The sequence below is a fragment of the Ipomoea nil genome, unplaced genomic scaffold (genome assembly GCF_001879475.1).
Source record: "Ipomoea nil cultivar Tokyo-kokei standard unplaced genomic scaffold, Asagao_1.1 scaffold2792, whole genome shotgun sequence".
Taxonomy (NCBI): domain Eukaryota; kingdom Viridiplantae; phylum Streptophyta; class Magnoliopsida; order Solanales; family Convolvulaceae; genus Ipomoea; species Ipomoea nil.
In genome coordinates this window covers 523,629-595,717 of record NW_017619220.1, presented here as the reverse complement: position 1 = coordinate 595,717, position 72,089 = coordinate 523,629, and the positions used below count along the sequence as shown (strand labels likewise).

Sequence of the window (72,089 nt, the reverse complement as noted above, 5' to 3'; positions counted from 1 at the left end):
ATATGAAAGTCTGAAGAAATGTTGATGATTGTCCACACATGTATGATGTATACAACTCCATTGATTTTATAGCATGTGGGTTGAATGAAGATTATCAAGGACGAAGCTTCTTGCATGGTAGATTGGTAGTAAATCTTTGCCCAGAACATAATGAGTAATGTGTAGGTGGAGAAGAAGAGAAGCCCTGGGAGATCCAATAGCAACACTCTTAGTGCGTGCTCATTCATATTCATGCATTTTAGTTAGCCAAACGCCCGTAAATTCCCAGGACTACTTAAACCCTGTCAAATTGATGGGATGCTATAGTGGTAGATTTGAATCCAGTCATTTACTTTATTAATTTATAATTTATACATGGCTTAGTTCTTGTGCAGGATACATAGCACTGAATGCTACTCTGCGCAGAGATGTAAACGGTTGTTTTGATTCCTAAATCACCTTTTCATTTAGGAACAGTTCGTTAAACATTGTTTAATCGCCGTATATTGACAACGATGATGGGTATTGGTAGTGATTTTCAGTTTGTATATGATAAAGAAAAAGATTTTATATTTTTTGTAATTTTTCACAACAAATGTGCACACGCTTGTCCATAAATGCACATTCTGTTATTCTTTTTTTTTTTTTTTTTTTTGAATACACAACTAATATGCACAAATTGCTTTTATCTCAGGTGAAAACACTTAACAACTGATGTGCACATTATATTTATCACAAGTGCACACAATTCACATCAAATATGCACACGCTTACGAGTTCCTACCTCACATCCATAGCACAGTTGAATACCATTATGTGGTTGAATAATGCTAGATACCTAAACTAATTTGAACAAGTTGATCACTACTTTTGTTTAGTTCATTTAAACACAATTATGGTTTATGTTTATGATGTATGAGAGTTAATTCTGGGGTGTTTTGTCTTTTTTTTTTTTGTCCTTTTTTCTGATGCATTTTTATAATGTCGCACACAGTGTTAAACACGTTTAGGGGGATATTGGTGCATGCACACATTCCTTAACTGAAGTGCACATAGTATTTCATATAACAGTTTTTTTGGAGCATGATGACACAAACTCGTTAACTCAAGTGCACACGGTATTTCGTATAATAGTTTTCTTAAGCATGATGGCACAAGCTCGTTAACCCAAGTGCACATGGTATTTCGTAAAGCATTTTTCTTGAGCATCATGACACAATCTCATTTATCCAAGTGCACGCCCTAATTTATCAACCCAAGTGTTCACTATCCTATTTTACGTCTTCCATACACACACTAATCCTACACATTATGGCACAGACAGTGTAACCCATGTGCACATCCTAGCCTGTCACCACACTCATTCTGTACGTTATTGCACACACTTTTTTACGCAAGTGTACACCAAAGTCTATAACATCATCCTAGTTTTCGTAGATTAAATCTCAATATTTTGGCACACTATGGAACAAACAGTTCAACCTAAGTGCACGATAACTTGTTTTATGCTTGTTCATGGCCCACTAATTCTACACATTATGGCACACATGGTGTGACCCATGTGCACACCAACTTCTTTTACGCCTTTTTGTGCACACAGAATGGCACACAAGGTGTAACCTAAGTGCACACTATAGTCCATCACATCATTCTGGATTCTGAAATTTCATTTTGTCAGTATCGCTGCACATTTTGGCACACACAGATAAACTCAGGTGCACACTAATCTGTACTATGTCTTTTCATACACACACTAATTTTGCACATTATGTCACATATAGTGCAATCCAAGTGCACACATAAGCCTGTTAAATCAAGTTGTTATACGTTTATTCGTACACAAACATGCCTTATTGAAGCTTCACACTCTGGGCCAAGTACTTCTTGATCCTGGTGAAATATTCATTAAATACCTGGATGAACTCCCTGATGAGCCGTCATGATCAACGAAGCATTAAGGCTACAATTGCTAGGGAACACGGGTAATTGGTGCTAATTTCCCAAGCTTCTTTCATGCCGTCTTAATTTCTTGTAACAGGAGTTATAAGAACTGAACATGGGTGATTCCTTGTTGTAATGTAACTTGTATACTGTGTCATGATTGGTTCTACTATGTGTGTCTGATGTTTTGCAGGTTGAAGCCTCAGAAATCAGGACGATGTGGTTAACTATGGCGTGCACTTGAATTTGATGAGTGTGTCATAAGGCTCAGAATTAGTTTCTGCAGATAAAGGCGTTCCATGTGTTACACTATGTTTGCCATAATTTGAAATGTTTGTTGTGACCATGAATTGACGTTCACTAATTTTAGAAGCATGTGCACACTAGTTTCTTATTCGTCTTTTCGTACAGAATCTAGTTGTAGCCATTATGACACACGCGTGAAACCCAAGTGCACACCATAGTGCACCGCCTCATCCTGGTATCCTATGTTTCAATCTGGCAGTATAGGTGCACACTTTGGCACACACACCATAACCCAGCTGCACACTAACTTTGTTGATCCTGGAGAAACATCCATCAAACACCCGTTTGAACTGCCTGATGAGCTGTCATGACTTGTAAAGCGTTGTACACATTATTTTCTCAGTATATGGTTAAGCTAAGTGGCACAAACATTTGGTCCTATGTGCACGCATTCAGGTTTCCTGTGGCCTGTGTGGCACAGTAATTACCTCGTAGTTGCACACACGATTATCCCGCCCTCGTAGAATGGGATGTGTACAAGGGCACATACATTCTCCGTTGACGTGATTTCCGCATGCGCACTTACCTTGAGTTGTGAGTGCACACAACCCAAGTGGATGAGACAGGTGGAGGTGTGCACTCTGGCTTCACAATTTGTGTCATAATAAGCAGAACTAGTGTGTGTGCCAAGCCAGATCACCCAAGTATGTACAAACCATTGTACTACATCCTTCTCTTAAGCAACTTAGAAAACACAAGTCAAATGCCAGCACACCTCATGCGATTGTTTATGCAGACATACCGGTATTCAATCACATCCCAAAGAGAAGGATGCACACAAAAGGCGGACAAATAAGGTGTCAAGTAGTACAGTTACCTTCAGTGTTTCCACTTACCATTCCTTCGCAGCAGTTGCCGTTCATCTCTTTTCTCTATCGCTCTCCGAATCCTCACGAACGGTGGACGGCCGTCCGGTAGTAACTAACGTAGATAAGCCGATCGTAGTATCTCAGTTTAATTGGTCTCCTTCCTTATCTTGGCTTCCTAAAATCTTGGAATGAATCCAAATATTTTATTAGTTTATAATAGGTACCTAGATAAAACTACACTATTACCCTTTTGAATTAATTATGTTTATGATCTAGATTAAAATTGATTAACTATCTAGACCTTTGATTGATCAAATTTTAATGGTTTGGATAAGTTCTTAAGTTCCTACCCAACAAAGGGTTCTCACTTGAAGGCCTCCCTATATATATATATATATATATATATATATATATATATATATATATATATATATATATATATATATAAAATCCAATTATTTAACGCTATCATTAGTTGTAAATCATTATCATTATTATTACCTTGTTAACACATGCATGCAATCAATCATCATAAGCCTTAGCAAATGAAACTGCAACATGTTGAACTTCTTAAATTAGGGTATTGAAAACCAGAAACAAAGCAAGTGTTCTTATTTCCCCTTTCTCCCATAACAGTCGCACACTGGTCAGTAATCTGCAGGCAATTTCGTTCATCACCAATCACATATTCACATTCATAAAGGAACGAAAAGAATTAAAAGAGAGGAAAAGGAAACGAGTCTCAATCACGTACGCAGTGTGATACACACTATAGCTGATCGATCTGAAACAACCCATACATGAATCCAAATATTCGAAATGAATGGCATGGATCAGGCCAAGTGGCGCATTAAATATACAGTGTACACCAGTCATGAGAACTACAGCCCCTAACAAAATTGTCTCCCCCAACTCGCCCACCATCGCGTTCTGACATCTTTTGCCCTTTTGGCGCCTGTGTACCATTCACCACTTGGCCAACCAGAAAAAGGAAAAATCCAAACTTTGAAGAATGCTTATCGAAGGGTTTCAGCAAGCAAGAGTGTGTGCCACCACCCACAAGCAATGTTTTTGGGGGTATAATCTTCCAATGGAACTTGAGCTGGGATGTTTCTGTCAATTGTATCGCCTAAACCTAGCTGGAGAATTAGATATCAATACAAGTATGAACTCATGTCAAGCATTCAACTGTTCAAGAAAAGATAAAACCAACCCGTAAGGGCTGAGCTCATTGGTTCAGTAGATAGTATTTAATAGGAAAGACCAAAGTTCGAAACTTGACAACGTCAGTGTGGGGATTATGCCCAAAGTGGGCAGGGCAGATCCCTTGTGCTCATCGTCTGATGAGCCACTTAGTCACTATGATTTATATCTTTCCATGTACTCTATCGAGCCAGAGTGTGAGGCCCTTGGGGTTGGACATGCAACCTTTTGGGAGAAGAAGAAAAAGATAAAACCATATTGCAGCAGTCCCATCTCATTCACATACCTGACCATACTTGTTCCATCCCCAGGAATATACTTTGGCATCTTCTGCGAGTTTTAAGCAAAACAAATATTAATATGACTGCCCATTCTTTACCATTATAGTCTTCGTTTTTTTCTATGAATTGAATCAAGTATGGTGCCACTAAAATGTTCCCATACAATCAGATATTACAAATACAAATCCTAAAAGCCTAGAAATGGACTTTGGATTTGAGTACTACCTGTCATTACAGTGCTATGACGAGCTCCACAAGATATTCTTTTGGCATTCTTACTTTCCAAAATGGTAGCATCAACGAGCCTAGGTGTCATCTGTAACATTACATGTTTGCAAGTTTTTAAATATGCTCAACGAATAAATGTATAATTCTAAAGAATGAAGGAGTTATTGCATAACAAATATAAAAGGGCTTTTCATTGTTCATTTGCTCCTAGAATTTGTTGCATTTGAGGACCCAAAGTATTTCTGGTTTGAAGCTCAAGAAACTGCTAGCTTTTCATATAGACTGACTAGTTCCCGACTAGCAACCCATTTGATTGAGTTTGCAGTTTCTAGAACTCTTAAAATTGTCATAATATAACATTCTTCCTTTCTCACTAATAATATCCTAAAACCATTGAATTATTTTAGGATTGATAGAACAATAGAATAGAAGCAAATAATGCAAATAACTCAACATTACAACAATGATATTTATTATTGAATAAAAGATCAAACAAATAATTGAGCATCGAGTACCTCAGACTGGTCAGTCCCTGTACCCAAACCTAGCTGCCCAAACTGATTTCCACCAAAGGCATGCACACGACCATCAGCACATATGCATAATGTATGCCACAATCCAGCAGCAACATCTTCAACTCGAGTGCTCAAAAGAGAAGGCACACAAGTTGGTCTCAGCACATCATTTGTGTTCCCTTGTCCACACTGAATAAGAAAATTGACTACAAAATATTCAATAGAAGACTGGGAATTTTTTTTTTTTAAAGGAACCTATGAAATCATAATGAAGAAAGTTAATGGTTTCAAAGGGTCAGGGTTTATACTTTATGAAAATTATAGGTCCAACCTGACTGCAAGAAGAACAAAGACATTTAGCTCTGATTAATTTTACTTACGATGTTATTAGCCACATGTGACAAAGCTATCATGGTGTACAATCAACTTACATTATTCAAAGTGTTAGTTCCAAAACAAGATATCCTTGCATGAATTCTGAGGAAATTAAACACCCACCTGTCCATACATACCCCATCCAAAAGTAAGGAGTGCGCCGCCATCTGATATAAAAAAGAGAAGAGAAAACATATAATCAGAACTACTGTTTACAACACAAAAACAGCAGTTTTGAGTAATTCTGAAAGTTAATCTGTAAAATAGTGTTAAAATTAATTTCTGTGCAGTTTATGCTAAAACAGAGAATTAGCTCAGCAAGTACACTGCACACCGGTGAGGCAAGAAATGGTTAAAGCATATAAATAATATCTTATTAGAAAGAACTCCAAGTGGTTCAACAAAAGAACAAGAGATCAAACATCACTTCTGACCTGTTATTACTGCACTGTGCCGACCTCCACATGCAATGCCCTTGATGTAACTTCCCAAAACATTAGGTGCTGGAGTTCCTGAATACACCTCTCCTGAAGTGATCCCAGAAGTCCTCTCTTTCCCACAGGTAGCTGGCTCAATACAGGGTATAAGATGAGGAGAAGCCACAATTTTTATCCGAGAGCCCAAACCAAGTTGCCCTTCACCTCCATAGCCCCAACCCCATACCTGTCCCACATCTAAATCCGGTAAAAATATTATGCATCAGGTCTCTTGCTTTACATTAAAGATCTTCCATAGCTTCGTACTTCATACCTACAAAACTATTTGGTGTAACCACAAAGGAAGAGTTCTACATTTTTAAATTGTGTGTCAAGGACAGTGCATATGAAGGAGTAGATATACCTGAAAGTGCTAAAGTGTGGCGGCCACCAGCAGCAACAGAAGTGATCTTGATACCTGGATCCAGTGCTACCAGACAAGGTGGAGCAGAAAGAGACTCATCTGCAGGTGGCGGACTTTCAATTTCTTGTTTAAAAGGTGAAACTTTTCTTCGCTTTGGAGTTTCTTCTCCAGTTTTCTTATTATCAAGGTGCAACACTGATACACCAGCTGATTTGGAGCCTTGAGAGCGTGGGCTCTCTGCAACAGTCAACGCTATGATCATATATATATATAGTTGTATATATTTGAATATAATTAACTTGGTAAAGAATATAGCTCATACAAGCATTATCACTCCCTTACCTTGTTCAAACAAGGCAGAGCTTTGTTTCCCTGAAGTGTCTCCTTCTGCTCCTCCTTCCAAGGTCAAACGAGTTATTTTCGCTGAGGGCACACACTCCTTCCATCCCCAAGTGTATACCTCACTTTTTTCTGGAAATTATGAGTGATTAATCAGAAATCATTTCACCTCTCTTTCCAGGTTATTTCAATAGAGAGATGGTCTTTGAGACCTACAGAGCTAAATGATTGATGAAGTTAATTTTTTGGAGGGCATGAGCAGTTTTTACCTGTAAGAGAAACACAATGTGCCCAACCTGCTGATGCCTTCACTATTGGAGTCTCAGTCGGAAGTTGAAATGGCTCTGGAGTTTCCTTAAGTATAGTGTGGAAAGAAGGTAGCAAAATCAATTCAAGAATAAAGTGTAATATGAGTCTATGGGTAATAGATTTGCTGCTTTACCCCATGCTTTCCTGATGTCAAGTAGCTTTGACCTTGATCATCTGCTGAACCCCATGTTATGAGTTTTCCAGATTCTACAAATTATTTTAACACATAAGTACACATATAATGAGAACTTACAATCAGGAAAATAAGGTCAACCATTGCAAGTAAACTAACATATCACTTCCAGGAAGATAACAATGGTGTTTGGTACAGATTAAGCTGATCATAGAAATTGTAAATTGAATAAATTATCTTCCATTTACAAATTTGGAAAAGCTTACTAGTTATGGATTGGACAAAATATTTGAGCTCATTTAAGTCAATAATCCACAATGAATTAAGTCACTTGAAGTGGATTAAGGACTATATATGATCTACAATCGTAGGTTTGTCAAACGGGATCAATATGGGGACAAAATTGATGTTCTATAAAGTAATCAGGTGCATTATTTTGTAATATCCCATATTGCTGGCAAAATAATGAGATTATATTATCTAGCAAATTCTGACTCTGTCATCTTTATGAATATCCATCAAAACCATTGTTCAGTTATCTCGTGCATTCTTTTTAGTAATATTCCATGTTCTTTGCACCATACTGAGATTATCTCAGCTGAAATGCTGACTATTTAGTCCCATTGAAGATCCATCAAAACCACATGAATGATCATGTTTGATTCTAGGATATGTTGCCTTATAAATGAGTATTCTTCCCCAAAATCTTTCGAACTTCAGTTACACTTTGATGATGTACTGTATCTAGAACCATATTCTGGTAAACAAAGTAACACCACCCATTCATCTGAGATGACTACTCCGAATGTGGCAAACCAAATGAATGTTTTCTAAGAATTCCTATTGTCCTTGTCTATCATTCAATTAGATTCATATCAATTGGCTTAGAAGTGCAAATATTGTACTATTACTCATTCTACATTTTCACATTTTCCCAATTAAAAATAGCAACTCCTTCTCTGGCACACAAACCTTACTCCACTGTCCACTCCATGCCCTCCAAAATATCTCCTTTTACTTTGAAAATAAGACACAAATTCTAACTCCAATCCCGGATCTTTATTAAACGCAGAAATCATGCTTAAAATAAAGTGACTAATCTTGCATTCTTACTAGGATTTAAGGAAAGTAAAAGACTGTCAAAGTTATTAATTAAGGTTGAAATAATCCACAGACAGAGAACAAACTCCAAACAACTAGCTTTGCAGCTTATCAACTAGAAGCTGGGAAAACCGAAAGGAATTTTTAAAACTGGAAACTTAAAAAAAAAAAATTATTAACAGAATCAAACCAAAGGCGGTTTCATCACTTTTCAAGATCTCAAGGTCATTAAAATCTTCAATGTTCTGAATATCAGCTGAAATTAATAGAACACTATATAGTATATACACACAGAGATACATGTATATACGTGCAGTGAGAGAGAAACAGAGAGAGGAATACCTGCAATGGCGATGGCGAATCCGCAACCGCCACCGCAAACATCCTTCCACGAATCTCCATCGATGCCGCTCTCCGGCGACGCCACGGCCACCGGAGAAACCAAAGGCGGCTTCTGCGATACAACTCCGGGGAGATAGCCACACATTAACACCTCAAACTTCGTCGACGTCCTCTTCTTCTTCGCATCTCCCTCCATATCCTCTTCGCTTCTACCATCGCCATTCATCGCCATTCTCTCCTCCTCTTTAACCTTCACTTCCAGAAGCAGATGGAAACAACCAGCTGGGAGAAATTACTATTTTAAGGGGCCAAATTTAATAAAATAAAAAATTAGAGGGGGGCCGTATCATTAACAGGCTAGATGTTCGTGCCACGTCGGATGGGGTGTGGTCCACGGGACACGTGTCGGGGACCAGTTGATAGTCGAGGCTTATTCCGTTGTCAGCCACGAGTTCACTCTGGAAGTTTCTGGAAACTATAAGGCGTGAATGTCACACTCCGTAATTGCGTGCCACGTGGTGGGTCATTTCGTTAATTGTTTCGTTAATTAATCTCGTTTTGGTCGGTAACGTGGAGAAAGCTGTCTGTTACGGACCGAGGGGAGTCAAATGTGTGGTGTCGATTATGCCACGTATCCCGACTTACGTGATTTATTTAATCTCAATTATTACGGAGACCGTAATGACCAGTTTTAATTTGTTATGTATTTCAATAACATAAATAAATGGGATTAGTGAAAGTAGCTACCTATTTAAATTCGATTCGGACGTTGACTAGGAATAGGCTTTTGGAGATTTGGATTGGTTTGCAATTTTGCATGATGAAAAAAAACATTATTGAATTTTTTGATTTGACATATTTTTATCAAATATGGAATATGGAATTCAAGTTGTAATTTGGTCGTGAATTATACATATATACATATGAGAACCACCCTCTTCGTGATAATCAATCTGATGCATTTAAAAAATTAGATCTATAAATGAGATTAGTTAGAGTTTTAAAATTTGTGTGTGATGAGATATGCGTTGTGTGCCTACCCCTAATTGCATACAGCACATGCACATAACACATGTTTAATATGTACACGGAACTCCTAATTGCACACAACACATGCGTAGCCTCCACTGAGGCTTGAACTCACAATCTTCCAAATGAAAGTTCAACCCAGGTACCATTAGACCATATCACCCTATATATATTATTTATTTGTTAAAATTATGCTCTTTTGTTAAAATTGTGCTCTCTTTATATATTTTAATCAATTACATCGTACTTATTATCAATTTATTTAAAAATCTATAAAGTCCAATATTGACAATTAAATACAACTATAATAATATAGATGCATATGGAGATTATGATTTTTTTTTTTAATAAAGGGTGTTTAGTGGTTGGTTTTAGTTATGTTAAAAAAACAAAACTAATAAAAATGGTGAAAATAAAATAATAGGAGAAAAAGGACTCTTTTTGGTAGTGTATATTGTAAAACTTATATGTTATTTTAAATTACCAATAAATTATAAGTTCTAATAAATAAAATAAAATTTTAAAAAATAACTTGTTTTGAAACAATACTCTCACAGCATTTCTAAATAAGTCTTGAACTTTTGATTTTTTTTTTTTTTTTTTTTACATATCTATCCTTATTAGTACATAACAAAAAATAACATCATATACAAATCTCCATTAAAATCTAAACTCCTCTCAATTTTAACTACAATATTATAACTTTATTATGAGATATTAGATAATAAGCGACATAATTTTATTATTATTGGTATTATTTAAAATAATTTTTAATTATTATGTAAAAAGATTTATTAATATACATATATTAGTATATTTATTAAACACATATAATTGATTAATTATAGTCATAGCAATAAAAATATAGAAGTGTGGATGAAATAACATAAGTCTATTCCTTGAAGTCCTTTTTATGAAATATATTTCAAAAACATTGTATATATAATTCGTTGATACCAAATATATACTGATAAGGGAATGGACTCTAGGTCTAAATCCGATTTAACCCAAAGAGTGGAGGCCTAGGGATTAGGTCCAAAGGATGGTTGGAGCCAAAGTATAATGTTTAGAGCGCCTATGCATGTAAGAAAGTAAGAGAATTAGGGGTGCGAATTATGCTAAAGATCAAAATGAAGGAGGTGAGGGCGTAAAGGATGAAGGTTGGCCTGGGATGGGTTCTAGAGTGAATAAAGGGAAAAGTTTGGGAGTCAAAGTGCGGGAAAGCATTAAAAATAGGTCCCATAAAGCGTATCGACTAAAAAGGGGACAAATGAGGGATTAAAAGGTGAGAAGAGATATAAAATGCCTAATTTGTCTAGCTAGAATATGTAATAGCTCTTGCAGGTCTAGATTTGACTTTTGAGCTTTAGTTTTCAATATTATTCATTACAATACAAAATGGTACCTACAACTTAATTCTAATTTATTTGATATTTGTATTTGTTCTTGTTACCAGCTTTACCTTTATAATTTTACCTACAATATTTATAAAATTTCATGACCCCTTCATATTTGTAATTATTGGTATTCGATATTATTATTATTATTATTATTATTATTATTATTATTATTATTTGGACAACCGTCGAACAGTTAGCTTACTAATTACATAACTAGTTTATCTTTTTGTGATCTTTTAAGTAAACATATTTTCAAATAACAGCTACTGTGAGATCTAAAGTGATCGAATGATTGAAATATACCTAAATTATTGTATTCATCTCATTAAAAACCTAAAAAGTTTAACTAATGGTGGATTTCATTATAGATATTGTTGACCTGGGAGTTGGGACAAGAGGGCAAGCTGGAAAGAGAGAAAACACTCATCCTCAATCATCCATTGTTGTTGTACCGCAGATTTGAAGCAGAGGTGCAGAAATTCATTAATATCTCCGCCACTTAGCCACATAATGCGTGGGCGGGCAGCTTCACATTCACTAAAGTAAAACAACTCAGGATGAGGTTGCCGACAATCTAAACGACACTTATTTCCAGCCCATTTAGATGTCGTTTTGCCCTCCGTCATGTCGGGCCGTCCAAACCCCAAATTATGCCCTGGACCCGTGTCCACAGTGAATTGTGGACACGGGCCCAAAACGACGTCGTTTTAAAAAAAAAAAACGCGTCATTTAGTTAAAAAAAAAAAAATCGCGCGCGTTTTACTGTTAACGGCGTTATTTTTTTTTTGGATTATGAATGTACAGTTATGCCGTTATGAATGTACAGTTATGCCGTTATGAATGTATAGTTATGCAATTATGAAATTTTGAACACAGAGCTCTGACATTATGACCATGGAGCTTTAAAATTGTGAATATAGAGCTTCGAAGATTATGAATGTACAGTTATGGAGTTATGAATGTACAGTTATGGAGTTATGAATCTACAGTTATGAGATTATGAATCTACAGTTATGGAATTATGAATGTACAGTTATTGATCGAATTATGAACAAAGAGCTCTAACATTATGAACTTACAATTATGAACATATAGTGATAAAATTATGAACATAGAGCTCTAAAATTGTGAACATAGAGCTTCGAAAATTATGAATGTACAATTATAGAGTTATGAATGTACAGTTATGGAGTTATGAATGTACAGTTATGGAGTTATGAATGTACAATTATAGAGTTATGAACGTACAATTATGGAGTTATGAATGTACAGTTATTAATAATATAGTAATAAAATTATGAATATATACTCCTATAACAAAGCGGTCTGAAATTTTTTTTTTTTAAAAAAAAAAAGAAAAAAAAAAAAGATAACAGTGCCTAACGGCACTGTTACCCATGTCCAACAAGCATGCTGGACACGGGTCCAACGCATAACGATTGGTGGTTGTCTATATGATTCTATTTGGCATACTTATTTATAAGTTAACATAAAATTAAAAGTTTAAAAGCTTACAGCTTTCCTATCTCTTCTTTTCCTCCTTATAGACTTATAGTCTCAGCTTTCACCCTACTGACCTGCTTTTTTTTTGGTATAAACCCACACATTGTGGTCCGGATCTTTCTCTGTCCGTTTAACGGTTCAGATCCATCCGGTTCGATCCGAGAGGCACAGAAGCTGGCCCAAAGGGAATCGTCACTTGTGGGAATTGAACCCGGGTTATCCCGGAATTCTCCCCCACAAAGAGAGCTCATTTGTCACTTAAGCTACCCTATTGGGTTCCTATTGACCTGCTATCACAAGTCACTAACCGGTTTTTGGGCTTTACTGCATTAAAATAAAATATTAATGTGTGTAATTGTAACTTTAAAAAGTTTAGGCACCTAATTGACTTTTTAGGTAAAGTTTGATGGCTTATTTGATCCTTTTCCCTTAAGTAAAAACTTGTGTGAGACCGTCTCACGGATCTTTGTCCGTGAGACAGGTTGGGTCAAGATGAAATATAATACTTATACTAGCAAATGTAATACTAAATCAGGAATAAAATATTTATTACTCATATGAAAAAATGTAATACTTTTACATTTTGATGTAAAAGTGTTACATTTTTCATCAAAAGTATTACATTTGCCTTTATAAGTGTCACAATGCTTAGCTTATAAGGGAAAATATAATACTTTTGATGAAAAAAGTAATACTTTTACATCAAAAAATAAAAGTATTATATTTTTCCTCAAAAGTATTATGTTTTCCCTTATAAGTTATAAACATTTTATTCCTAATTTAGTATTACATTTGCATATTGACCCGACCCGACCCGTCGCACGAATAAAGATCCGTGAGACGGTCTCACACAAGTGTGACCCTACATTTGTTAGTATAAGTATTACATTTATTTATATATTAACACGACCCGTCTCACGAATAAAGATCCGTGAGATGGTCTCACACAAGTGTGACCCTTTCCCTTAATATTATTATAGTTAGGGGGTGAGCATCAATCGGTTTCGGTCGATTTTTGATTTTCTCTTAAAAAATAAATAACCGATCAAAAAACAAAATAACCAAATTTTTTGACCTTAATAACCGAAAATCGAAATATTCCGACGGTTGGATTTTCGGTCGTTCCGGTTTTTGGGCTCACCCCTAATTATAGTACATCAAATTACTGTAATTCGAATTGAGGACGACAATGCTTAGGTTGTTTGTCTGCTTGAAATGGCTACATCCGATCCAACAGTTTCATATACTGCATGCAAGTACTTTAGATATGAGACAGCCTTGTCGAATATAATGCACGTACTCCATCCTTATAGAGAGAATATTGGAAACAGGCATCACCAAAGATGTTGCAGATTTTATAGGATCTGTGGATGTAATAAATGGAGTATTTGGAATAGATGTGACAAGAGAACTTTTGGACCTTATGAAATTCAATTTAAAATATCTTGACAGCTTTATTCTGTGTAATTGGGGGAAACCATCTATTCCAAGAGAACTTTTGGACCTTATGAAATTCAATTTAAAATATCTTGACAGCTTTATTCTGTGTAATTGGGGGAAACCCTAACCGAATTCTCCCGGGAGAATATGTGCATCTAAAAGATCTTAAATACTATGCCCAATCTTGAAATTGGTTCTATACATATGACCAGCTATTAGAGAAAAAGAAATGTAAAAGCTAAATGACGGTGTGCAATATCGATCAGCCATAAACTTTGCGTTTGTGGATGAAATCCCCCAAGAAGCGTTAGAATGGCCGTTCGGCAATTTATATCCTACACCACGGCGTGCGTTGCACTGTGTGCCCAGATGCAAAACGACGTCGTTTTAGTTTTTTTTTTTTTTTTTTTTTTTTTGGAAATTTCCCGCCCCAGTGTATGACAGTTAATTTTTCTTTTAAAAAAAAACCCTGTTCAAAAATGTACATAATGTTATACTAGAATACACATAATTGTATACATGAATGTACATAATTATATAACAAAATATACATACTCTTTTTAAAAGATAATACACATAATCTAACATAATACATAATAAACATAAACTTTTAACATAATACACATCAACTCTTAACATAATACATACAAATTTTCTGCTTCGAATGTACATAATTGTATAAAAAGAATGTACATAATTGTATAAAAAATGTACATAACTGTATGAACAAATATACATAATTGTATGAACAAATATACATAATTGTGTGAACAAATATACATAATTGTATGAACAAATATACATAATTGTGTGAACAAATAAACATAATCACAGCAACTTCCTACCGCGCCTCCCAAAACGACCCCAAAACAACGTTGTTTTGGGAGGCGCGCGGCGCACAGTGCTACGCGCGCCGTGGTGTAGGGTATAACGATTGTGGCCGTTCCTGCTCCTTGGGAGGTCTCAAATAAATGACTACTTGAATCGGGGTTTTGAAAATAAAGATTCCACGGACCTGTAAAAAGTGGGCCTAACCGTTAGGGTGCGGTAATACTTCTAAGAAATTATTCCATCGAACGTATTCCCCTCTGGATGCAGGAATAGCAACATGTACTAAATGTCTTGTCAAATAGTTAATTTAGTAACTACAAAATATTAAGTCTAACTTTTCATGCAATAGTAGGTGTGGTATAACTGCGCACATATTAAATGCATCAGACATATAAACAGATCCCATCAAACTTGTTGCACAAGATTTTTTTTTTTTTTTTTTTTTTTTTTGTGGTTTACGAATCATTTAATAAAAACGAAATTTTCATAATATATATTCTCAAATAGTGATTGAGAGTTTCTCTTTTTATCTAAAAAATAAAATAAAATAAAACCACAATGTGCATCCAATGATATGTACACAGAGACGGAGGGAGAGGGGGGGGGGGGGGGCGGCTGCCCCCCCTCACCCCACCCCACCCTCACCCCATATATAGTATTTGTATGTATATATGTATATATAGTACATGTTTTAGTATTAGTATAAAAAATTATAAAATGTTAACAAGAAGTGAGTTACAGTAGGTGGTAGAGCATATCTTTGGTAATAATGAGGTTAAGGTTCCAATCTTAGCATCAACATGGTTTTACAATTCTTTTTTAATAGCTTTTTTAATATTACACACACACACTCTATAATAAGATGTGTAATTTATAATGTGTTTTCTATTCAAATTATTTTATTAATTAATATTTCATATTTTGTTATGAATATTTTTATAAAGTTTCGATGTGTTTTATTTTTCGTTCATATCCAACAATATTTACAATTATATTTCTTAGGTAATTTATTTATTTATTTTTAAATTATCTCTTTTGTTTTAATGTTTCGCCTTTTCTGAAAAAAATTTCTGAATCCGTCTGTACTGTTTTGCCCGCGCTCAACCGAATTTCTGGCTCCGTCCCTGTATGTACCAGTGCAAATATGCAATTGTCATGATTGCTTTTTTACATATCATCAGATCAATCATTATTGTGTGGACCATATTTTGTATACTGTAAAATAATGTATATTCAATACAAAAATAATTTACTTTTAGTATATTAAAAATATACATTTTATTAAGGAGATGTACATTATTTGTGTACTGAGTGTACATTATATTGTATAATGTACATTTAGTATATTAAAAATGTACATCTTGTTACGGTCCACACAGCACTGTGTGGACCATAATTTGCCTCATTAGATACACTTTATAATTTTACATGATGCACTTTTAGAGTTTTAGATTTTTAGTGCACTTTTAAAGTTTTAGATTTTGAATTCACTTTTACATATTATCTTATGCACTATGTAATTTTGCGTAATGTATGTCTACATAGGAAAACTTGTTTTCACGGCTACTTGCATCTCTCTCTCTCTCTCTCAAGCATTTTATACACACAATATGCAAAAATTCATACTCAATATTAAAATATTGCTAAAAAAAATAAAATAATATATTAGTTCAAATTATATTTCACAATTCCTTAAAATGAAAAATTTTAATTATTATATATATTTGAATAATATAGTGAAAAGGAAATTATTATTATTATTATTTTACTATAATTTACAAAATTTTCATAAAACTTATACTTACATAAAATAAAAATAAATAAAAAGCTATAATACTAAGCTAACACCACATATATATATTGGTATACATAAATAATATATTTATTATATAAACATATGATTTAACATTCAAATATATTTAATTAAAATATAATCTACAATTAAATTAATTGTTATATGTATGATGTAGGTGCATGGTAATAATGATGGAGTTATTAAATAATAACGGAGTTATAATAGTGTTAGAGTAATTTTGTCTAACAAAATGCATGGATAAAAATCCTATTTGGTAACATAATTCACCCCACCAAGACTCAAATACATGACCTTTCATTTAAAAGAGTATATTCGTGTCACTAGATCACAAGGCCATTGGCAAAATATTTGTAATATTTTTTTTTTTTAAAGGAAAATATTTGTAACTTGTTTAGTCATATATTCAGTAATGCACATGGTAGTGTTGGAGCTAAAATAGTAATATGCTTGGAAGCTCTTATTTTTTGTTCTATGTTTTAACTATAATAAATTTTATCGTTTTGTGTATGATTTGGCTAAAGCTACTTTATTCTTTTGATTTTGGTTTTATAAATATGCTCATCAAATTTATGTATATACATAAAAAATCAAAATAAGAAAAGATGACAAATTTGACCCTAAATTATAGTGATAATTTTTTTGGTCCTTTCATTATAAGCACAACACATTTTCTGTCCTAATTATTTTTAAAGTGAATAGTTTTACTCAACCCCTAACATAAAATCATTAAATATTGACAAAGTAGTTTTCACTGTATAAATTATAAAAATTGAATTGTTAATATCTCGAATTAAATCTCATTATCTGAACTGCGCATACAACGAACATAAGACTTACCGGGTGTTTGCTTACATTGGATGTAATTACGATTCTTTTCCAACCAAATTCTTTAACATTTGAAACTACATTGTTTGGAATTCATAGCTCTCCCCCTTAAATTGGAATTCAGCAGCAATAGGGAAAGGAAAAAAAAAAAAGAAAATGACAAAATTACCTTTGATTATTATTATTATTACTACACGAGGGTATTTTACTATTTTAGTCTTTACATCACTTCTTCCCCTATCAATTTCTAGTAATTACTAGTTTTTTACGCGCATTGCGCGATTGAGATAATGCCCAATGTTTTTTTTTTTTTAAATAAGTACTATAAAATATATCAATGCAAGATTATATTGAAATTATTCATGTATAGATAATTGAATGTTTAATTTGCGTATTTAAATAGGTAATTCTAAGTTTACAAATGCAAGATAATATAGTCAAGATTGATTATAATTGTCAATAAAATAATTGTATGGGTATGATTGAAACCAAATACGGGAAATAAGAGAGAGCAAATAAAAATTATGACATAAAATATTAAATATATACTAATATTGAAGAGCTAACTGTTGATTGCCAAACAATAACATTGCGAGATAGTTTCTCACTTCAATTTGTTGTGTGATTTGAATACTCTTTTTGTCAATAAATCCCCCAAGTAGTTAATATGATTGGATTAATTATACTTTTTTTTTATTTTTTTTATAACAATTATTATAATTATTATAATAATAATAATAATAATAATAATAATAATAATAATTATTATTATTATTATTATTATTGTTATTATTATTATTATTATTATTATTATTATTATTATTATTATTATTATTATTATTATTATTATTATTATTATTATTATTATTATTATTATTATTATTATTATTATTATTATTATTATTATTATTATGTATACCCTTAGGTCATTATACATGTTAATCTAAACGGCTAATTTTTTCAAATATCTTTTTACCCACCGTTGATATAATTCGCTGGTCAAATCCACTGACGCTAACCGTTAATTAACTGCTGATTATCAAACAGGGACATTGCGATGTAGTTCTCACTTCAATTTGTTGTGTGATTTGAATACTCTCTTTGTCAACAAATCCCTCAAGTAGTTAATATGACTGACTTTATTAATTATGATTTTTTAATTTTTAATTTTTTCATGGTATTAATAAAATACTTGGTAAATAAATATATAGCATTATTTTGTATTATAACTTTGATATTTAATTAAAAAATAGTGCACAAAAAAGATAATAGACAATGTAGTGAATATAATTAATTGATTAATTTGAGTGGAAGGAATTTTATATTGGAGAAAAATAAAGACAATATAACTAATGAAATATTTCCCTTAATTAATTTATTGATAATGAATAATTTTTTTTGAATAAAGATATTGTACACACATAATTCTAAATTAAAGAAATGCATATGTATTATTTTTTGTTGTAGCTACTAAATTATTAATTAATATAATTTAATAAGAGTAAAATAGAGTACTAATTATGCCAACTTTTATTTGATTGGGATGTGGTTCGAACCAGAGAACTTTCTTATTAAAATTAATGAGTAAGTTAACGGTGAACTGACAGAAACTAAAGGAAAAGATAATATTTAACGGAAAAGTTAACGGATAATCATATTCATCAGGGATAAATTAGGAAATCTCAAGGAAAAATTAAAATCTGATCAATCTGAGCCATTCATTTGATTAAATAATTTGACCGCCATTTTTTCTACCAATTATAGGCCTAACTCTCTTGGGCTCTTATTAGTATAGTAGATTTAATTAAAAAATAGTGCACAAAAAAGATAATAGACACTGTAGTGAATATAATTAATTGATTAATTTGAGTGGAAGGAATTTTATATTGGAGAAAAATAAAGACAATATAACTAATGAAATTATTTCTCTTAATTAATTTATTGATAATGAATAATTTTTCTGAATAAAGATATTGTACACACATAATTCTAAATTAAAGAAATGCATATGTATTATTTTTTATTGTAGCTACTAAATTATTAATTAATAATTTAATAAGAGTAAAATAGAGTACTAATTATGCCAACTTTTATTTAATTGCGATGGGGTTCGAACTAGAGACCTTTCTTATTAAAATTAATGAGTAAGTTAACGGTGAACTGACAGAAACTAAAGGAAAAGATAATATTTAACGGAAAAGTTAACGGATAATCATATTCATTAGGGATAAATTAGGAAATCTCAAGAAAAAATTAAAATCTGATCAATCTGAGCCATTCATTTGATTAAATAATTTGACCGCTATTTTTTCTACCCATTATAGGCCTAACTCTCTTGGGCTCTTATTAGTATAGTAGATTTAATTAAAAAATAGTGCACAAAAAAGATAATAGACAATGTAGTGAATATAATTAATTGATTAATTTGAGTGGAAGGAATTTTATATTGGAGAAAAATAAAGACAATATAACTAATGAAATTATTTCTCTTAATTAATTTATTGATAATAAATAATTTTTTTTTGAATAAAGATATTGTACACACATAATTCTAAATTAAAGAAATGCATATGTATTATTTTTTGTTGTAGCTACTAAATTATTAATTAATAATTTAATAAGAGTAAAATAGAGTACTAATTATGCCAACTTTTATTTGATTGGGATGGGGTTCGAACCAGAGACCTTTCTTATTAAAATTAATGAGTAAGTTAACGGTGAATTGACAGAAACTAACGGAAAAGATAATATTTAACGGAAAAGTTAACGGATAATCATATTCATTAGGGATAAATTAGGAAATCTCAAGGAAAAATTAAAATCTGATCAATCTGAGCCATTCATTTGATTAAATAATTTGACCGCTATTTTTTCTACCCATTATAGGCCTAACTCTCTTGGGCTCTTATTAGTATAGTAGATAGTAGATATTCCTCCCTACCAAACAATTTAATTTGAATTCCTACTTTATTCCACCTTATTCTTTTTCTACGAAATTACAAATCCTTTCCTCGCTAATTCTCTCCTCCCAAGTCCCAACCAAACGCCCTGTAAGAGAGACGAGGGACATTTAAATTATTGTAGTGATCGTATAAAAAATAGGTAACACTTGTGTGAGACCGTCATCCGTGAGATGGATCGGTCGATCGGATCAACATGTAAATGTTATATACTCAAATGTAATACTAATCAAGAATAAAACGTTAGTTACTCATAAAGGAAATTAAAATGTAATACTTTTGTGAAAAATGTAATACTTTTTATATTTTGATGTAAAGTATTATATTTTCTATCAAAAGTATTACATGCATTTTCCCTAATATGTAATGTTGTCAAGTGTTTGTTACTTATAAGGGAAAATATAATATTTTTTTTGAGAAAAAATATAATACTTTTAAATCAATATAAAAGTATTACATTTTAGTATTACGGAGTACATTTTTCCATATAAGTAATAAACACTTTATTCATAATTAGTATTACATTTGTGTGTATAAGTATTACATTTTCATCTTGACCCTACCCAATGTGATTCACGGTGAGACAGCTCCGCACAAGTTTTTGTCCAAAAGTAATCGTGCGTGTATTTCATTATAAAAGGGGGTTGTTAGTAATCTTATATTTCCTATTCATTTATTATGCTTAGCATGTATTATTATTATAGTTGAATTAGTCCTGTAACTGATAGCTACTGTATAGGGTAGTTAGATAGGACTCTAATCCCTTTAGTATCTCTGTAACTTATCTTAGTTTGAATTAATGACAATCAATTTCACTCATCTGGTATCAGTAAGCTAGGTGATCTCTCTCTCTCCTTCCCGAAACTATGTCGACAAACTCTAGCGAAAGAACGGTCACCGCCGCTACACCACCACCCCCGTCCACCCCCAACACCTTAGCCTCGGCTCACCATTTTATATCTATGAAGCTTACCACGAAAATTTCCTCTTCTGGCGCACCCAATTAGTACCCTTTTTGCGTGGACAAGGCCTCCTTGGATTTGTCACTGGCGATACGCCGTGTCCACCGGCAACCCTCGAAACGCCGGCGTCTGGTGAAGCTGCCTCCGACGCCACGACGACGACAATGGTGAATCCGGCGCATGGTGTGTGGGTGCTGTAAGATTTTCCCTTATAATATATATTGATATTATATATTAGGGCCTTAATTAAGTGGTGCAAGTTGACTAGGCTTATTAAGTGGTGTGGTTGGACTTAATAACTAGTAGTTGTTAGTCAACCAAACTCTGTGCCTAATATAATCCTGTATTGATGGGATACAGGATGGTTGTTGTTAGCACATTCAGTTACGGTACTCAGACCGCTCAGTAGATACCAATACACCATCTAGGGTTCTGAGTCAGGTCTGAGGCAAAACATGGCTGACGGTCTACCGTTAAGAGGCAACACAACAGGAACACCAACTATGGCTGGAGATCAACACGGCTACGCTTCCGCTATCATACGAGGTTAGGTTTCTCGTATACTATGGTTCATATAGTTAGACTATTGTATATCTAACAGGTGCAACAGGATCAATCGATCCTGTCACTCCTCAACTTCAATGGCCGATGAGGTCCTTTACCTCGCCGTTGGCCGCACAACGTCGCAAGAAGTCTGGATGTCCATCACAGCGGCGCTCGGTTCCTCGACTCGGGCGAGGTGTCTCAACCTCCTCGCTCAGTTCCAGTCACTCAAGCAGGGAGATAGCACCCCCGCCGAATACCTCGGCCGAGCGCAGTTATTGGTGGAGGATCTTGCGCTAGCCGGCCGGCCGGTCTCGCTTGATGAACAAAACCTCTGGGTTTTCCGTGGACTCCGGCCAGAGTTCCGGTCAATGGCATCGTCCCTCGCGGTGTCTGGCGCACCAGTTTCAATCCCTCAGCTCTCGGATTATCTCCAGGCCCAAGAATTCATCAGGGCGGATGAATTCTCCACTGCCGGAGGTCCATCAGTCGGCGGCTCACAAACGGCGATGGTGGCTGGTCGCGGCTACGCACAGAATCAGGCGGCAGGCGGAGGTCCCCGGCACGCTGGTTCTGGACAGTTGCGAGGTCGGGATGGCCGTGGACGTGGAGGGCAAGGCAGAGGCCGTGGTGGTGGTGGTCCGAGGTGCCAAATCTGCCGCTCCCATGGGCATACGGCTCTCCACTGCTTCAAGCGGTACGCCGGCGCACCACAGTCGCAGGCTCATGCGGCGGTCCCCGGCGACGATGGCACAGTGGTGGCGAACGCATGGTACCCGGACACCGGGGCGTCGTCACACGCTACGCCCGATCAGACGATGATGGCGCAATCGGATCCCTACTCCGGCGGTGATGTCCTCCGTGTGGGCAATGGATCAGGTTTGGGTATAACCAGTGTTGGCCATGCATCACTAAACTCTGCGTCTAGAACTTTAAATTTAAACAATATATTACATGTCCCCCCGTCTCTCTTTACCATTATTGTCTGTTAATCGCTTTGCAATTAACAATGATGTTTATTTTGAATTTCACCGTGATCATTTTGTTGTGAAGGACTGTCACACCAAGGCGGTGCTCCTTAGGGGTCCTACCACGGCGGGTTTGTACAAGCTACCCATATCTTGGTCACATGTTGCGTTAATAACCGCTCGTGCGCCACCTGATGTTTGGCATTGCAGGCTTGGACATCCGCATGAACGTGCGTGCCCAAATTCGTGTCTTACAAAAATGCCCGGTCACTCAATCCAAATCAAGTGTGCCGCAGTTATGTTCGTCGTGTCAACTCGGAAAATCGTCTCGTTTCCCACTAGATAGGGTTGTATTATGCTTAGCTTGTATTATTATTATTATAGTTGAATTAGTCCTGTAATTGATAGCTACTGTATAGGATAGTTAGATAGGACTCTAATCCCTTTAGTATCTCTGTAACTTATCTCAGTTTGAATTAACGACAATCAGCACTCATCGGGGCAAGCGGGAGTGAAAGATAACACACTCATCCCCAATCATCCCATTGTTGTACAGCAGATTTGAAGCAAAGGTGCAAAAAATCCATTAAGCCAAACATAATGCGTGGCGCAGCTTCACATATACTAAAGTAAAAAAACTAATGAAGAGTTTGGCGACAATTATTTCCAGCTCATTTAGCTGTCGTTTTGCCCGCCTTCATATCGGGCCGTCCACTGTCATGGAAAGAGCTTATATTTTGCAAGCTTAGCTTGTGATTGCCGGGGCAGGGGGTGAAATAGCCCACATACACTTAACTTCTTGGATCTTTTGCCAATTGTGCATTTAGATATGAGACAACCTCTCATACTTTCTACGTCCATTGCCATATATGGAGTTGTTTGGATATTTTGAACGACTATTGATGGAAAAAGTTGAGAAAATGACGACAAAATTAAAACATGCTAAATTATTTTATGATATTTATATTTGAGAAAAAAAATGTCATATAGATCGCTGAATTTATTGCTTCTGTGCAGGGACAGAGCCAGGAATTTTGTTAAAGAGGAGGGGGTGGCGAAGAAGCAAGGACAGATCCATCAATTTTTTCTTGTGAAGGCTAAACATTAAAACAAAAGAGATAATTTAAAAAAATTAATAAATTACCCAAGAAATATAGGTATAAATATTGTTGGATATGAGCGAAAAATAAACACATCAAAATTTTATTAAAAATATTCATAACAAAATATGAAACATAATTAATTTGATAAAATAATTTGAATAGAGAACACATTATAAATTACACATCTCATTTTTAATATAAAAGAACGTCATATATATATATATATACATACATACGTGTGTGTGTATTTTATTAAATTAAATATTAAAAAAACTATTACAGTTCTCATATGGTATCATCTAGCTAGGGTTTATATCCAATGGCTGACAGATCTGTCAATTCCTCTGAACGGACCGTTTTTGATACCCCTCTCTCATCAGTTACTTTAAACGTAACCACCCTCTCCACGACTCATCACTTCATCGACGTCAAATTGACTCATTGGAACTTCTTATTTTGGAGGGCTCAAGTTGTTCCTTTTCTCAACGGACATGATCTAATGGGTTTCATCGACGGAACAAATCCTTGCCCGCCGGCCACGATCTCGTCCGGTGAAGAGGGAGCTCTGCCTCTGCCGAATCCTGCTTATCATCCATGGGTTCGTCAGGATCAGGCACTTCTCTCTATGCTCATGTCATCATTGTCTGATGAAGTTATGTCCTTGGCTATCGGACATCACACCAGCCGTGCAGTGTGGACTGTTGTTACCTCCGCACTTGCCTCTTCATCTCGGTCTCGCTCGTTGAACCTTCTCGGGCAACTTCAGACGTTGCAACAAGGTGATGCTTCCGTCACTGATTATATCGGCCGGGCACAGGTTCTCATTGAGGATCTAACTCTCGCTGGCCGGCACCTTCCGCTTGAATAACAAAACCTTTACGTATTTCAGGGTTTGCGGCCTGAATTTCGGGGTCTTGTATCTTCTCTCAATGTCCGAGGAACACCGATGACCCTTCATGAACTCTCGGACCTCCTCAGTGCCGAGGAGTTCGTTGCCGACAGTGGAGGACCGTCGCAGACAACTTTTTCCGTCCAGAAATTATAAGGGAAAATATAATACTTTTGATGAAAAAATATAAAAGTATTATATTTTTCCTCAAAAGTATTATGTTTTCCCTTATAATAAGTTATAAACATTTTATTCCTAATTTAGTATTACATTTGCATATTGACCCGACCCGACCCTTCTCACGAATAAAGATCCGTGAGACGGTCTCACACAAGTGTGACCCTACATTTGCTAGTATAAGTATTACATTTATTTATATATTAATACGATCCGTCTCACGAATAAAGATTCGTAAGATGGTCTCACACAAGTGTGACCCTTTCCCTTAATATTATTATAGTTAGGGGTGAGCATCAATTGGTTTCGGTCGATTTTCGATTTTTTCTTAAAAAACTGATAACAGACCAAAAAACCAAAATAACCGATTTTTGTTTTTTGTTTACTTTAATAATCGAAAATCGAAATATTCGGATGGTTCGATTTTTTGGCTCACCCCTAATTATAGTACATCAAATGACTGTAATTCGAATTGAGGACCACAATGCTTAGGTTGTTTGTCTGCTTGAAATGGCTACATCCGATCCAACAGTTTCATATATTGCATGCAAGTACTTTAGATATGAGACAGCCTTGTCGAATATAATGCACGTACTCCATCCTTATAGAGAGAATATTGGAAACAGGCATCACCAAAGATGTTGCAGATTTTATAGGATCTGTGGATGTAATAAATGGAGTGTTTGGAATAGATGTGACAAGAGAATTTTTGGACCTTATGAAATTCAATTTAAAATATCTTGACAGCCTTATTCTGTGTAATTGGGGGAATCCCTAACCGAATTCTCCCGGAGCCCGGAGAAATATGTGCATCTAAAAGATCTTAAATACTGTATCCAATTTTGAAATTGGTTCTATACATATGATCAACTATTAGAGAAAAAGAAATGTAATAGCTAAATGATGGTGTGCAATATCGATCAGCCATAAACTTTGCGTTTGTGGATGAAATTCCCCGAGAAGCGTTACAATGGCAGTTCCTGCTCCTTGGAAGGTCCCAAATAAATGACTACTTGAATCGGGGTTTTGAATATAAAGATTCCACGGACCTGTAAAAAATGGGCCTAATCCGTTAGGGTGCGGTAATACTTCTAAGAAATTATTCCATCGAACGTACTCCCCTCTGGATGCAGGAATAGCAACATGTACTAAATGCCCTGTCAAATAATTAATTTAGTAAATACAAAATATTAAGTCTAACTTTTCATGCAATAGTAGGTGTGGTATAACTGCGCACATATTAAATGCACATACATATAAACAGATCCCATCAAACTTGTTGCACAAGATTTTTTTTTTTTATTGTTTTTTTTGGTGGTTTACAGATCATTTAATAAAAACGAGATTTTCATAATATATATTTTCAAATAGTGGCTGAGAGTTTCTCTTGTTATCTAAAAAAATTAAAAAAAAAAAAAAAACCACAATGTGCATCCAATGATATGTACCAATGCAAATATGCAATTATCATGATTGCTTTTTTACATATCATCAGATCAATCATTATTGTGTGGACCATATTTTGTATACTGTAAAATAATGTACATTCAGTACAAAAATAATGTACTTTTAGTATATTAAAAATATACCTTGTATTAAGGAGATGTACATTATTTGTGTACTGAGTGTACATTATATTGTATAATTTACATTTAGCATATTAAAAATGTACTTTTTGTTATGGTCCACACAGCACTGTGTGGACCATAATTTGCCTCATTAGATACACTTCATAATTTTACATGATGCACTTTTAGAGTATTTTTAGTGCACTTTTAAAGTTTTAGATTTTGAATTCACTTTTACATATTATCTTATGCACTATGTAATTTTGCGTAATGTATGTCTACATAGGAAAACTTGTTTTCACGGGTACTTGCATCTCTCTCTCACACACACACACACAAGCATTTTGTACACACAATACGCAAAAATTCATAATCAATATTAAAATATTGCTAAATAAAAATAAAATAATAAATTAGTTCAAATTATATTTCACAATTTCTTAAAATGATAAATTTTAATTATTATATATATTTGAATAATATAGAGAAAAGGAAATAATTTTTTTTTTTTGTTTTACTATAATTTACACAATTTTCATAAAACTTATACTTACATAAAAAAAATAAAAAAAGAAAGAAAAAGAAGCTATATATTAAGCTAAAACCACGTATATTGGTATACATAAATAATATATGTATTATATAAATATATGATTTAACATTCAAATATATTTAATTAAAATATATTAGGACTATGTGGTCCAATGGTATCCGAGTTGAACTTCCATTTGGAAGATTGTGAGTTCGAGTCTCAGTGGAGGCGTTATTAGCTCTTTGTGTTTTAGTAGGTTGAGAAAGTATATGAACAGATACTACAATGTAATAGAGCTAGTAGCATTCAAAAAAATATTTAATTAAAATATAATCTACAATTAAATTAATTGTTATATGTATGATGTAGGTGCATGCATGGTAATAATGATGGAGTTATTATTAAATAATAATAGTGTTAGAGTAATTTTGTCTAACAAAATGCATGGATAAAAATCCTATTTTGTAACATAATTCACCCCACCAAGATTCAAATACATGACCTTTCATTTAAAAAAGTCTATTCGTGCTACTAAATCACAAGGTCATTGGCAAAATATTTGTAACTTTTTTTTTTTTTAAAGGAAAATATTTGTAACTTGTTTAGTCATATATTCAGTAATGCACATGGTGTTGGAGCTAAAATAGTAATATGCTTGGAGGCTCTTATTTTTTGTTCTATGTTTTAACTATAATAAATTATATTGTTTTGGGTATGATTTGGCTAAAGCTACTTTATTCTTTTGATTTTGGTTTTATAAATATGCTCATTGTTATAAATATTTTATTAGTGGCCATTAATCTTGAGACTCTCCATTTGCCTTCTACTTAATATATTGTTTATGTTAAGCATATGAAAAGTTGTATGGATTAGTATAAATAGATGCGAAGGCTTAATGAAATTGAGAGATCTCATGTTTTGTGCTCTACATCTTGTGTCCCTCTCTTCTTCTTCTTTCTCCCTTTTTACTTCGTTACATATACACGCATATACATACATACGAACTTCTGGGCAATTACTGTGCAATCATCACGCGAGAACTAACGAGTTGATAGGCCGAATTACAACACGTTATCAGCACGAGTCTCTATTGTAATCTCCGGTGAATGGTACTATTGGTTCATTTTTCCTGTGCATTTTGTTTTTGAATCATATGTCATTGTTTATATATAAATATTATGCGTATATATGGCTATGAGTTTGGTTTGGAACCTTCAATTATTGTTTCTATGAAATGGGTGATAATTCTTCATGTTTGTTAACAACTTTTGAGTGATGAACCCCTCATCAAGACATGGTTAAGAATTTGGGTAAATACATGAATTTGTAAATACATATTATCTTTATTTATTCTCTCAATTCATGTATATGAGATAGGCTCTATATGAACCACGATGCTTTGAAATGGTAAATGCATGTGGTTAATATATGCCAAATTGTATGTATATGTATCCGTGTATGTTCTATGACTATGGATATCGAATGCATAATCGGTCCTTATTATGTTTGCATTGGATTGTTGTGTTTGACTGTTTGTATTAGAATGCTAAGAAACGGATATGCATATCTATGTAAAAGGTGTTTCTTCATCCATTGCTTGCACATGTATTCAAAATAGTGGTTTTTCCACAAGTTGTCACATTGCTTCCTAAAGTTGCATCAAATGATGATCTTGTAGATTATGCCTTTCATTGAAAATGTGAATTTATTGAGCTCGCTCATGTCGATAGCAATTATTTCACTTGGGCTTTGGATATTGAAATATATTTGGCATCTAAGAAATCGAGCCAAAATTTTGTTGCCAAGTCACAGAGAACCGATGCCCAGAAGGCACAAGCTCTCATTTTCATACGTCACTACTTGAACTACGATCTTAAAAATGAGTATTTGATTGAAAAAGTCCATATTGCGTTATGTAAGTCCCTGAAGGACCATTTTGACTAGTAGTCATCTATTGTCCTTCCTCGGACACAATTTGACTAGATTAATCTTAAGTTTTAAGATTATAAGTCAGTAACTGACTATAATTCAGCTCTGCACAAAATAGTCTCAGAAGTGAAACTCTAAACAAGAAGTTTTAGAGAAATATTTAATTGAAAAGACATTGTCAACTTTTCGTGTGAGTAATTTGTACTCCAGCAGTAGTACAAGACAACAAATTATGAGAAACATCCTAAGGTGATTTTAGCACTTCTTGTGGCTAAGAAACATAACTAGTTGTTGATGAAGAATCAAAATGCATGTTTGGTTGATTTTGCACAGGTGCCTGAAGCACATAATGTTACCTAGTTGAGTAACTTTATAAAGGGTTGCAGTCGAAATTATAACCGGTGTGGTATGAGTTTCGAGCTTAGAATAAGAAACAAAGTGATCAAGATATTCAAGGACGACCAAACTCATCGAGGCAAAATCCTAGCCAGAAGCAGGTTTGCTAACAATGTGGGTTTGAAGGGCATTGATCCCAATGTGCCGCACACCAAAGCATTTGGTCGTCGAAGAATGCGCCTCATCTTGATGATTTTAGGTAATTTGCCTGAAGCAAATACTGTGATAAATGATGATAATGAAATGATGAGGTATTGATGAAGAAATGATTAGTGTCATGATAATGTTTGAGTAATTCATGAAAATATATTCATGGACAAAAAGGTTAGCTCATGCCTGAAGCATGAAGTATCCGAGAAGTAAACTCATGCTTGAAGCATCCGAGAAGTTAGTTTATGCCTGAAGCACTCGAAAAGTTAATTCATGGCCACAATAACTTATTGCGTAACCGAGGAGTATATACACTCCAAATGTGTTTTTGAGTGCAAAGTTATTTTTGGAGGCAAATTATTATGAGTGCAAAGTGACTTTACTTTGCTGATTTTTCTTGCTAATTTTACTACTCGAATTGACTATTCAAAAAGTTTACCTCTCTAAGCTTACATCTCTAAGCTTACCTCTGTAATCTTGCTTCTCGATTTACTTCTTGAAATTTTACTTTCTGGAACTTTATTTTCCAGAGGAAGTTTACTTCTCAGATTTAATTCTCTTAGTTTGCATGCTTATTTATATATGGAAATTTTTCTCATGCATGCAGCATAACTCTCGTATGCAATTGACTGGCTGCTAATTCAAAATTGAATTATTATTTATTCCATAAATCCTATATGAATCCCGGAAGGATTGTTATTATCAACAAATTATGATAATCATCTTTTGACTAAATTTAAGATGTCAACATGACAAATCCCTCTCCGGCTATGTCTTAGTGCAATTCTGTGCTGTTTAAGGAGTGGTATACTCCTTTATAAGAATGATCTTTGACTTATGATATACATGATATGATTGATTTATATGTTATTAGTTTGGAAGATAGAAGCGAATTATATCATATCAGTTTGCCCGAAGCAAACGGGAGAATGAATTATACATATCAATTTGCCTGAAGCAAACGAATGAATAAATTATTTCATATCAGTTTGCTCGAAGCAAATGAGGGAGTGAATTATATCATGTGAATTTGCACGAAGCAATTCCCAAATCAGTGAGTGAACTAATGTAAAGTTGAGGATACGGAATTTTGGGAGATCTTGAAGATCTATTTTATTTGACAAACTTCCAACTTCCTTATGATTGTTGTGTACCCTTATAATATCATTTGATATGTATGCTTTCATATCTGATTATATATGTTACTCTTAGATGATTGCATATATGTTTTGGGTACTTCATATATTGCGATGCACTTTTAAAGGCTTTAAAGACCCACATTATTTTATAGTATAGCATGAGTTAGTGCATCGCCTTGGGCAATTATATATTTTCTTTTTGGGGACATCAGTTTTATATGTTATTGTTGTTATCACAATCTGGCCTGCTGCATATCATAAGTATTCCCCCTAACACCTAGTACGTGGTATAAAATCAAACATTTCCCATCTGCGTTTAATTCACAATGTGCAGTCTTTTTCCTATATCACCACCATAGCGTACATTGTGGGCATGTATATGTTGATTATAAACCTACGTCTGTTATTTAAATCTTTAGAGCCCATGATAAGGGATCAATATATAATTATGTACGCTGACTGCACACTTTATGAAGATCATTTCACGGCATCAGGGGGAGATAAGAGCTCAAATTTTATAGAATGCCGAGAAATTCTATGAATGATTGATCTTCAATATTTGAATCCACGTACTAGGTAGACTGAACTAGAAGTTCATAAGAAGTAAACCAGAAGATAATTAATCTGCCAATATATATACTGATAAAGAGAGTGACTAGGTCCCATGTATCTTCCCGAACTTGGACCATATGTATTTACCAATGCTCCTTGACGCCAGAAGCGTGGAGATATGTTGGTATAAAAGACAAGAATCCGCGAAAAGCTAAAGCTAGTAGAAAATTTTGTCACTCTTGAAATCGCTTAAAGAAGTATGTCCTGCAGATATTCGTCCAGAAGGCGAAAAACCCCAATAAAATTATAGGTGCACCCAAAATCATAATATTGGGGATGTGGAACGACCAGATAAAAATATCTTTGGGAAATGGCTAGAGTCTGGTTGAATTAGAAATTGCCATTATTTTATATATATGGGAGAAATTTATGAAAAATGTTATAGTTGTCGACAACAGAATTGCCTTTACAAATTGCTCTCGTTATATGAGAATCTGGATCCAGAGCTAGGCACCAGTTGTGCCTTGGCATTTTTTATGTATAAAGGAGCAATTAAGGCATATACAACTCAGCTCGCTAAAACTGTATTCTCTTTATAACATGTACACCATTTAATGTTAACCCTGAAGGTTACAAATGGGTGTTTGTACAAAAGAGAAATACAAATAATCTGGTGGTATGATATAAAGCGAGACTGGTAGCTTAAGGGTTTACGCAGAGACCCTAAATTGATTTTGATCAAATGCTCTCTCCCATAACAGATGGCATTACGTTCCGCTAATTAACATCATTGGCAGTGAATTATAAATTTATATATGCAGTTGATGAGTGTCATGACCGCAAACTTACCGGTCATTAGACGCTAATATTTATTTGTAAATCCCTGATAGATTCAACACTTTTGAAATATGGAAAGTGAAAATGGCAACGCGTATAATTAAACTACTAAAGTCTTTGTATGACTTGAATATTATTGACTGAGTGTTTTCCTCTCGAAGAAGGAATATGCAAATATGTACCATTATGTGTTCGTCAAAGAATTACTAATGGAGTTATTTGTTTATTATCTCAGTCGGTAATGATGATTTAAATTTTATTGAAACACAAAGAGAGCTTGGTGATATTAGCTCATACCGAAAGACAGAGTTTTGAAATAAAAGACTTGGAAATCCAAGTATTGTCTCGACCTGAAGATCAGGCTTCTCCTTGAAGAAGTTTTATACACCAGTTAGCCTACTTGAAAAATATCTTGAAGATGTTTTATATAGATAAATATTATTTACTTATCACACAAACGGTTGTCCAATAATCTCTTGAAGTAGATAAATGACCATTTAGACTCGAAGATTATAATGAGGATATTTAGGGACTGGAAGTCCATTACTTCATTGTTATTGGTGCACTATTATTGAACTAGAAGTTCAATAATCGCATCAGGCCTGATATTGAATTTGCAATGAAATTGCTAGCAACATTTAGTGCTTCTCCCTACAATGAAAATTGGAATGGTATTTAACATATCCTCCAACACCTTCGAGGTACAAAGATTTTGATGTTTATGTGAGAAACCAATATGTGGTTTTGATGGGCAACTTGGGCATTAGCTCTTTTATTTGATCCTTATGATGCCAAGACCAAAACTGGTTATGTTATATTTTTACCCCCAATGTCCATATGAGGACAATTAAGATTGTGTTGCACAATCAAGTAATAGGTTTGTTAAGGGGAACCTTACAAAACATGTTGCACCTAAGTCCTTCTACACACATGATCTCTAGAAGAGTTGTAAAATTCTTGTTGAGAAAGTTTGCCCCATTGAACAATCTTGCAGATATGTTCACTAAGTCTCTGCCTACATCCACTTTTGAGTAATATGTTTATAAAATTGGGATGCGTAGGCTTAGAAGATTGTTATCTTCAGGGGGAGCGTATGGTTGTATTCTTTTTCCCTTAGCTAAGTTTTTTCCACACGGTTTTCTTAAGCTAAGGTTTTTAATGAGGCAACCGTTGTTGGTGCACTTGAGTGGACAGTCCTGAAGACCCTTGAATTCTTGAAGATATGCCCGTAAGGCTTATGGTTGTACTCTTTTCCTTACCTAAGTTTTTTCCCACAGGGTTTTCTTAGGCTAAGGTTTTTAATGAGGCAACCGGTGCAACACAATGGTTTAATACACTTCGTGTACTCTTTTCCTCGTCTAGTTTTTTCTCACTGAGTTTTCTAGCGAGGTTTTTAACGAGGCATGAGTATAGTTATTTAATGGCCAAGGGGAAGTGTTATAAATATTTTATTAGTGGCCATTAATCTTGAGACTCTCCATTTGCCTTCTACTTAATATATTGTTTATGTTAAGCATATGAAAGGTTGTATGGATTAGTATAAATAGATGCGAAGGCTTAATGAAATTGAGAGATCTCATGTTTTGTGCTCTACATTTTGTGTCCCTCTCTTCTTCTTCTTTCTCCCTTTTTACTTCGTTACATATACACGCATATACATACATACGAACTTCTGGGCAATTACTGTGCAATCATCACGCGAGAACTAACAAGTTGATAGTCCGAGTCCCTCTCTTCTTCTTCTTTCTCCCTTTTTACTTCGTTACATATACACGCATATACATACATACGAACTTCTGGACAATTACTGTGCAATCATCACGCGAGAGCTAACGAGTTGATAGGTCGAATTACAACACTCATCAAATTTATGTACATAAAAAATCAAAATAAGAAAAGATGACAAATTTGACCCTAAATTATAGTGATAATTTTTTTTGTCCTTTCATTATAAGCACAACACATTTTCTGTCCTAATTATTTTTAAAGTGAATAATTTTACTAAACCCCTAACATAAAAACGTTAAATATTGACAAAGTAGTTATCACTGTATAAATTATAAAAATTGAATTGTTAATATCTCGAATTAAATCTCATTATCTGAACTGCGCATACAACGAACATAAGACTTACCGGGTGTTTGGTTACGTTAGATGTAATTACGATTCTTTCCCAATCAAATTCTTTAACATTTGAAACTACATTGTTTGGAATTCATAGCTCTTGGCAAATTGTTGTCCACCCAATGTTATGTGAACCATAACAAAAAGTACATTTTTAATATATTAAATGTACATTATTTTTGTACTGAATGTACATTATACATCATATTGTATACTCAAAACAAAAATAATGTACATCCTCTGAATACAATGTACATTATTTTTGTACTGAATGTATATTATTTTATAGTATACATAATATAGTCCACACAACTTGTGTGGATCATGGTCCACACAATAATGACAAAATTACCTTTGATTATTATTATTATTATTATTATTATTATTATTATTATTATTATTATTATACGAGGATATTTTAGTATTTACATCACTTCTTTCCCTATCAATTCCTAGTAATTATATTCCTCCCTACCAAACAATTTAATTTGAATTCCTACTTTATTCCACCTTATTCTTTTTCCACGAAATTACAATTCATTTCCTCGCCAATTCTCTCCTCCCAAGTCCCAACCAAACGCCCTGTAAGAGAGACGAGGGACATTTAAATTATTGTAGTGATGGTATAAAAAATAGGTAACACTTGTGTGAGATTGTCATCCATGAGATGGGTCGGGTCGATCGGATCAACTTGTAAATGTTATATACTCAAATTTAATGCTAATCAGGAATAAAACGTTAGTTACTCATAAAGGAAATTAAAATGTAATACTTTTGTGAAAATGTAATACTTTTACATTTTGTCATTTTGATGTAAAGTAATATTATATTTTCTATCAAAAGTATTACATTTTCCCTAATATGTAATATTCGCAAGTGTTTGTTACTTATAAGGGAAAATATAATATTTTTTTGAGAAAAAATATAATACTTTTAAATTAAAATGTAAAAGTATTACATTTCCCTTAATTAAATTCATAATTAGTATTACATTTGTGTGTATAGGTATTATATTTTCATCTTGACCGTACCCGATCTGATTCACGATAAGACAGCCCCACACAATAAGTTTTTGTCCAAAAGTAATCGTGCGTGTATTTCATTATAAAACGGGGCAAGCTGGAATGAAAGATAACATACTCATCCCCAATCATCCCATTGTTCTACTGCAGATTTGAAGCAAAGGTGCAAAAAATCCATTAAGCCAAACATAATGCGTAAAACAACTAATGAAGAGTTTGGCGACAATTATTTCCAGCTCATTTAGCTGTCGTTTTGCCCGCCTTCACATCGGGCCGTCCACTGTCATGGAAAGAGCTTATATTTTGCAAGCTTAGCTTGTGATTGCCGGGGCAGGGGGTGAAATAGCCCACATACACTTAACTTCTTGGATCTTTTGCCAATTGTGCATTTAGATATGAGACAACCTCTCATACTTTCTACGTCCATTGCCATATATATGGAGTTGTTTGGATATTTTGAACGACTATTGATGGAAAAAGTTGAGAAAATGACGAGAAAATTAAAACATGCTAAATTATTTTCCGATATTTAAATTTGGGGAAAAAAGTGTCAAATAGACTGAACTTATTGCTTCAGTGCAATTAGATCATTAGACTTTAAAAAATGAGAAAATACTACATGTACTCCCACTTCTTACTCTCAACTTCTACTCCCTCACACAAATCTTTGATGCAAACACTTTTCCTGAGACCCACATGATGAAAATATCCTATCCTTGTTTGTCACATCATGGAGCAAAAGTAAGGGAGTAAATTTAGGAGTACATATAGTAGAACTCTAAAAAATATGAATCAAATTAAATCATCAAACAAGGAAACTATGTGCAATTGTGACATAATTCCATTTTTTTCTATAAAATCTGATCATATTACTTACATGGTATGTATTTAGAGTTGTCAATCCTCTATCATATTAGTTGGGAGGAAATATTGAAAGGTTTTCAACTCAAATTGCATTAAAAGAAATTCAAATTTGTCTTAATTACACACATTTTGCTTCTTTGATAGTTGGATTGTACATTTTTTTAAGTTCAACGACCCAGTTGCACAAAAATTATAAATTCAATTACCTATTTGACACTTTTTTCTTACATTTATTTTGACTTTTAACCACTCTACTACATATTTTTAATTAATATTTCTTTTGTTTTATTTAAGAAGATAATCATTTGGAAACAAAACACTTTGCTACAACTCTACTAATTTTTGTTAAAAGTAACATGTCTTTTATTTTATTTAATTAGTTAAATGTTTTTTAAAAAATATTTTATTCTAGCAATTTTAAACATTTGAAAATAATGTTTACTTAAAAAATATTACTTTGGAAGTTTCTAAAAATATGTTATAATGTTCCTAGATTAAATTAATTTTTATATTGTTTCTAAATGTTTGATAAAATAATAATAATAATAATAATAATAATAATAATAATAATAATAATAATAATAATAATAATAATAATAATAATAATAATAAAGAAGATTTAGGAACTTTAAACATTTGAAAATGATTTTTAATTAAATAAAATTAGTTTGGAAGTTTTTAAAAATATATTAAATTTTCAAAGGACTAAGGTTGAAAATAAAATAAATTAAATATTAAAGGAGTATTGTAGTAAAGTGGTTAAACTTTTTAAATACTTTAAAAATGGCACGTGTTCAATTCTCACTTATAACATTTTAATTTCTTATTATTTGTTAAATAGCATTTGCAACATGACAATTCAATATGTATGATGTGACAATGACAACGTACGTAGAAATGATCACTGATAGGCTGTTGATGAGACTGATATTATCTATTATTCTTGATTTATATTAGTATTTCTATATTTATTGAGTTGTACATTGCACTAAAAATATTGTACTATTATTTTTATCAAAAAAAACTACCCTTACATTGTTAAATTTCCAATAGTATATATTAAATGCTATCATAATCATATGTATTCATTGACCATATATAAAATTCTTAATTTTAAAATTATTAATCATACCATAATTGTTACTCACATTATCAACTATATATACATTTTAATATAATATGAATTTTAAAATTATGAATTTTATGATTTAAAAAAATTGTATACTATTCTTAAAAAAAAAAATATTTCAATATTACTGTGATTTAAACATTAATTAAGTATTAATATTGACCATTTATTTTTTGTCATTGTGCATAGGAAAGACTGATTTGAAAAATAAGTTTAAAAGTAAACATTCGCTTCATGAGTACGGCTTTTATTCAATATGTCTGCATTAGATTTGTATACTTCTAATTATTCACTCTGTCCTATTTTATGTATTTAGTTCAGTTAACGAGACTTGATTAAAGTTATTTTAAATTCAAATTTTCATAATATTAAGTTTAGTATTAGTATATAAAAGTTATATATTTAGAAACTACATTAAAGGTACTATAAAACATTAAAAAAATCAAATATAAAAATAATTAAAAGTACAAAAAAAAAAAAAAAAAAAAAAAAGAGTTGGTTTGACCAATGAATATTAACATGACATGGGGAGATTTTATTTATTTTTTGAATCCTAACCACATTATCTACTATACTTCCGTTGTTTGTTAATGTTTTTTATTCCCACTTTCCTAGGAATATTATTCCCGAGGGTGAGCTATTACCCTTGCAAGAGGAATATGTATTCCAAGGCCTATGGTATTGGGCTATATTATTGAGTTATTAAGAATAACTTAAATGTGTTATTTCCTACTTTACCTCTAATTAAACTTAAAATTTGTTTACTCTTTTTTCTCCTTATCACAACACTTCTCTATCACTCGTACGACACTTGCATCTCTTTCAAGTTCAATCTCTTCAACCTTCACAATGTATTTTCCTTAACACACACACACACACACACACACACACACACACATATATATATATATATATATATATATATGTGTGTGTGTGTGTGTGTGTGTGTGTGTGTGTGTGTGTGTGTGTGTGTGTGTGTGTGTGTGTGTGTGTATATATATATATATATATATATATATATATATATATATATATTGATGGTTTTGTCAAGACTAGGTCTACCATAAATTAGGTATGGAAGTACAAAACGGGGATAGGAAAATAGTAGTAACAACGGCCTAAACAACGAAACAATGAATACTAAAACCCAAGAATGGACTAGGGAAATATTAGGGATAACAACGTAGCTAATGAGAATCGATCCTTGGTGGGCAATGATATTAGTGTCATGACTGTGTCGGCGATGGTACCTACAATATTTAGTCTGATCGATTCTCGGGGGGTCTACGCGTGGTTCGGGCATTTTCACCATCTGATACTCCTCGGTGTAAGCCAATATTTAACTCGGTGGAGCGGTGAGGGGGGGGGGGGGGGGGGGGGGGGTGAACGGTCCTAGTGGTTGGAGGGGCGGGAGGCATCACGGGTGGGGGCACCCCCGGACCTGAGATTGACCTTCCCTCATCCTTCCAAACTTCTCCCTGTAGGTTGATTCACCACCCTCTTGCTCGGTTTTGGAGGTTATTCTACTCGAGATCTGTTCGTAGGCCCTTCGTCCTCTTGGCTTTTATGCGGTTTGCCTCTTCAGCCTTCGCGTACCGATCCGCATTTGCTATTAGTGCTGTGTATGTTTCTGGGGTTTTTGCATCGGAGGCTTTTGTATAAATCCCTTGCTCGTAGTGCCTCAATGAACATAATGATAGCAGACTTATCATCAATGTCGTCAAATTCTTCCTCCTCGGCCGGCCATCGGGCGAGGAACTCTGTAACAACCCAAAATTTCATTTTATAAATCTGGTATTAAGAAGTTCCAAAATAGCCGTTTTCACTTTATTAAAATTTTTGCGATCAATCGGTGTTTGAATAAAATATTTTTGTCGCATTTTAAAATTAATTCGACATCGAAGAAATGAATCCCATTCGAAAATCCCTAAGTTTTCGGGTACTTCGCGTACCAAGATTTAAATCGAGAATTTTATCTGAGTGAGACTAGGAGAATTCAAAGGGGAACTTTGAACAAGTGTTCATCCATATAGCTTTTGGGAAAATTCACTTTCAACCCCAAAGTATTTAAAGTTAGCATTTCTAGCCCTTGGTCCATGATACAAGGTGAACCACAAGGCCTTGTCTGATATTTTAAAGATGTAAGCCAAAAGACCATTTTGCCATCCACCAATCATTGGTGATCTACCTAGGGTTTTTGCACCCATATAAATAGAACCATTTCACCTTGCCTTCACCTGATCCATTTCTTTGCCTCTCCAAACAATTGTCTGCCAAGTAGAAGGGAGAAAACAACACACAGAGTTCATTATTTCTTCTTTCAATCCTAGCCATTCATTCTTCAAGTCTTCCTTCTTTTCTACCTCTGAGAACTTAGTAGTAAGGTGTTGTATGGTTTGTTTGAAGTGTTTAGGAGGTGAAGGAAGTTGTAGCTAGCTAAGGAAGAAGGTGGAAACCAAGCTAGAAGAAGAGAGGTCTACAAGAGGTATAACCCCATGGATTCCTCTTTAAATTTGGCTCTGTGAAGCCTAGTTTTGAGCAGAAATGAGTAGAAACTATGAGTTTTTGATGTGTTCATGCTTAGAAGTGATCTAGTATGTGTTTGTGAGTTGTTGAGATTGTTTTGGACTTGTTTGGATGAGTTTTTGCAAGTGAAACACCATCTGGTGCACAACACAGTGTTCACCAGATTCAGACCAGCGGCCCTAGCCGCGGCCCATCAGGAGGGCCGCCGGCTAAGACCGTAGCTACACGGGACTAGGACACGGCCCTAGAGGAGGACCGCCGCCTAGTCCCGTTGAAGTAACGGGGCTCATGGGGCGGACCATGAGGAGTCCCGCCCCAGGTCCCTGAGTATTGTTCTGATGAGATTTTGTGCAGTGGCCGGGCCCTTGTGGCTCAGCTACGTGTCGTTTCGGACCAAGTGTTACGGGCCCTTGTGGCTCTCGGGATCGTCTTGACGCACCTTTTGGCTTTGATTTCGTTGAATTTGGATTAAAAACAAGTATGTTAAGAATGATTTTGTGAAGAAATGTTACACAGTGCATATTTTGTTAAACTCTCTGTGTTTGAGAAATTGCTGAATTTTTGATCAAATAATGATCTTATTGAGTAAAGAAGCATGATCCTTTGAGAATAGGATTTATTATGAAAGCATGATTAAATTGTATTATTTGATCAATGAGAATAGAAGCATACTTGTTGAGTGAAATGTATAGAAATTGCTATTTTGCAAATCGAGCATGATCATATATCCTTGAATACTTCATGTTAGTGTATACATGATTTAGAAGCATGTTATAGAGCATTTTGACATTTCACATGAATCATATTTCGAAGATGCATCAAGGGCCAACGTGAGTCCAAGAATACTTTCAAAAACCATAAGCATGTGGTATACCACTCTTTGATGCATTGAGAAGTAATAGAATTGTTGCATGCATGAGATTGATGCATGAGAGATATATTTATGTAATATTTATATCGGTGAGGTTTTGGAGGATATCGTTGGGACTATGTTCCTCTCGGGAGATATTTATGGACATTGCTGTCCCAGAGTATGTAACGCGGCGTATTCCCACGTTACGAGGTTGGAAACTTCCCGCCGGGGTTGGAATCCTGGTTAGGGGGTGTGCACACTAATAGTTCGATACCTGATTCCAAAGAGTTTGAACCACGAGATTGGTTCCGTAGACGGTAGGAGATATTGGGTCGGAATTATGCCGTTTCCGATGGGGTAAGTCACACTTCTGTGAAACCCTAAGCTGTCTACGAGTATAAGAGAAAGAAAGAGAGTCAACAGAGACTCAAGTATGAGAGTCAATATAGACTCGATAGAAAGAAAGAGAGTCAAGAGAGACTCAATGAAGTAACAAAGAAACCTCCACAGAAAGTACTCTATTTTATATATGAGTGTATGAGTATATTATTGCACTAGATTGCATATGAATATGAGTATATTGTTGCACTAGATTGCATATGAATATGAGTATATTGTTGCACTAGATTGCATAAGAGAATTATTATATTGTTGCACTAGATTGCATAAGAATATGATTATATTGTTGCACGAGATTGCATATGAGTATGAGTATATTGTTGCACTAGATTGCATAAGAGTATGATTAAATTATTGCACTAGATTGCATACGGGTATGAATATATTGTTGCACTAGATTGCATAAGAAGCATGATCGTAATGCTATACACGTTTGTATACGAATAGAGCTTCGTAAAAGATTGTTATTTGAGAAGTTTAACTGGAGATATTCCCTTGAGCATGATTATTGTGATGTAGTAGAAGTTCTACTTAATAAGTTATGTGATAAAAGTGTGGAAGCATGTGAACACCTGAGTTATATAGTCTTTTAGCATGATTCAATCTGTAAGCATGAATTGCTTGATAAGCTATTTGAGAAGTCTATATGTTGATGAATCTACGTGATCAGTCTTATACATATATAAGCATGCCAGCTGTTATTATAGGGTGCAAGCATCTAGAAAGAATACGATAATCTAAAGATGATTTGAGATTAGCTTTTTGAGATAAAGATATCAAATATTTTCCAAGTATATGCTAGAATGCTTTACAGGGTTGAGTGTGGTTATACTTAGCTTCGTGCTAACGGATTTTTCCTGTTTGTCTGTGTGTTGCTTGCAAAACCCCTTTCAGGTGGGCCCAGCAGTGAGAGAAGATCGAGTTAGATTAGTCTCTTAGTTTGAGCTGTCTAAACTCTTAAGTGTTTATTGATGATGATGTTGCGAATCTAGACTTATGACGTTTGATGTTGTAGACTATTTGGGGTGATGTTTTCCCCCCTTACTTTTCAGTATTTACTTTAGTACCCAGACTTAATCGTTTGTTATAGTTTTACCCTTTTAACCTGTGCAATCACCAAGAGTGGTGGTTGTGGCGGTGGCACCCTCACTACTTTTATCTAGTTTTCCGCTGCTTAGATTATGTTAAAGTCTGTTTAGAGAGATAATTAAGAGTTAGAAAAGTGGGGTGTTACAAACTCGATCAACGTTTCTCTTACCCTTTGCTTCACACTGGCGAGGTGTGTGAAATGTTTCCTACTTTTCCTTCCACTAATGAAGTGGGTGATAAATTTCATTGCTAGGTCATGAAAAGAGTCGACTATACAAGCTTTCAAATTCGTGAACCAACGATGTGCATCTCGGTCAATGTTGAGAAGAAAGCCTGACACATTACGGGCTCGAAGAATCCCATTAACATCATGGCGGCTTGATATCTCATCACATGCTCTTGGGGATCCCCAGTCCATCTAATCGCTTAATGCTGGGAGGCTTGATGTTGGCAGGAAGGGGTTCATTCATGATCCACTGGGTGAAAGGGGAAGGGGGGGGGGGGGGTGGGTGGGGAGATCACGATCCTAGGAGCCACGGGAAGGCTACCGCGTTCTTTCCACCGAGTTAACTTCTCGATCTTGGCATCAACTCTGTTAGCCCAATCTTCGCGAGAATTGACTTGAGGGCGAGGGTTGGCGTCCCTATCTCAATACCCTTACGATAGATACTTTCACCCTCAGCCTCTTCCAGGTTAGGTTCAAAATCCCTTCCCAAGATTTCTCTCATTCTCCCTCCTGGTGCTAACTCAAATTCCCGATCTTGGGGTACTATAAGCGCTCCTCTCCCTTCCTGTGAGGCATTCACTATTGTCGGGAGAAGGTCTAGTCCTCTACCCGGGGCGACCATCGGTGGCGGGCTAAGAGAATGATGCTGCCTTCCCCCCGACTGCTGGGTTGTGCCAATGATGTTAGCCCTCTCTTGAGGTCAGCGGCGGGGTCCTGCCCCCTCTGTGTTCAGGTGGGCCATACCCTCCTCCTCCGATGACGATATCGGCCGGGACTGGCACTTCGTTTGCATTAAGCTCGTTTCCACCTTGTTGGTTGGCATCGCCTCACTGTTCTAGAAAATGTTGATTCTGAGGCTCGACCATTTTGACGTATCTCGAATCCTTACTCGGGTAGAGATTATAAACGCGTAGTCTTCGTAGCGATCCCTACAGACGACGCCAATAATGGTTTTATCAAGACCAGGTCCACCACAAATTGGGTATAGAAGTAGAAAACAGGAATAGGAAAATAGTAGTATTATTGCCTAAGAGCTAGGTCCAAAGTGTATACACCAAAACCCAAGGTACCGGCCCAAAACGGCGGGCCAAACAAAAAATGAACAAAGAATACTATGAGCCCAAGCTAGGGAAATATTAGGGATAACAGTGTAGCTAATTAGAATCGACCCACGGTGGGTGAATTAAAACCATGGACACGTGACCACTAGACCAGGACGCTTGTCTCGCTCAAACAAAGATGCCCTAAGGAGAGACCAGACACCGTAATTATAGCAAATCACTCCACTACTGCACTGTCCACGTGTACAACCCCCAATTCTCTCTCTCTGCCACCATCCACGTACCCCACATATGCAACACCCCCACCTCCCCACCAAAGAGGGGACGAGGCGAGGAGGACCGCGCAACGGGCGCACCGAGTCACGCGACTACCGCGCTAACCACGCAACCTACCCCCGGCCGCGTCGCCCACCAGCACCCCGCAACATACCCTGGGACCGCCGCCATCACCCACCCACACTGCCACGTCTGGGGCGCGAAGCCACGTGAAGCAGGCGCTGAGGGCGCTCCGGCCGCGCCGGGCACGCACCGCCTGGCGGAAGCTAGCATGCCCTATGGAGACTCCTCCAACTGGCCAACCACCGTTGGCGGCACCCCTACCCGTGAGCCTGCCTCCCTCTATTCTCTTCCCCTTATTCTAGATTAACTAAGCCCACCATGTCTAGCCCACAACCCGTATCCCCATCATATATATATATATATATATATATATATATATATATATATATATATATATATATATATATATATATATATATATATAATATGGTAAATGTTAATAGTCAATTAACCATTAATGGAATTCACTATTTATATATATATATATATATATATATATATATATATATATTAAACTAAAAAAAAAAAAGAGAGTTAATCGGCGGTTCTAACCGGAACCGGCGGTTCTAACCGGAACCGCCGGTTCCGAAACCGGACATGAACCGCCAAATAAGGTTCCGGAAGGATAATGTGCAATTGTTTGTACTGTTTTGTACATTGTAGAAACATGTTTTCTTGGTATGTCATCATGCGTTTGTGTTATACTATTTATGTTAGTATTCTTAAGAAAAAAGTGAATGTGATAAAAACATCTCACTGTGGAAAAATAGACAAATAACACCAGATTAATATATTTCAATTCTTTGGGCATTTTTAAGTGACTGTGATTGTGACAGTGCAACATACAAATGCACATAATGGAACAACTAAACAACAATGAAATACATGTCCAAAATGTGATAAAATGTACGGATCAATGCACGTCATCTCATGTAAAATGCACACAAATAGCCACGTGAGTGAACAAAACCGCAAACAACCTATATGGTGCATTCGTCCGAAGCATACCAAAGTGCACATGATAGAGCATAAAAGTGCACACACTGCATCACCATCGACACAACGAAATACAGAACAAATCAAAATCAACCATTGAAATAAGTATTGAGGAATGAAAAATCCTCCAAAATAAATAAGTAAAAAAAAAAATGTATCCAATACAAGCATAATAAATGGAATGAGGGAATATAAGATATTTTCATATGCAGATGGACTTTCCATACACACAAAGGACTAATTTGCCCTTAAATGCTTTTTTTTTTTTTTTTTTTTTGAATACCAATTACATGGGATTAATGATGGCCATTGATACTTTATTTTCTACTTAGATCTGTTCTCATTTTCTCATGTGGGAAGGGATCCTCATAGGAACAGGCCCATATATATATATATATATATATATATATATATATATATATATATATATATATATATATATACATACATACATACTAGTATTTTTTTATGCGTGATGCGCAAAAAATATGTGCCAATATTAGTACTTTATATTAAAATTTTAAATTTATTTTGATTTTAGATATTTAAATTATTGTAAATAATAATAATAATAATAATAATAATAATAATAATAATAATAATAATAATAATAATAATAATAATAATAATAATAATAATAATAGTAATGTAAAACATTTTTATAAAATTGATATTTATATTTTAGGAAATAACTAATATATAATGTGTATATTTTATTATTATTATTGAAGAAGATAAGAAAATATATGGTGGATGCATGTACATGGTAACAATAGTGGAAAAGATAACGGAAGTAAAACTTTTAAAGCATAATGTATAAAAAAAAACTTAACGGAAAAAACGGACATAAATAAAGGAGTGAATTCCATTTTTAGTCCTACTGTTATAGGGGCGTTTCCAATTTTAGTCCACCTTAATTTTTTTTGCCACTTTATAACCACTGTTATTGAATGTGTTCCACTTTTAGTCCACCGTTAATATTTTCGTCAAGAGGCCGTATAATCAAAGGGTATTTTGGTCTTTTTATGTTTGTCTCTTCTCTTTTAATCCAGGCGTTTCGTCGTCCTCCTCCGATATTCGAAGATGGCTTTTCGAACAACAAGAATGGGAAGCCAAAGCTACATCGTTTCGTTCGTTCCAACATGGGCCGGCGAGGTTTCTTAGGTTTTAGGTTTAATGTTCTCATTTCTTTAGTCAAACATAGTCTTGGATGAGAAGAAATGTCAAAATACCCCTAGATTACACGGCCTCTTGATGGAAATACTAACGGTGGGACTAAAAGTGGAACACATTCAATAATAGTGGTTATAAAGTGGCAAAAAAAATTAAGGTGGACTAAAATTGGAAACGACCCTATAACAGTAGGACCAAAAATGGAATTCACTCTAAATAAAGGGTATAACCTTCATTCATACTTATTATGTTTTTAGATATATATATATATATATATATATATATATATATATATATATATATATATATATATATATATATATATATATATATATATATATATATATATATAAAATTCTAATAAGAGCCAATAATGTTAGGCCCTTAAATGGAACAAAAAAATATCGGTAGTATTGTTTATTAAAATTAATGATTCATATTATTTTGATTTTAGTATTTTTTTTTAATGATTTTCCTTATTTACCCTCTATTATATTATTTTCTTCCCTTAAATAACCTAAATTCCGTTAGTATAAACTTTAGTAACGGAATATTCCGTTAAGTATTTATTATTTTAACTTATTCATTAATTTCTATAAGAAATGTCTTAGGTTCGAACCCCATCACAATTAGAGTTGGAATAATTGTTAAACATATACTACGAATATGTTGAAATGTATTAAAAATATATATAATATAAAATTTAACATAAAATTTGGTCAAATAATTAGTCCGACTAAATACATAACATTCAAAGTTAAACATCAAAGATTATAAATCAAGAACTTTAAAAATCATTTGATTTTTATGCATTAAAAAAACAATTTAGGTTAAGTGTAATCTTCTTTTGATTAATTAGAGCAGAACAAAACTTAAAATTTCAATCATATTTTTGCATTATTGGTATGATTTAGGTCGTTATGGTATTAATATTTTTGTATGTATTTTTATAATGGTACAATTGTACATTACTTTACAAATATTATACTATTATTTTTTTATCACACAAAATTGTTATTACATCATTGTCAGACCTGTGCGACCTAACTACAAAATTATTAATCATAAATACAATTACACATGTACTCTAAAACGGTAGGACTATTTTCCAAAAAATTGACAATGTTGACATCCCACTGGCTCCAATTGAACAAGTTTACACATCAGAATTTTATCAATGCATGAAAACTTTAAAAGAAATTTGTAAGTTAATTTTTGTTATATCATTATAGCAATATCTATTGTAACTATATATTTTGAATTATTTATTATCATCCTCTATTGACAGTAATTGTAACAATTGTCATTGACAAACTCTCAAAACAATTTGTCTCAACAACGAATGTAAATTAAAAAAAAAAATCAATGATTTCATTATTGTTGATGAAAAGTATGTACGCCAATTTATTACTCTTATTAAATTAAATAAATTAGTAACTACAACAAAAAATAATATAACATATGCATTTAATCAATTTAGAATTAGATGTCTATAATGCCTTTATTTAAAAAAATTATTCATTATAAAAAATTTAAAAAGAGTTAATTTCATTAGTTATATTATCTTTATTTTCTATAATTCAAAGATTCATTACCTTCAAGTTTATTAATTTATTATATTCACTATAGTGTCCATTATCGTCTTTTTACACTATCTTGTAATTAAATATCAAAGTTATAATACAAAATATGTTATATATATTTATTTACCAAGTATTTTATACAAATATAATAAATATTAATATTCTGTTCAATACTTTCACATGATAATTCACGACACATCTCACAACGCATGAAACATGTAGGGAAAAAATTATCACTACCAAATATCAATACGTGCTTGTAAGATAACGAGTTAATAGTACAACTAAGATCCCATCATATACACAACAAAGTAAATCTAAATCTTCCTACACCATAATCTCATTGCACGAAAAATCCATCTATGCTATTACCAGTAACCCAATTGCACATGACACACTACCAATTAAAAAAAAAAAAAGGACATGTACTAAAGATGAAGACATGACAATGCTAACCAAACGAGAATTAAGAAAAATTCGAGAAATTTAAACCAAAGTAATATTTATTTAGACTAGCGTTATTACAAAGTTGCGTACATTTATTTTAGTGACAATATAATCAATATCTCATATATTATCTTGCATTTATATACTTTAAATTACTAATTTAAATAAACAAATTCAGTATTTATTTACCTGTGAATGAACATCTCCGATTTAATATTGCATTAATATACTTTAAAATACTTATTTAAAAATAATCATTGGACATTATTCCATTCGTGCAAAGCATATATATATATATATATATATATATATATATATATATATATATATATATATCGATATTCGGACGGGTCCAATAATAAAACCATCAATCCAACCTATATTTATAATATTCGGTTTTATTCTTGGTTCGGTTCGAATTTCCTTCACTTGGATTCAACTACCCTTGCCAGAACTAAAGTCTGATTATGGGTCGATCGTGTAGGTTGGTTTGGACGGGTTATGCATAGCCCTACCTACAAGTACTCCACTTTCAAGTTGACATGGCATGTCCATGTCAATTTTTTTTGCGTTAATATAATAAGGGCAAATTTTATTGTAGACGATGGTCCATGTAGCAGCGTGAGCTATGAATATGGATAGAAATAGGCCAGACCGAGCTAGGGTTTAGAAAATTAGGCCTGGGCCTGTTTTGGAAATCTAAAGCCTGAGTCTATGCCTGGGCCTGTCAATGGTTATGCTGTACAACCGAGTGCACCATGCGGTTGCAAAAATGACGTCGTTTTGACTAAAAACGTGCGTCCCGCTTTAAAAAAAAAAATCAGTTTCGATTCCCCTCAACAACATTATGTTGTTCATTCATTCTGGATTTTTAGTTTATTCATTCTGGATTTTTAGTTCATTCATTCTGAAAACATTTCCGTTGCGAAAGTCGCGACGGAAGCAATTACGTCGCAAAATGGTGACGGAACTACTCCGTCGCGAATCCATCTCCAAATTTCGCGACGGAACTATTCCGTCGTCTATCAAAATACGACAAGGCGATAGACGATGGAATAAATTCCGTCGCCATTCCGTTGCAAAACGTGATTCGCGACAGAATATTGCCCATTCGCAACGAAAAATTTCTGTCGCAATTCGCGATTTTTCTTGTAATGTCATCTTAACTTTAGAATTTTCGTATAGTAAAGATTTTCTAAAATCTACACCAGTCTATTCACCCCACCCCTAGACTTGTGAATTGTGATTCAAACCTTTCGAGACCAACAGGCATTGCAAGCTTAATAATGGCTACCATTTATGTTTTTTTTTTTTTTTGTTAATGTTTTCATAATTATTATGACTGTGTAATAATAATAATAATAATAATAATAATAATAATAATAATAATAATAATAATAATAATAATAATAATAATAATATTATTATTATTATTATTATTATTATTATTATTATTATTATTATTATTATTATTAAAAATGAGTTTTTTTAAAGGAAAAGTTAGGTGAAATTGCAAGGATATAAAGAAAAAATTGAATAATAATAATAATAATAATAATAATAATAATAATAATAATAATAATAATAATAATAATAATAATAATAATAATATTATTATTATTATTATTATTATTATTATTATTATTATTATTATTATTATTATTATTATTATTATTATTATTATTATTATTAAAAACGAGTTTTTTTAAAAGGAAAAGTTAGGTGAAATTGCAAGGATATAAAGAAAAAATTGAATAAATTGTAAATATGACAATATGATTTGCTTTTAATATTGAACCAATAAACCTAGTGTAAGAAATTATTTCTACAATTTCACATGCTGCTGGCCATTTTTATTTATATTATCCTTAATTTTTTGTCCAAAAAAAGTGAAATGCCCTTGCCACCTATGCTTAAACACACCTCATTCGATAGGATAGTGAAGAGATAAACTATAATAATTCAGCGATTTATTAATTTACAAGATAAATGATTGGCGCCTACAAGAAACCTACCACATGCATTAGGTGTAAATATTATTCTTAATTTCTATATCTGTGAAGTGGCACGCACACACAAAGAAATACCAAATAAAAACCACATGCAAAAGTAAAAACTATATTTTTCTTATCTGCAGTTCTGCACACTCACATGTGCAATATTTACAAGACTACAAGAGACAATAAATGCTTGAGATATAATAATACATTAAAGCCCAAGATTAATTGAACATAATATATATAATACTAGTAATAATGCATTTACTTCCTTTATTTAATAATATTTTTATGATTCAACATAATGTTTTCGTAAGTACTATTTTACTGTTGAGAAGGATGTATTACATAGTTTTGAATTGATTGTCACAGATGGGAACAGACATGAGCAGATTCACGGCCAATGAAATTGGAAGACAATAATTCAACATAAAACGCCAGCCAAGTTAGAAGTATAAGAAGCACGTGGTCATCAACCAAATTGGAATATAATATATATACGTGTAGCCACCAGACAGATTTTAGTTGTGGCCTATTACAATTTCTGTATTGGATGCGTAACATACATTTGCAAAGCGGTAAGATCAGAGCATGTGAGCTAGCAAATAAGAATCGACTTACAATGGCCGGAACTAGAAAATTATTTGAGTAGAGATAAAATTTAAATGACGTTAAAAATGTGACAAAATATCAAACAATTATAATAAAGTTAAAATATAAAATACATTATAAATTACAATAGAATGTTTTTTGATAGATTACATGATAATTTGGATAGGAGTCAAAAATATATTTGAGTGGGGTGAAAATGTAAGGGTTCAGGTACGGAGATGGCTTTCCGTGCGATTGTGCAATTGACGCACCTTAAGTATTAAAATGACGCACCTTAAGAACACAAACAAAACACCTTAAGAATACAAACCACGCGCACCTAAAGCTTTAGACTGACGCACCTTAAGTACACAAACCACGCATCTTAAGAACGCAACCACACACCTAATTAAGGTTTTAAAATGGCGTACCTTAAGTTTCAACAACTCACACACATTAACCGCACAGACTCAGATTTAACCGCACAACCGCACGGAAACTGAATTCTATATATTGTAAATAACTTGAATTTTATGTTCAAGTAAGAACACAATGAAGTGCACTTGGTAAAATCATATATAGAGTGCATCCCGTGATATGTATAAATGCAGTGAAATTGTCTACCTTTTACCAGTGACGGATCTACAGTGGAGGCAGCTGCCTCCCTCCCCACCCCCATATATAGTACCCCTTGTGTATGTATATGTGTGTATAGTACAGGATTAGTAGAGAAATATATTTCATATATATAAATAAGTAGAAGTTTAGTTAGTTGGGATGGAAAGTCACAGTTGAACTTTGGGAGAGGCCAAGGGATCGATTTTCACAGCATCTTTGGAATTTTACATTGTTTAGTATTTTCAGAAATATTATATTTTTACATTGTTTTAGTCTTTTTAGAAATATTATTCTTTAAAATATAATATGTGCAAGCATTCTTTTATATTAATAATGAGATATATAATTTATAATGTGTTTTCTATTTGAATCATTTTATCAAATTAATTATATTTTATATTTTTGTCTAAATATTTTTTAAAATTATAAAGTTTTGATGTGTTTTGATTTTTCGCCCATATCCAATAATATATATGATTATGCTTTTAAGCGGTTTTCTTTTCAAACTATTTATTTTATATTAATCTTTCTCCCTCACTGAAAAAATTTTCTCGATCCGCCCCTACCTTTTATCATATATGGCTTAGTTTTTTATTATTTTTTTTTATTTTTTTTTATTTTTTGGGTGGGGCCCTGCCTTTTATCATATATGGCTTAGTTTTTTTTTTTTTTTTTTTTTGGGTGGGGGTGGGGGTTATGGTTTAATTTAGCTTTTGAAATTTTCATTTAGAAGTTTACTTTAGAGTTTAGTAGTAATTGTGTGTCATTAGAGTGCACATAGTAACAATATAAAGTACACACAACAACAATATTAAGTAAACTTAACCATATCATTAATTGCACAGAATGTAGAAGTTAATTTCACTTAGGGTTCACTTTTAAAACTTTATGGTTTAGTTTTTCTATTTGGTTTATAAGGGTTCACTTTTCACTATTTCGAAGTTCAAATTTTAATTTATGGTTTAGATTTCAAGTTTAGTTTTATTGATTTATCAGGAGATGTAATATGTAGTTCTACTTAGTTGTACGCTACAATGTTGAAAGTTGCACTCTATAGTGATGTTATTTGTGTTTTGAAGTACAAGTTATTCACAAAAACGTCAGTGTTTTTTCTATAATTTCTCTTGATCCATTAGATTTTACATATGAACGACTTTGATTGGTTCATACTTCATAGGCTCTCTCCTAGACGTCAATTCTTACAAGAGTGCGCCCCTTCATATATGTATATTGTATACACACACGCGCACACACATGTGTGTGTCTATATATATGTATATGTATATGTATGTACATGTATATATATGTATACGAAACGGATCAAATGAGAACATGCAGCCAAGAGAGAAATAGGAACGCATCACATCCGTTTATCTAGATAGATCTAATAGTTTAGAAACACTATTTAAAAAAAAAAAAAATACAGTGACGTTTTCGTCGCAAATAATTGAATTTTGAAGTGCAAGTAAAATTGTGTTAAAAGTGCAAGCAATAGTTTCATAGAGTGCACCTAAGTGCAAGTAAAATGTATTAAAAGTATAAACAATAATGTACACCAAACAACAATATTAACTTATTAAGTGCACCTAACGTTATCATTAAGTGCACCAATGTGAAAAGGTAAATTACTTGGTGTAAATAGTGGCATTTTTAAGTGATTTTAGTTGCACATTGTACCTGCATACTTGCATCTATTACTTGCACTTTTAACACATGTTACTTGCACACAAAGTTTCAATTATTTACAAAATTGTCACTGCATTAGTTTTGCTAAAAATATTACATTTGATTTGTTGATCTTCTTAAATGAAAGAATCATATTAGTTCTTATTTTTCTCCTGGACCCCTGTTGTCACTAGATTACTCCCCTAATTGCAAGGCTAAGACTTTAAAAGGGTGCAAACAGCGCGCCTTATCAGATGGGAAATGAAAGGGAACAAAAGACGTGAAGAAATTGATGGCCATCCAACGAAATTGGAATGTGATAAACACTTTTGTGGCCTGCCAAGTTGGAATATAATAATATACTTCAAGCCGCCAATCAGATATATTTGAGATTTTGAGTTACCACAATTTATATTTCTGTACGTGTATATATATATATATATATATATATATATATATATATATATATATTGGTTACATATCTCAACATTTCCAAAGTAGTAAGAGCAAGAAGTGAGCAAACAATATAACATAATGGCTGGAAGGTGGTCTCTTCATGGCATGACAGCCCTTGTCACCGGCGGCACTCGTGGTTTAGGGTAACTTATTTCAAACTTGAACATAATTAATCTTTTTCTCATTTGGTGCATGTATATTATCTTATTTTATTACCAAAAGATTTACATTATCGTTTTTGTGTATCAATATTAGGCATGCAATAGTGGAAGAATTGGCAAGTCTTGGTGCAACCGTATATACATGTTCGCGTACTGAGAAAGAGCTTGATGAGTGCCTTCAGAATTGGAAAGCCAAAGGATATAATGTTTTTGGTTCTGCATGCGACATATTACAACCGTCCCAACGCGAAAAGTTAATCCAATTAGTTAGCAAGAAGTTCAATGGAAATCTCACAATTTTGGTAAAAAAAAAAACACATACTGACAATAAATATAATGCAATTATTTTGTTTCGTGTCATAAAATATATTACAACGCAGTTAAACTAATGTGAGTTTTTTTTTTTTTTTTTTTTAGGTAAACAATGTGGCAAGACTTATACCAAAAGAATTTTTAAAATCAGATGCTCAAGATTTCTCTGATACCATTGGCACAGGTCTTGAGGCTTCTTTGAACCTTTGCCAACTTGCACACCCATTATTGAAGGCCTCTGGAAATGGAAGCATTGTCTTCATCTCTTCATGTTCTAGTTTTGTTTATGCACCTTTTCATACTATATATGCAGCAAGCAAAGGTATTGGATTGAGGGAAATAATTTCTGATCTTATATTGTTACTATTGAACTTTTCAGTTCCAGTTAAATGTACTAAATGTGTTTTTTCTTTTCTTTTCTTTTCTTTTCCCTCTTATTATATTAGGGGGTATTAATTCACTTGTAAGAAACTTAGCTTGTGAATGGGCAAGCGACAATATTCGAGTTAATGCTGTTGCTCCCTGGCTCATGAGAACTTCCCTCACCGAGTCATCCAGAGTAAATTTTATTTTATTTTCTTAATAATTTTTATTTTAATGATATTTATATAATATTAACGCTTTCATCATTTCATATGGTTTTTCTACAGGGAGAATTTGGGGCAGTAATAGAAGCTTTGATCCGACGAACATTGCAACACCGGCTTGTAGAGCCAAAAGAAGCTTCAGCGGCGGTGGCGTTCCTCTGCTTCCCGGCGGCTTCTTTTGTTACTGGTCAGATCATTCGTGTGGATGGTGGTGGATCAGTCTATGGTCTTTGAACAATTATTGAACCCCTGTATGGAATAAAGACTTTAATTAATTGTTAAACACAACTACAGGAGATTTTTTAGTGTGATTTTTTTTTTAATCTTTACCATATTTAATTTACAATGACAACTATATGTAATGATCAAGAATGATATATTGTATTTTGAGGTATATTTGAAAATCAAGAATAAATTACGACTTTCGTAGACATTTTCTTTTCTAAAATAAATACTTGAAGTCTATTTCGTAGACCCAAATCTTCTAAACTTTCTCTACAAACTTTTTCGCCTTTGATACCTAAGCAAAGCAAACTTTCTATCCATCACCATCAAAACTAAAATTTAATAAAAGTCAATAATATTAGTATATGCATACATATGTACGTAGTTTCTATAAATATAATTTAATTAAGGGAAAATAACACTTTTTCTCCATTAGTTATATACTTATAGCATTTTTCCCTCTTAAATTACTTACAGGGCGTTTGGTTGGAGGGGGGAATTATGTGGGAAAGGAATTGTAATTCCATGGGAGTTGAATTACTGGGAATAAAGTAGGAATTTAAATTCCAGTGTTTGGTTGATAGGAATAGAATTACTCGGAATTTCAATTCCAATGTTTGGTATACATGGGAATTGAAAGGGAATAAGTAGTATAAAGTCAAAAATATCCATTATTGTTGTTAGACATTAATTTTAGGTTAAAAAGGAAGGGGTAATTTTGACTCATCACTATCTTTTTTTTCCAGGAATTAAAATAACAGGGGGGACATGGGATTTTAATTCCATGAAAATGGGGGAATTGCAATTCCATGGAATTGCAATTCCCTCCAACCAAACTACGGAATTTAATGGCCTTTGGAATTAGGTGGGAATTAAGTGGGAAGGGAATTTAAAATCCCTCCAACCAAACGCCCTGTTAAATTTTTAAGTGACTGTTTTTCCCCCTGAAATATTAAATGGACATATTTACCCTTAAAATAAATATTCCATTTATTTTTCTTCTCCAACAAATTATGACCACGATTTGGTTCAAACTGAATAAACACTATAGCAACCAAACCGAAATATTCCGATTACAATTTAGAATCGAAACTCGATATTTAGAGTTGATTAATACCGCGAACCGAAACGGCTGATTCATGTTCTGAATTGAAAAAAAATAAAATACATTTATTTTTGACATTTAGACTATTTTGAAAATAAAAAATAAAATTTTAAAATAAAGTTTGAACAGTTCAAACTGGATCCGGAACCGTGAATCGGCGGTTTAAAATCAAAACCAAATCGCGGTCATATATACTTATATGTGAGAATCGGAATAAATGTAAAAAAGAACATACATTGTTTGTAAATATTATAATTCCCTAATTTTAAACTAATGCTAGTAATTGTTCCAATTTGACCGTCGGTTGACAATTCAAGATCTAGTTTTTTCGATTCATGATTTTAATAAACTAAAATCCAAATATTGGGTTCCGGATCTGAATCATAAGCGGAAACTTTCAATTCGATTACTATAGTGTCCGGTTCAGTTCGAATCGAACGGTGGTCATTCTTACGTATAGTAATTTGTTGGAGAAGAAAAATAAATAAAATGTTACTTTATGGGTAAAAATGTCAATTTAATATATCAGGAGATAAAACCATCACTTTTAAAATAATTGAGGGGGCTAATATGCTTATATGAATAATTCAGGGGGAAAATGTGCTATAAACATATAACTCAGGGGGGAAAATGTCATTTTTTCTTTAATTAATAATAAATTTTAATTAAGAATAATGTGTATCTATTTTAACATACATTTTTTTATTTGAAAATTTATTTTATATTTATTTTAACTTCTTTTAAAAAAAAAAACTTAAATATTCATTTTTTTTTGTAAAAGAGTTATATATGTTTTTGACTTGTCTCTCTATTTTATGTGGAATATATGCATCATTGGATTATTATGAACAAAATATTTTCATTTCATTTATTATGTTAGATAGTGAAATCCAATTATGATAGAAAAAATTATATCAAGAAAAACTAATTACATTTTGTTTTTTTTTTATATAAATAAAACAGGCTCAGAAAATTAGACTAACGGAAAAAGAGATGAATATAAGGAGGAATGATAGACCTCCAGACAATAGGATCAGACTGAGAACCTGTAGTCCTAGTTAGGGAATGGGCTAGCATGCATGTTCGCTGATCGACAAATAAATTTAAAGGGTAGTGACTCAAAGTACCTTGCTAACTTGTGACAATATAATCCTCAATGACACAGGCAATGTAAGAGAAGTCTTGTGATGGAGTATTTAGAAGGTGAACAACATTAAGACAATCTAGCTCAATTGTGACCCGTTGCCAGTCATCTTCTTTCAGCCATGTCAAAGCTTCCCTAACGCCTAATGCTTCTCCTAAGTGGGGTCATCAAGGCCATTAACCAAGCCATTTTTAGTAGCAAAAATATATCCTGGTTCAACCAGGAGAGCTGCCCCAAAGGAAGCCTGGTTTCGCTCCCATCCACTTGTTATTCCATACAAGAGTGTTACGATTCTTCCATAATATCCAAAGTAAGGATGTAGCTCGATTCTTGTCATCCTCACCTCGAGTAGCAAAAACAGAGGACAACCATTGAAGAACTAATTGCATTTGTTAAAAGCTAAATCTAATATTTTTGAAACATAAATTACCTACTGAGTTGAATGCATTTTTTAAAAATTTATGCCTAAATATAATTTTTTTATTATCAAAAATTAAAATTCAATCTTCTAATATTTATAAGATTGTGTTATTTATTTATTTTGATCATTTAATATTATCAACATTCTGTTGTTCGTTGAGCAATATTGAATTGCACATAGTGCATATTTACAACTGGTTTTGCTATATGTTTTATAACATTCATAAATATGTTTATATTTTTATTTTAATTCTTTGCATGCTCACACTTGTAATATAATTATTTTTTTCTTTGTATGTTCACATTTATAATATAATTTTTTTCTTGTTTTTGTTTTTTATTTATTTATTTTTATTTTTTATAGTAACCGTTGTTTGGAGAATCAAATTAATGCTGGGAACATCTCTTTTGCTTGTTTGCAATGTAACATTTTCCTGATTACATTATTATAATATTAGATCAAAGTTATAATAATTAAGGTAATTTGTTATGTGATGCAACTCTTCCATACATACTTCTAGTAATAAGATAATATTATTCTAAAGATAAGAAGTGTGATTAGGAATGATTCAGTTACCATATTGACGGCATATGGTTACTATATAAAAAGTTCTCTAGTCCTCTCACTGCTTAACATTATTCTTCATACATCATCTAGAGAGGGTTGGGAAAGTGAGAGAAACATATACTGTTACTCTGTCGCAGCAGTCTCGTATCTACACAAGTAGTCTCGTATCTACACAACCTTCATCAAACTAAACAATTATTAAGCACTTTTTACTCTTTTTTTTAGGTAATGGTAAGTAAAGGGGGAAAAAAAATCTTGAATAGGATCAACTAAAATGCAAATTATTTGGAATTCAGGAAGCGGAAAAATTGAATTGGAAGGAAAAAGTAGCAAACAAAAGTAAGGGAAAAGAAATTAAGATAGGGAAAAATAAACAATGGGAATAGGGAAAGAAAAAATAAATAGTAAGCAGTTTTTAAATAGACTAATGACTTGAATAAATAGCAATATTAAAAAGGATAATCAAACGACAATAATAATAAAGTGATAGAATTAAAGAATCAAGCAGTTAAGGAATGGGAAAAATAAAGAGGATAGTGAAAGTAAAAACAAGTATAAAGCAATTTTTAAATGGACGAATGAATTAAATAAAATGCAAGATAAGAATGAAAAAGATGACAATAATGAAGGGATAGGGAAAAAAAATCAAGCAATTAACGAAAAGAGAGAAAAAAAAAAAAGCAAGCACAAAATTAAATTGCAAAATAAACAATTCCCCGGCAACGGCGCCAAAATTGATAGACAATTTTAATATTGTCCTCGCAAGTGCATGAGTCAATTGTAGTTTTAGCGTGCAAAGCAAGGGTCGATCCCACAGAGAATTGATACAATGCAATTTAATTACTTAAAAAGAGTGGAAAGAGAGTGAAAGTAAATCGAATGAGAAAAACTAGAAAACATACTAATCAAAAGTAAGGAAACAGAATTGACAATCAGAATAGATTAACTAAATTAAATTACCAGTAGAAAATAACGGCATGAAGAGTAATTGAATAACCTCAATGAACATCAACCGGAAAGACAATTTAATAACTTGAAATTAAAATAACTAACTAAACAATTTAAAGTGCTAAAAATGAAGATAAAATAATAAGAATGTACTCAAGTGCGAGATAATTAAATTTAAATCCAAGAAACTAAGTAATGAAAGTTAAATTGGTCAAATTCAACACAATTAATCTCAACACAAAGCGTAGGATAAATTAAAACTAGTGCAGAATTTCATAGTAAATTGATCATTTTCTAAGAATTAAAATACTCATCCAAACATAATAACCAGAACTACAGGGCAAATGCACTACATCTTAACAAGATTTATAAATTCTCAAATTATAATAAACACTAGCAGCACCAAAACTAAATTAAAATCTTAATAAAGAATTGCTATTAAATCTTAAAAAACATTAAGCACCTTAATTAAATCAAAGAAAAGGTAAAACAATATTTGAAGATAATAATGAAAAGTAATATGCTGTCATACGGAAATCAAAGCTGCCAAATTGAATCTCTATGAAATTGGGTTACTTTCGCTACTGGAAGGGAATAGAGAGTTGCTGCGGAGATGGAATTAGCGCTACCACAAATGGAATTCTGCCGCCAAGGATTCTGCACCGCCTGAAATTGCCGCCTCCGGAATTGTTCCGGATTTAAATTGATGCTTCTCCTTCTACAACACTGCTCCCTATTTATATTGTTCTAGTCAATAGCTTCTTCTCATGCTCCGCTACTCCATGGCCAAAGAAGAGGCTCTGCGTCATCTGCGATCTCCTTTCTCGCCGTGGTGTTGACAGCTTCTGTTGAATCGCCGCACAAAAAGGCTTCGACCGAGACTCAAGATGAAGTATTCTTTTATTAGAATCCAAATATGATTAGTCTACGTTTATTAAAATTCCTACAGACCATAGACTATTATAACTATAATTATTAATTGAGGTTAAGAAATTATATTATCCTGATAGAATTTAAATAATAAACAAATTTAATAAAAACAGTCCTAAAAATGAATAATACTAACAAACCTACTTATATAACAATAATAAATAAAATAGATATAAAATTAATCAATTATTGTAAATTAACTATAAAAATATTATTAAAAATAACACTAAAAATAATGTTTATCAGTGTTGCTGAAAGAAGAAACTGGACCCTTCTTAATATGGTACGGAGTATGCTAAGCAACTCTACACTTCCAAAATCGTTGTGGGGTGATGCACTTAAGACGGTTGCGTATATATTAAACCGTGTTCCAACCAAGGCTGTTCCTAAGACACCATTTGAGTTATTCAAAGGTTGGAAACCGAGTTTGCAACATATGCGTGTTTGAGGATGTCCGTCCGAGGTGAGGATATATAACCCGCACGAAAAGAAGCTTGACCCAAGGACTATTAGTGCTTTCTTTATTGGATATGCACAATCTTCTAAGGGTTATAGGTTTTATTGTCCATCTCATACTACTAGGATAGTGGAATCAAGGAGCGCTAAGTTTCTTGAAGATGACTTGATCAGTGGGAGAGATCGATTTAAGGACTTAGTTCCTTCATTCGATCATAATGGCTCTCAACCTTCTAAGTCATCTAATGGGGTTGTAATTATACGCAATGTTCTTTCGGACCCACTTGCGATTATACAACCTACTGTTGAGATTCCACAAACTGCTAAGACTCAACCTTTGGAAGAATCACTTCAGGACTTACAGCAATTTCCTGAGATAGATTCTAAATCAATGGTTGAACCAGTTCAGGATTTACAAAATTCTAAACCGATACAGACCGAACCAGTCCAAAAACTGCCCCCAGTTCTTAAAGAGGTAGTTGCCCCACAACCTTTGCAAGGTGATGGAGGTCCAACATTAAGACGGTCTACTCGGAAGAAACGATCAGCAGTTCCTAGTTATTATGTTTCGTATGTACAAGAATCTGACATTGGAGTCGAAAATGATCCTGAGACGTTTTCTCAAGCCACAAATTGTGTCCAATGTAACTTATGGTATGAAGCCATGACGGATGAAATTAATTCCATGAAAATCAATGGAGTTTGGGAACTTGTTAAATTGCCTAATGGGGCCAAGGCCATTGGCTATCAATGGGTCTTTAAAACCAAAAGAGATTCATTAGGCAATATTGAGAGATACAAGGCTCGACTTGTTGCGAAGGGATTTACTCAAAAGGAAGGAATCGATTACAAGGAGACTTTCTCTCCTGTATCAAAGAAAGATTCACTTCGAGTCATTTTGGCAATAGTTGCACATTTCAATCTTGAGTTGCAACCAATGTTGCAAAACACGCTAGGTGCCCCCTAGGCGCCGATTTTTTTTATTTTTTTAATTAAAAATAAAATAAAAAATTAAAATTTTTTAAAATTTAGTAATAAAACATAAGGTTTCCATAGTTATTTCTTAGAAACTATTTACGAAAGTGGTTGTAAAAGTGTTCAAAAGATTGTTTAAACCATCTAAATACATAAAAAACTAAAATTAAGAGCTAATGAAGCATTTTTTTGAGAAATTAGTGGACGGCGATTTGCGGTGGATAGATCTCGAAAAAATACGCGATTTGAAAAAAAAAATTATCCAAAACGGACAACCGAGTCAAAAGTTATGCCTTCCCGAACTTTTCGCAATTTAAAACGCAAAAAAAAAAATAAAAATTAAAATTAAAAAAAAAATAAAAATAAAAACGCCGGTTCAGGCGCCGGTTCAGCCGGCTAGGCGGCCGGCCGCGGAGATGGCCGATTTCGGCCTTCTTCGCGGCAGCGCAATGGCGCCTAGCGCCTAGGCGCCGATTAATCAGCGCCTAGGCGCGATTTTTGCAACATTGGTTGCAACAAATGGATGTGAAAACTGCTTTTCTTAATGGCGATCTAGAAGAGGAAGTTTATATGAAACAACATGAAGGTTTCTCTTCTAGGGGTGGTGAGAATTTGGTTTGTAAGCTTAAGAAATTCATATACGGTCTAAAATAAGCTTCATCAATCGGAAACTATGGCTGGAGGTTAGTACTTAGTACTTTAAACGATCCTGTATATCACGTATTTGTGTTCCTACGTGATTTATTTTCTTACATGCGACACTGTATCGTGTCCATTTTTTTTTATTAATACTATATTTTTTAGCTTTAAACTTTTATTTTATGCATAACTAGTAAGTATATTTTTAAATATTTTATATGAACTATTTTGTTACTTTAAATTTCTTGTATTTAATATTGTTATTAATTTTTATATGAAATAGTTTTATTTGTATGTTCTTATTAATTAATGCAGAATGTCTCACCCTATGGATAAAAGTAATGAAGTTAATGTTGGATATTTGTTATATATAAAAAAAAAAACACAATAATAATTTTACGAAATAAGGATTATTATTTTATAGGAGAAACTGGGAAGGATGATTGAATATGGTGGGAAGATGTTTAGTATGAGTCGAGCAAAATACTCTTTCCTTAAAACTTTGACGAAGAAAAAACTGAATTTTTCTTAAAATCTGCTGCTCAACCATTGTTTTATATGAGCGGCCTGAATCAAGCCTTTTCAGACTCATTTTTGGGATTTGATTTGTACCCCTCTTGCGCTCGAGAGAAAACCTCTATGCTATACAATTCAATAAGCTTTAGAAAGGCTCTTGTATAAATAGTGGTATGTGGGACAAAAGCAACTTTTCAGCTTTTCCCTTCACTTTTCCAACTCAAATGGATCTACTTTGAGAATCAATATCTCATTCACCCATTATCCGTTATGAGCGTACAATATTTCAATCTCTTCGTCTCACTACGAAGAACCCGAATCCACTTTGACCCGACCCAAATCGAAAGTGGACCCCATTAATAATTGTACCGCAAAATAGCCACTTTTAATGTCATTTTAAGTTATTTTTTCCAACAGTTAAGAATGTTGATGGGGAGGAAGATGAACTAGAATCAGATCGAGTTTTACGAAATCATTAAAAGAAGAATTTTATGATATATTACAACATATTTTGTAAAAAAGATTATAAATAATATGAGTCAAAGTCATTGAAAGTTTGTAAGAATATAATTAATTTAATATTGAAATTACTTTTGTAGACTTCTTAAACTAAAAAATTTATAAAAATTTAAAGAAGTCTATGAATGTTTTTAATGGTGACTTTTATAGACTTTGACAAAAGTTTGAAAAATTTTAGCAAGTTTTTACGAAAGTAACTAAAATTGTATTAAAATCTATTGTTTTAATTAAAAATCTACCAAAAAAAATAATTATTAAATACACCCGTGAGACTTTTATAGACTTGTACATATTTTTATAAAAGTTTAAAGAGATTTTATAAAAAGTTATTTAAAATATATAAGAATATATTATTTTAAAAATCTATAAAAGTCTTATTGAATAGTCTCATTAGTTTAATAAATTATTTCTTCAATTGCACGGTCGTCTGATCGTTTTATTTATATAATTATATAATAATCCTTAATTTCAATATCGGCGCAGTAACTGAGGAAAGCAAGGGAAAAGGAAGAAAAAAGAGGGCACACCGCCACCGCCTTCCCTATCGGCGACTAATATATAAACTTTTATAATGAACGTTTTCTATCTAGGCTGGATATATTTATTTAAGGGTGAAATGCGATTTTAATTTCTTAATTATGTAGCTCTAATTGTTTTACTTAGTGTCTTTTAATCATTGTAAAATATATTGTTATAACTTTACCAAAAAAAAAAAAAAAATCAATTTTCATCGCTCGAACAACAAAACCATGAACATTCATTAACCCCAAAAAAATAATAAATGCACTCACATTATTTTTATCTAGGAGACTTGCTAATTTGGCATAGAATGAGTCAAATCATAATAAAAGTTCAAAGTTCTATTGCTTGAGAAACAAATATTGTAACTTTTTTTTTTTTTCAAAAAAAAAAAATATTGTAACTTTTTGTAAAGTCAAATGTGTATTATGCAATTGTAAAAAAAATATGAAATAAAATGATTATAGTTACAGGGACAAATAATGCATTTGCATCCTTTATTTAATAATAATATTTGTATGATTCACACTGCACCAAAACCTCCATCTTGTGTTTTCCGATGATTGTTTAAACGTGACTAAATAGTGTGTTGTGAACAATTTAGCAACGATTTTATAGAATTTTGAGAATTTGTATTCTTATATATTTATTTGAGGTTGTTGTTGCATTTAATTACCAGCAGTTTCAAAACTGCTGCTAAATATGTATTAATTTATTTAATCAAATCGTAGCAGCAGTTATTGATTAAGTGTCGTTAATGAAAAATCTTTTATTATTTAGTGTTATTGATGGCGGTTTCTAAATTTTTTTATTTATTTACATTCTTAAATAATAGCGAAGGCTATTAAGTGTTGTTAACAAAAATATATATATATAATTTAGTGTTATTAGTGGCGATTTTAGAACCACCACCATAAATTTTAAGGAGTAAGCAAAATTTTTACGAGGTCGCCCTATTTTTAAGAATTCGCGGTGGTTACAACAATAGTCATTAGGTTTTCACGGTTAAACACCACTAACAAATTTAAAATTAATTTTATTCATTTAATTGGTGTCAGTTATTATAGTGGTCGCAAAATACTTATTTAGCGCTGATTTTAGATAATCGCTGCTAAATATGTGCCGTTAAACAACTATTTTCGTGTTAGTGTCAAATTAATGTTTTCGTAAATACTATTTTTGAACTGTTGAGCAGGATATTTTTGAATTGATTGTGACAGATGGGAACAGACATTAGCAGATTGACGGCCAACGAATTAGCAAGACAATAGTTCAACTTAAAACACTTGGCCAGCCAAGTTAGAAGTATAACAAAGGTCAACCAAATTGGAATATAATATACGTGTAGAATTATACGAGACAGATTTTAGGTTAGAATTATAACAAAGGTCAACCAAATTAATTGGATTATAATATACATGTTCTAAAAATCCCACCTAGACGTCGGCCGGCCGCCTAGCGTATCACCATAATCGGTGGTCTAGGCGGCCGATCAGGCCGCCTAGGCCGCTTAGGCGCTGACCGCCTAGACTTCCTAGGTGCCGACTAGGCCACCTAGTCGGCAGATTAACTATTTTTTCTAATGGGTTATTTCGCTCAAAACAACATCATTTTGAGTGAAATAACAATAAATTGTTCAAACTCTATATGGTTTTTAGGTTAATATTTAATATTTTAGTATTAACTATTAAATAGTTTATAATTATTAGTTTTAAAAAATTTGTTTAAAAATTTTTCTTTTTTAAATTTAAAAATAAAAAATAAATTAAATTAAAAAATACACGAACGTCTAGGCACCGATTAATCGCCGCCTAGGTGCTAGGCGCCCAAGGAGCACCTAGCGATTTTTTTCAACCATGTCCACCAGATGGATTTTAGTTGCCTATTATAATTTCTGTATAAGTGATTCTTCTATGAGACCGTTTCACAAATTCTTATCCGTAAGTTGAATTACGTTAAGATGGAAATTAATATTTATACTAAAAAATATAATAATAATAATAATAATAATAATAATAATAATAATAATAATAATGAATAAAGTATTTGTTACTTATAAGACAAAATGTACACCGTAATACTTTTGAGAAAAATGTAATACTTTTAAATCAAAATGTAAAAGTATTACATTTTTCTTGAAAAATATTACACTTTCCTTTATAATGAGTACCAAACAGTACTCTATTTATGGTAAACATTATATTTTTCAAAGATAAGTATTATATTTTCATTTCAACTCCAGACCATCTCACAAATAAAAATCCCTTGAATGGTCTCAAACAAATGTATTGGATACGTAACATACATTTGCAAAGCGGTAAGATTAGAGCATGTGAGCTAGCAAATAAGAATCGACATAACAATGGCCGGAAGGTGGTCTCCTTGCCTCGATAAAAAATTAGTGGAGGTTGCATCTCACATTTCCTCAAAAAATAAAAAAATTTAGTGTTAAAAATGATTAGTTTTAAAGTTCTGAAAAACAACAATATAAGGAAATAATAAAATATCAATCGGAAAAATTACATTTAAAATATTATTTTGAGGCAAAGTTTTGAATTGGATCAACTTCTAATTTGAATAAGGTGAAAATGGATTCAGATTTTCCTAAGTAAGAGATATTTAATTAAATATATTATATACTCAAAATGGATAATGGTGCATGATAAATTGATTCCCAAAATATACCTATTTGAGTTGAGAAAAATGGAGTTGAGAAGGTTTTGTAATAGCCTTTGTCCTACATTGGAAAAGGAATGAGTTTGCACTAGTATATATACAATTCCTTTTTTGGAGGACTTTGAATTGCATAGAATACGAGCTCTCTCTTACATGCAAGGGAGGGAGTGCAAATCAAATCGCAAAATGAGTCGTGTGCACTGCACCCGCAACCTGCAAGCACGAATGGCGTGCAATTTTTTGAACTTATTTTTTCCTTACTGAACTAGCTCGGCAAACGCTATGCTAACTGTAGACCTTGGGTCTACCAACCGAGTTGAGCTCTCTGCCAATGGCAGACCTGGGTTTGCCAGTGGAGTTGGTTTGCCACTGTGTCTGCCAAATTAAGGCTTGTTTTCCGAAGTTGTGGTCTTTGGAATAGTAACCTCTTCTGTATTAAAATTAATTGAGGGTGATTAAATTCATGTCCATTCTAGGAGTTAAAATATCGAATTTCAATTTTAAACTGAGAATTTAATTTTTAACGATTGTAACCGTTGTATTATTCGGTATTGTTTTTTTTTTTTTTTTAATTTATTAACGTAAGGGTTAAAGAGTTCAATGTTGAATGTCATTAGTGCTAATAATTTCATTTCACCTTCAAATACCTATGATGGTAGAATGTTTGTATAATTACTTTAAAACGTCAATATTTCCGATTTTTTCATTCCACGAAAACTCTTCTTTTCTTCCTTGAAAAATTCTGCCAACACTTCAATATTTATTTACAAAGTGCTCACTTTGCTCATGTGCATATTTGAGCACTCAAATATAGTGCTATAATTCATTTTATCATGATAATACAACACTCCTAAAACTCTTGGAAATAACGAATCGATTTTGAGGAGAGTGTGTGTCACACATGATTTGAATTTTCCTTCTACATCATTTGAGATTATTTCTAAAATTTAAATCCCTTTGTTTCCTTTTTTTTTTTTTTAAAAAAAAAAAATTCTTTGGACTTATTCAACAGCGTATTGAAAGTCGTTTTTACTTGTCTATTTTTAAAAACAACAAAAACAAAAACAAAAAATGTACCATAGGTTTGTAAGAAATTTATACGCTTAAGTGTTTCTTTGTGATATATGGATGAAGAAAAATAAGTGTGTAAACAAAAAGTAGATAGGAGGATATTTATAGTGGTTTGGCGGGTGATGTAATCATTTTAATCCACTCATATCCTTCACACAAGCTAAGGAATAATTCACTATGTAATTTAATACAGAGTTAAAAGTGAATAGCCTTTCATAAAAACTAGATCAAAATGTTGTTTTCCTACTTCTTCGATCTCCTTCGATTGGAGAGTCTTCCATCAAGTTGCCTTGATCTTCACTATTTGGGCTATATGCTACAAGGATCTACGGCTAAGTCGGTTTGAGCTAGCTACCTTCTATCACCTCAATTAATGATTGAGGTTTTTGTTTTATAAACGATGAATGTTTGACACTTTAAATCCGAATGATTAAGTGAAGTTTAAAATTCTAAATATTACTTGAAAGCTTTGTTTCCCTCTCGTAGTATTCTCATCGTATTGATAAAATTTCTTTTATAAGTTCATGAATGCTCGATTTTTACTTGTATAGCTTGAGTGCTTTTGCTAAATTTGAAATCATTCAAATTTATCCGTTCACACTCCATGTAGGTTGGCAAGCGTGTCCATAAGATGTCACCTTAAAATCAATGGCATGTCTGTATGTTGTAGAAAAAAAAAACATTTCCGCTTTTGACTTTGTGCCTTGATTTCAGGATTTTGTATATCTATTTGGGTGGTTCTGTCCAATAGTTCTTTTTCAATAGATTTGAGGATGTCATCAATAGACATTCTTCAATATTCCTCGTACTTCAATTGTTTTACGCTGACTTTTTTTTTTTTTTTTTTTTTGCGTGCAGTGTGACCGTACCTCTTTTTTTTTTTTTATGACAATGTATTTTCTATTCATAACTATTTTCTCAACCTACTAAAGCATAAAGAGTCAATACCGCCTCCACTAAAACTCGAACTCACAACGAATTTCCCATATGGAAGTACAACTTTGGTGCTATTAGACCACAAGCTAAGGTCTTGGCTACTATTATTTTATTATTATATTATATATATATAATATAAAATAAAAGTGGATCCATATTTAAAAATGAGAAAGATTTGCAGGGATGTAGAACAAATAGTAAAGAATTTGCAAATTTGATGATGTGGGAGTGTGACCCATTTTAAAAAGTGATAGAGATCTGCAGGGATAAGGATAGTCGGGGTTTGAGAGCATTTCTCTATTTTGTGTACTCAAGTTCGATCATAATATATATGCTAGTCCTGACTTGATTAACTCTACTGGAATACCTTCAATAAACCGTATTTGCTCCACTTATATGGCTTTATCAATAAACTTCTACTTACCGACTAAGGTTTGCTGATTATCCTAGTTTATAACAAGTTTGTCATAAAGTATATATGATGCTTAATTAAGTCTATTAAAGCATAACTTTACCAGTGGTACGTTTGTTGGTTAGACTTAGCTAAAGACTATACGTACACTTCGAGTCCTATTTTGGTTTTTACAATACTTTTTTAAATAAATGAAGATTACAAGATGGTTTTTGGGTTTGTAAGTGGCAATCCCAATACTACATTGGAAAAGATAACAGAAGTTATAACAATAGAAGTATTTTAAACCAAAATATTGTATAATACATCTCTTATAACATAATGTGTGTGTGTGTGTGTATAATAGAAAAAAACGTATATAAATGAAAGGTATAACTTCCATTCACTCTTATTAGTTTTTAGATATAATTATATATTTATTAAAAATTTTGGGGGTCAGGGTGGAAGGGAGAGGCCCCCCTACCCACCCATACAGCTCCACCACTGCTTGTGTGTAGTTGTGTACAACTTGTTGATGGGAACTCATCAAGTTCAGTTAAAACATATCATGTGATTTACTATCCTTTAAGGTTCTAGAGGCATGTGTTTTGAGGATTTAAGATTTGTCCACTGAAGTTGGAAATTTTTTTTTGAATAAAAAATAAAAAATAAAAAAATAAGAGCATCTACACTACACGGTTTTTTAGGATAAACATAAAGAGAGAAGGGAGGAAGAAAAAGAAAAAGCAAAAAAATAAAAAATTGGGATATGACAAAAACAGTTAAAAAGAAAACAAACAAACAAACCCTTACAACAGCTGGCTTCCCTTATATTTTTTCCTCTCCTTGAGATTCAAAAAAACCATTTACAATGCAGGAATTAAAAACAAAAACTCTTTCCATCTTCTCTCACCTCCACATCACATTGGACATTAAAAAAAAAAAAAATCACCAAAAATTCATTGATATGGATGCATTTTAGGCATGCATAGTTTCGTTATACCATATTACCATTCCAATTTACTTGTTATTAGATTAAATGGAGTTCTGACAGATTTTAGATATTAAATTTATGCAAATATTTAAAATAAATATTACGTAGAATTAAAATTATAAAAAATAAGAGTAATTCAAATTTATCAAAGAAATTAAACAAAAAAATTGTTTTAAAATTTAATATAAAAATTCACAATATAAATTACTCCATATAAGTAAATTAAAGGAATAAGGGTCAAATAGGCCATCGAACTGCACATGATAAAACAATTAGGTCACTGAACCAAAAAAACCAACAATTAGGTCCCTAAACTAATCAATTTCAAACAATTATTCCAATTTGAAGGTTTCCAACAGATTAACAGGTCATCTCCCAAATTAATTATTCTTTAAAAAAATAAATATTAAAAATTAATTAGTTTTAAATTATAAAAAAAAAAAAAAAAAAAAAAAACTGGAATCCAGCCGAAAACTACCGTCTCCGGCCGGAACCAGTTTTTTTTTTTTTTTTTTTTTTTTCTTTTTTTTAAGTTTAATTTAAAACTAATTAATTTTTAAAATTTAAATTTTAAAAAATAATTAATTTGGAAGGATGACCTGTTGACTTGTTGGAAACCTTCAAATTGAAAAAATTGTTTGAAATTGATTAGTTTAGGGACCTAATTGTTGGTTTTTTAAGTTCAGTGGCCTAATTGTTTTATCGGGTGCAGTTCGATGGCCTATTTGACCCTTATTCCTAAATTAAATAATATTTTAAAATCATAATAATTGATTTTTAATAACAACAACAACAACAACAACAACAACAACAACAATAATAATAATAATAATAATAATAATAATAATAAAAACAACAACATACGGTTGCAATAAAAACTTTGGAAGAATGACCAGCGAACGAGTCTCACCAGCGGCAGTGTGGGAGCAATCTCTCAAAGTAAGGGGTTCCTTGTGCACAATGAGTACGGTCTAGCCTCTGTGGTTCATGTTCAGTTGAGTTACCATGATTTACATCCTACCAAATGCTCTGTCGGATCGGGGGCCCTTAGGGTTGGGGTTCAGCCTTTGGAAGAATTCTGATACCCAGAATTGAAAAATGTACTTTTCAGACACTAGAATTAGAAAAACTTGTAATTTTGGTATGTCACAATTGTAACACGTAAGTTATAAAGAAAGGTAGAAAAGATAATAATAATAAATTAAAAAAATAACAGATGAGATTGCGAGGCGGAGACTTTTGTAAAGGGTGCAAACAGTGTGCCTTATCAGATGGGAAATGGGAAATGAAAGGAAACAAAAGATGAGATGTGAGAAGATTGACGGTCAACAAAATTGGAATATAATAAACACATAATTTGGACACTTGGACCCCGTTGAAATATAATATATATACTTGAAGCCGCCAGGAAGATATAATTGAGTTACAATACCTACCACATACAGTTTCTGTACCTATATATACATATATTTTGGTTACATATCTTAAGATTTGCAGATCATCAGAGCAGTAAGAGCAAGTTAGCAAAAAACGCTAAGTATCAGCAACATAACATAATGGCTGGAAGGTGGTCTCTTCATGGCATGACGGCCCTTGTCACCGGTGGCACTCGTGGTTTAGGGTAACTTATTTCAACTTCAATATAATTAGGGTGTGTTTGGTTCATAGGTGTGAACAAGAAAAAGTTGAATAATATATATGTATTTAAATTTCAAAAGTGCGCGGATACAAAATCTCTCAAAATCTTATGATTCTCCACTTGGTTTACTTGACTTGAAACTCTTATGATTCTCCACTTGGTTTACTTGACTTGAAACTTTGGCTGAAGGGCCTCCGGAATACAGCTTGTACTTTGTTCTTCAAAGAAGGGCTTCTTTGTTCTTCAAAGAAGGGCTTCTTTGTTCTTCAAAGAAGGGCGGCTTTGTTGCTTAATCTTCAGTGAAAATTAAATATGAGGGTCTTTAATTGGTTTGATATTCAGTCCATTTTAATTTAGCTTGAATGGTTGAAATAATTAATAATTGATCTTCAATCCACTTAGCGTGGTTTGATCTTCAATGCTCTAACTTGGATTGATTTTCAATCTTTTAGCTTGATTTGATCTTCAATTCTTTAGCTTGGTTTGATCTTCAATCCTTTAGCTTGGTTTGATCTTCAATCCTTTAGCTTGGTTTGATCCTCAATCCTTTAGCTTGATTTGATCTTCAATCTTTGAACTTGGTTTTATTTTCAATCCTTGAGCTTGGTTTGATCTTCAATCCTTGAGCTTGGTTTGATCTTCAATCCAGGGCTTTTCTTCAATTCTTCAAGTGTGTTCTTTGGAATGAATGAAGAGCTCAGGTGAAAATATGAGGGATTTTCACTAGATGTGTTCTTTGGAATGAATGAAGAGCTCTATAAGGTGAAAATATGAGGGATTTTCACTAGATCTCAAACTCTTCAATATTATCCTTATATTATCAATTGATATTTAGGATAATATGAATATTTATCCAAAATTGCATCCAGGTTCATGATCTTATCATATATTCAAATTAAATAATTAATTTAAATACATGAATATCTTTTCACATATTTAAATTAAATAAA

At 33.0% G+C, this 72,089-nt stretch overlaps 5 protein-coding genes and 1 long non-coding RNA gene across 10 annotated transcripts in view; 5 read left to right on the top strand and 1 right to left on the bottom strand.

The window, feature by feature from the left end:
* Positions 1 to 514, top strand: part of LOC109157872 — a 1,832-nt gene extending 1,318 nt beyond the window's left edge. The window contains exon 2 of the long non-coding RNA XR_002050295.1: positions 1 to 514. This exon is cut by the window's left edge and continues 86 nt beyond it. This is a non-coding gene — a long non-coding RNA (uncharacterized LOC109157872).
* Positions 515 to 3,733: 3,219 nt separating this feature from the next.
* LOC109157870 (ultraviolet-B receptor UVR8-like) lies at positions 3,734 to 8,991 on the bottom strand. Of its 4 annotated transcripts, none has more exons than XM_019305720.1 (11): positions 8,702 to 8,991; positions 7,259 to 7,332; positions 7,086 to 7,170; positions 6,820 to 6,948; positions 6,478 to 6,729; positions 6,072 to 6,311; positions 5,761 to 5,804; positions 5,260 to 5,451; positions 4,745 to 4,832; positions 4,525 to 4,568; positions 3,734 to 4,174 (listed from the first exon to the last, which is right to left on the bottom strand). In XM_019305720.1, the coding sequence occupies exons 1-11, from the start codon at positions 8,931 to 8,933 to the stop codon at positions 4,052 to 4,054; spliced, it is 1,503 nt and encodes a 500-aa protein (XP_019161265.1). In that variant the 5' UTR covers positions 8,934 to 8,991; the 3' UTR covers positions 3,734 to 4,051. The 4 variants fall into 4 exon arrangements, with proteins under 4 accessions (XP_019161265.1, XP_019161264.1, XP_019161266.1 ...); XM_019305719.1 differs by having other exon boundaries at positions 4,745 to 4,835; positions 5,263 to 5,451; XM_019305721.1 differs by having other exon boundaries at positions 4,745 to 4,835; positions 5,263 to 5,451; positions 6,478 to 6,714; positions 8,702 to 8,956.
* Positions 8,992 to 22,108: 13,117 nt separating this feature from the next.
* Positions 22,109 to 23,002, top strand: LOC109157758. Its single transcript, XM_019305597.1, has one exon. The coding sequence runs from the start codon at positions 22,109 to 22,111 to the stop codon at positions 23,000 to 23,002; it is 894 nt and encodes a 297-aa protein (XP_019161142.1).
* Positions 23,003 to 24,400: 1,398 nt separating this feature from the next.
* Positions 24,401 to 25,126, top strand: LOC109157757. The gene is made up of 2 exons (XM_019305596.1): positions 24,401 to 24,898; positions 24,971 to 25,126. The coding sequence occupies exons 1-2, from the start codon at positions 24,401 to 24,403 to the stop codon at positions 25,124 to 25,126; spliced, it is 654 nt and encodes a 217-aa protein (XP_019161141.1).
* An 11,081-nt stretch (positions 25,127 to 36,207) lies between these two features.
* Positions 36,208 to 54,901, top strand: LOC109157863 (tropinone reductase homolog). 2 transcript variants are annotated; one of them, XM_019305707.1, is made up of 8 exons: positions 36,208 to 36,218; positions 40,502 to 40,508; positions 53,467 to 53,551; positions 53,664 to 53,871; positions 53,987 to 54,203; positions 54,328 to 54,440; positions 54,532 to 54,738; positions 54,802 to 54,901. In XM_019305707.1, coding segments are annotated over exons 2-7 (795 nt in total). In that variant the 5' UTR covers positions 36,208 to 36,218; positions 40,502 to 40,507; the 3' UTR covers positions 54,703 to 54,738; positions 54,802 to 54,901. The 2 variants fall into 2 exon arrangements, with proteins under 2 accessions (XP_019161252.1, XP_019161253.1); XM_019305708.1 differs by lacking the exons at positions 36,208 to 36,218; positions 40,502 to 40,508 and having other exon boundaries at positions 53,419 to 53,551.
* Positions 54,902 to 70,938: 16,037 nt separating this feature from the next.
* The window catches only part of LOC109157865 (tropinone reductase homolog), a 4,218-nt gene continuing 3,067 nt past the window's right edge, over positions 70,939 to 72,089 (top strand). Inside the window, exon 1 of the mRNA XM_019305712.1 lies at positions 70,939 to 71,121. Within this exon, the coding sequence (XP_019161257.1) occupies positions 71,057 to 71,121 (65 nt within the window). The 5' untranslated portion in view covers positions 70,939 to 71,056. The remainder of the gene's footprint in view (positions 71,122 to 72,089) is intronic.

Bases quoted from the DNA above. Each gene is read 5' to 3' on its own strand.
- LOC109157863 (XM_019305707.1), top strand. The intron at 53,872-53,986 runs GTAAAAAAAAAA...TTTTTTTTTTAG, and splicing joins ATGGAAATCTCACAATTTTG to GTAAACAATGTGGCAAGACT. The intron at 54,441-54,531 runs GTAAATTTTATT...GTTTTTCTACAG, and splicing joins CCCTCACCGAGTCATCCAGA to GGAGAATTTGGGGCAGTAAT.
- LOC109157758 (XM_019305597.1), top strand. From the start codon at position 22,109: ATGGCCGATGAGGTCCTTTACCTCGCCGTTGGCCGCACAACGTCGCAA.
- LOC109157870 (XM_019305720.1), bottom strand. From the start codon at position 8,933: ATGGCGATGAATGGCGATGGTAGAAGCGAAGAGGATATGGAGGGAGAT. The intron at 5,805-6,071 runs GTCAGAAGTGAT...TTTTTATATCAG, and splicing joins GCACAGTGCAGTAATAACAG to ATGGCGGCGCACTCCTTACT. The intron at 5,452-5,760 runs GTGGGTGTTTAA...TTTCTTATTCAG, and splicing joins GATGGGGTATGTATGGACAG to TGTGGACAAGGGAACACAAA.
- LOC109157757 (XM_019305596.1), top strand. From the start codon at position 24,401: ATGGCTGACAGATCTGTCAATTCCTCTGAACGGACCGTTTTTGATACC. The intron at 24,899-24,970 runs GTTCTCATTGAG...TACGTATTTCAG, and splicing joins ATTATATCGGCCGGGCACAG to GGTTTGCGGCCTGAATTTCG.